Source organism: Centrocercus urophasianus, unplaced genomic scaffold (assembly GCF_019232065.1).
Source record: "Centrocercus urophasianus isolate 14NV4802_14NV808 unplaced genomic scaffold, USGS_Curo_1.0 seq_16, whole genome shotgun sequence".
NCBI lineage: Eukaryota > Metazoa > Chordata > Aves > Galliformes > Phasianidae > Centrocercus > Centrocercus urophasianus.
In genome coordinates, this window is record NW_024884711.1 from 35,996,224 (window position 1) to 36,068,312 (window position 72,089).

Genomic DNA, 72,089 nt, shown 5'->3' on the forward strand with positions numbered 1-72,089 from the left:
GAGATGTGGGGGCTGTAATTTCTAGGATTATTTTTCAAGTCATCGGAAAATAATATAAATTTAAGCATCAATAGCAAAGTTTTCTAAATCTCAGAAAAAAATCTCTTTGGAAAATTTAGCACTTATACTACCATGTCAAGAATCTCACAAAGCTTTTCAGTTATGAACTCCTGTTGAATTCTTGGAGAGTGAAAATGCAGAGTATGATAAGCTACAGCAGGATATGGATTTCACATTATATCCATCCTATACAAAGTGGGTAAGAATGATTTAGTTGTTTCAGATTAGTCGACAGAACTTCACCAAATCATTAATCTTAAGATCACTGCTTCTACAGAAATATTGTCCTATGATTTTGGAAAAAATGTATTCAGAATCTACGATTAAAATGAAAATAATACCATTCTCATCACAGCATTCTCTAAGTATGTACTCAAGGTCAATTCAGATGAGACAATCCACTGGTGAATCAGATTTTTTCTGCACTGCCCAGACAAGTCATGCTGGCTTTATTTCCAACTTTTCCTACAAAATAATTCTTTGTATGAGACAGGTGGGGATAATAATTTATTGTAGGGCTTTGTTTTATTAAATCTGAGATAGGTACCATGGATTTCTTCTATAGTCAACAGAGATTTAGGAAATATGGTCAATAAAAATTAACGGCTAAATCAATCTTACCATAAGGTAGATAACTACACTAGGTAAGATGAATTACTCCCTAAAAAAGAAATGCATATTCCCCTCTATTGATTATACGAATCACCAAAAGAGAAGCAAAGCTATAGAAGTGTGTATACTATAATTCTCTAGTTATCTGGCGTAACTACCATTCAGCTTCAGAAATGTAACATACCTGTATGCTTCTGAAATGTAGAAAACATTTGCTCTCTGGTTTTAGGAATATTCTGTTAGAACTGAGTATTTTTGAGATCAAAAGCTCTCTTGAATTTCACACTCAGAGATTAGACCCTCTCACAGAATTCTGTCAAGGTTGAAACATCCTTGTTATGTCATCAAACATTTCTGCAAAATCACTGAAGTTTTTCTGTAATTTATTAAATTTTGCAAATTTTTCTTCTAAGACTTAGTGTAAGTAAAACATACCAGTTTATATTTATTGTCTTTAGTGTAAACTTCAGATCATAAAATACATGTAAATTATTTTCTGAGCTTACTACTTTTTTAAAAAAATTAATTGGGGAATATAAGCACATGTATATGTAAAAACAGTATGACTATACATAGATAAATAGAAATAGATAATAATAAGACAGACTCTAATTGCATGCTATCCAGAGACAAAACCTATTACTTATTATATATGTATGAATAGTTATATAAATACTGTTGGTCCAGTTATTATTTAAACAACATTGCTATAGGATACAAGAGCAGTAATTGTCGTGAATTGGTAGATCTGCCATAGGAGTATTACATAAAAAGAAATACTAAACTTTAGGTGAGTTCATTGAAAAGAGTTACCAAAAATAAAAGAAGGTAAACTTTGGAATTACAGTCACTTTATCAGTCTATGGGAAAGCAGAACAAAGGGATCAGAAAATGTATGCTTAAAGGATAATGAATCAGAGCTCATAAGGGAATATGTTATTGCAGTATGAGTAAAAGGTCTATGGGAAATATTTTCCTTGGGAGACCAGGAAATGTCTGAAAAAACCAAGCCGTAGGGTGCATTACAGAGAAATGTTTCCCTGGGATGCTACTCCTTTTAAAGAAGGGAAGAGGAATATATTAAGTTAGGAATGGACAGAAAGATCAGGGGAAATTCATGAGCTGGAAGAGAGTATTTTGCAGTTGTAGTAATGCCCAGACCTGTGGGCTGCTCTGAAATAGGATGCTGTTTTCCTGAAAACCAGTGATAACTTGATGCAGCTGCTCATTAGATAGTGCGGATACTAAAGGAAAAATTGAAATCCTGGATGTGTAAGATTAGTTTTTTTTCTCCGTTTCTTCAATTTATTTTCCGGATGGTATACTGTTTCCCTATTATGTTTTATTTATACAAAGCTAAGCCCATTACCCTTCCAATTCCATTAACCTCAGAGGAACCACATCAGAAATGACTATGGGCTATTGACTACAGCATCTTATTTATTATTGACTTTTTTCTTTAGGATGATCTGACTGACACAAATTATTGCAGCAGATGTGTATTATAATCTGCAATTGAATATTTTATTCATTTGAATCCAGATAGCTGTTCTTCCTCAGTATCCATTTGTAATGCCACGTATTGCGATCTTTGAATTTCTCCAGTATTAAACAGCAGGTATTTGGTGAGGCAGCCAAGAACTGAAGAGGATTAACACTCAATCCTTTCTCACTTAAATATCTTAGTGTTTTCATCTTTTCCTAGGTCAGCAGCAGGGATGACTTCGGTCACCTTATTCTGGTACATATTTACAAAAATTACAGAAATGCCATAGAATTTTACGCAGTTATCAATCTCACTTCAAAAAAGGACTGGAATTACAATAATAGAAATCTTGTGGTGCTGCATTGAGATTCTCTGTAAGGTTATGTTAGATAATTAACAATGGGCTCTGCTACATTTATTTTTTTCTTTTTTTTCTTTTTTTTTCCCTTCAAGTTCTGAATTTCTGCATCATAAATATTAAGCAAATATTAAAAGTGTAAAGAACTTGTCAGAATGTTGTGGAAAGGATACATATAATTACGTGTAATCATTACTTTAGTATGCTACAAAGATTTTAATAGCTTTACTTGAAGAGTATAAAAATAGCCACTCTGTTCAGATATATTATAAACTGAAGAATAAGAACTTATTTTCAGGTGCTGTGTTGGGCAATATGTGCATTTACATGCTCATGATGTGGGATTATACTGACCAGAAACCAGACTGTCTTGGCAAGGTATGCTTTTGTGCAGTCACAGATGTCTTCTCTATGCAGTCATATAAGCAATATTTCTGGAATAGGAAGAAGCATCCTGACATATGTTGAGAGGCAGTAGAGGGAGGCAGCTGCTGTGCCTTTTGCTGACTTCCTGGTAGAAGGTTCTACTGGTCTGACCTAGCCCTTATCAACAGATGGGAAACAGGAGAAGTCTGAAGAAATGCAGAATCACGGGGGTTGGAAGGACCTCTGTACATCACCAAGTGCCAAGTCCTGCTAAAGCAGATTCTTTAGGTTGCAAAGGAAGTGCCCAGGAGGGTTTTGAATATCTCCACAGAAGGAGAATCCGCAATGTCTCTGGGCACCCTGTTCCTCAAAGTAAAGAAGTTCTTCCTCATGTTTGTATGGAACTTCCTAAGTTCCAGTCTGTGCCCATTGCACATTGTTTTGCTTCTGGGCAGTACAGAAAAGAGCCTGGCATCTTCCACTGGACTCTTGTCCATTAGATATGCATTGATAATATACCCTCTCAGTCTTCACAGTGAACAGACACAGGTCTGTAAGCTGCTTATCATAAGGGAGGTTCTCCAATTGCCCCTCAACATCTTAGTGTTGCTTCGCTGAATTCTCTAGAAGTTCTCTGCTTTTCTTGAGCTGGGGAGGCCTGAACTGGACAAAGTACTCCAGAATTGGCCTCAGCACGGCTGAGCAGAGGGAGAAGATCATCTCTCTCCACCTTCTGGTGGACACATCCTGGACACATCCCAGGTTATCATTGGCCTTCTTGTCCATAGGGAAACACTGCCGGTTCATGGCCAATTGGTTGTCTACCAGGGTATCCAGATTCTCCACAAAGCTCCTTTCCAGCAGGTCAGCCCCGAGCTTGTACTGATGCATATGGATAATTCTACCAAGATCACATGCTGCTCAAGAACTCACTGTCTAATACCCAGAGTTGAATTAATTTGTCCACCCTCCTGCCAATCTTGTTGTGGAGATGTTTCCAATGCATTGATGGTCACGACCATTGGGATAAATCAGGGATCTTTGTGCATTAGAAAGGCATGGAATAATTACCACTCACTGTAAGTAATTAAGAGTTTATGACAGATGGCCAAGGTGAAATTCTGAACAATATATATTTTTGGCTTGGTATGAGAAGTTTAATTCTTCTGACTCCTCTCTCCCTCAAGCATTAAGAATCTAGGAGGGAAAAACAAACAAGCAAAATAACAAACAAACAAAAATCTTTAATTAGTTTCTATTTCATAAAAACTTAAATGTATTTCATTTCATTGAATATGCTTTTTTATTTCTCACTCCCTCTTTCTTTTAATTAACATTAAGCAAACTATCTTCTAAAGCATATAGAATTTATATCAAATATTTTTTTAAAATTTTCTCCAATGTTTTTTCCTCTTCTTTTCCCGTTCATCTTCTATCTGCTAATCAAGCTGATCTTGAAATCACAGATATTTTTTATTACACAAAAACTGCACCTTGACTGGCCCAGCAGCTTGAAGCATTATGTTGTATTCTACACAAGAGGATCAAATATATCTCTCCCTTAGAAGCCTTCAGCAGGCTTGAAACACAAGTCTTTCCGAAGGGATAATACTTATAATATCTTTTGATAGCTTTGCTCAGATACCACTAGATTTCCTCCCTTTCCCATATAACTTACCAGTCTCACAGGACACATAAATATGCATCAGAAATTTATTACTACTTCACAGTGTATTAAAGCAAATATTCTCTTTTACTGAAAATCTTTCTTACACAAAAGATCCAACAGAATTTTCACACATAATCTTTCCGAATAGGGTTTAAATCATTAGATGTTTTATGCTAGTTCTTTCCTGGAAATGATCCATCTTGTAGTTAATTAATGTTATGTTGCACAGTACACTTATCGTATGCATAGATATAGAACATGCATATATCATGAAAAGCTGTATTTGGACCTATGTTGTAGATATTGCCAAACTGATGGGGTGGGGGGTGGAAAGGAGCAACACACATCACTCATAAAGAAATTAGTAAGAAAGAGTTTTGTCAACAGTTTATGGGCTAGTTCAGCCCAGTTCTGTGACTAGTGGGGTGGAACGATTTTGTGAATCCATGAATTCAGAAAAGGGAAAACAGGGGATCTTAAAATAATTGAAACACCAGCAGCAACAATCTGAAGATAAACAAACTAATTTACAAAATATGGTATCACAATGCAAGATAAAACGTTATAATACAATGTAATTAGAATTGAAGCTAATAAATTAAATATAATGAGAGAGCATCCGAAAGTGGATAGGCCTCACCATAACACTGAGATGAGATGTGTAGTCCAGTTGAGCAGCAGGAACTAGAGCTTGATGAAGAGGAGAACATCAGGTGATCTTGCCAGGGGTTTTATTTCCTCTCCAACCGCAAAGCCGCCTGGGGTAGCAAAGCCCCCTGGGGTATGTCATTCTTCTTTTCCAGACAGGAACCTGGAACTGGAGCATTAACAGTTTAACTCCCAGTGTTGTAACGTGATGTTATGATGTGGAATACCAATAACCATACCAATAACACCATGACAAGTTTATTTGATCTTAGATACCTCATACACATAAGGCAGTCTGCCTCACAGTACTGTCTTAATGTGATAAGGAATAGGTGACACTGGGTGATAAGGAACACAAACACTGGTTTTGGAAGATGGAAGAGTGGCATTTTCCAGATACCAACCTGTGTGAGCCTTGGGCAAAACATTGTTCAAAGTTGCTTTCAGTGTGCCTGCTTTCTTTTTAAGGAAGAAGCAGCAGCAACAAAAAAATAACAGAGATTAATATTAAACTTCTTACCATTTTAAAGTTGAAGCTAATCTCCTCTCTTTTAATGTAATGCCATTCCTCCTTGTCCTATTGCTATCAGGTAGTGTAAAATGTTGATCCCCCTCCTGTTTTCATGCTCCCTTCAAGTACCAGAAGGTCACAATGAGGTCTCCCCAGAGCCTTCTCTTCTCCAAGCTAAATAAGCCCAGCTCTCCCAACGTATCTTCATAGGAGAAGTGTTTCAGGCTTTCGAATACTTTTGTGGCCCTCCTCTGGACCTGCTCCAACAACTCCACATCCTTCTTGTACTGGGGGACACAGGCTTAGACACTGTATTCCAGATGGGGCCACACAAGAGCAGAGTAGACAGGGACAATAACTTCTTCTACCCCATGCCACTCTTCTTTTTTGCAGTCCAAGACACACTTTGCCTTCTAAACTGCAAGAGCACACTCCTGGCTCATGTCCAGATTTTTGCCCATTGGACTCCCACAGTCCACAGGTCTGCTCTCAATGAGTTCTTCTTCCAGTCTGTACTCATATCTGGGATTGCCTCAAGTTTAGTGCAACACCTTGCATTTGTTCTTCTTAAAGCTCATTAGATTTTCATGTGCCCGTTTTTTTAACATGCCCTAGTCCTTCTGCATAGCATCCTTCCATTCTATTCATTAAATGCACCACTCAGCTTGGCATCATTTGCAAACTTGCTGAAGGTGTACTCAATCCCACTGTCTGGGATGCCGAAGAGCACTAATTCCAAGACTATGCCTTTCACATGGTTTGGTATTCTTTCAGACACAAATTTTTCACACTATTGGAAAATTGCATAAATTTGGAATCATTCCAAGAAGTGACATATTCTACTACTTTCTATGTTTAAAAAGTATTAACAGTCTTTCTAAAATAATGACTAATAAAATCATAGGATCATGGAATTACAGAATAGAATAACAGAATATCCTGTGTTGATAGTAATCTATGAGGATCATCAAGTCTGACTCCTGGCACCACACAGGACCACCCAAAATTCAAATCCAGTGTTTGAGAGCATTGCACAAGCTCTCCTTCAACTCTGACAGGCTTGGGGATGTGTCCACTGCCCTGGGGATCATGTTCCTGTGCTCATCCTCCATCTGGTGATGAATCTTTTCCTACTATCCACCTTCACCTTCCCCAGGTGCAGGTCCATGCACAATGTTCCCTCAGGTTCTCTTGCTGTCATCGCAAGTTCTCTTGCTGTCATCCCATTAGCTAGTGGGAGAGCATGACCAGAGTAGTCATAGAAAGTGAAAAGGGGCCTTTGCTCAGATGCATCTTGCTCTGCCCTCACTCTTTACATCAGGCTGCCTCTAGCTGCTTTCTCCACCTTCTTGCAGAATCCTACTGCCTGAAGCTGAAGCCAGGAAAGCATTCTCAAGGGAAATGCTACCATCCATATATAAATAGCATACTCACCTCACAGGTGAAGTGATTACAAAATCTCCTCTCACTATGAAAATCTATTAAATTAGTAATCTATACAGCTGTGAGAAAATTGTTCTTTGGGGAAAATCTCTATGATGTTAACTTGCTCCCCTTGTTCCTGTAGGGTAGGGGCAAGACTTTCATTCCTTGCTGTCTTTCACAGGATTTGAAGCTTTTCTTATGCAGGGTAGAAAGCTAAATCTGAAATCCTAGATTAATCCTGTTATCTGCTACATGGCCTAACACACACTTTGCAGAATTCACCTTCAAGCCTTCCCTTTACAGGAACAATTTCTAAGGCTTTATATTGGAAGGATAATATCAACTCTTGTATCTCTCCTCCTCTTCTGAATTCGTTTGTTTTAAGGCCCACAATCTGCACCTAGAAACTCTGCTAAAATAAACTTTTCAAATAAGATATTTGTTACATTACGATATTGAGACAAAAGCAGAAGAAAAATAAGAAATAATTTTATCCTTAAATCCTTGAATAATTTTACACCAATATTCTATAAATATAAATATAAATATAAATATTATACACCAATATTTCCAACCAGATAGGTACTTCACTGATTTCTAGTGATAATTCTTATATGAACTCATGTTTCTTTTGCTGTGTGTGCCTCCCACTGAAGTCTAAGTGTGTAAAAAACATGTGAGAGTGGAGCAGAAGTTTGGTAACTGAAGGGTTAACTAGCTAAAGTGTCCACTAGAGCTCTGTTATTGCTGGAAGGAAGTCAGTTGTATACTTTAGTGGAGAGCAGATTTCTAACTATTTTTAAGCTCCCAAGTGCTCCAAATCGGAGCTTACTTCCTTCATATAGTCAATGGAGAAATACCAACTCCTAAATTAGATTTTCTGGGTTGTTTGAAGAACCCTACCTCTCAAGAGCAAGGCAATGTTGATATTTCCCTGTCCCTTTTCTTCCTCTAGAGAATGACATAAGATTAGCTTGGAGTGAACACAAAAAGCATAGCCTTTATGACATTGAAAATATGTACAGAAGCTAAATTTGTTCTCTGTCTTCAAACTGAGTGGTACATCACTGACAGCATGGCCAACGTAGAACCATTCTTTGTAGAGCATTGAAAATTATCCCACTTTTTCTCTTCATGAGAAGGGTGGGCAAGTAATGATTACTGCAAAGTGCCTAAAATCTTCAAAAATAGAGTAAACCATGGAGAGAAAGCTAAAATAAATTTCTTGCCATTGTTCCTTCCACTAAAAGAATCAAAACTCTTAACTGAGCACTGCTATGAGAAGCCAGAAAGGCCATTGGACCAGCATGGTGGAGGAAAACTGGAAGAAGAAATGCACGTTGTAATAGCAATGGGCAGGTATATACGAGATTTTTGAACTGGGAAAAGTCTCTGAAACTTGGCAGTTGATGATGCTTGTTCTTGAGTAGAAGTCCAGCAGAGTGAGAGCAAATGAAACTGCTGCTGTTTGTTACACAGTGTGCATACTCTCAAATTCACAAGAAACAAAAATACACTGGTGAGACATTAATAACTCCTGCTCAGACACTTGCCAAACAAGAGATATGATGATTTCATGTTTAGTGCAACCTAAGTGGTCTTAAAAAAATAGAAGTGAAAGTCAGATTCACACATAGTACAAAAAGAATTAAAGATCAGAAAATCTACTGAAAAATAAGAATTTACTGTCTGTGCCATTCTTAGTGCAAGTGTGAACTCATATTATTTGTCCAGATAAATAAGACTCAAGTCATGTGAACAGAGCCCTAAAACTGAAATAAAATCAAAGAGAATAGCTTAGAGAAGTACAATCAGGAAAAATCATACATTAAAAACATACAGAAGGTTACTTTTGTGCATGTGTGTTCAACCTGTTAGAGACTGAGTATCACCAGCCTGGACTACATTCTCCTTTTTTCAAGCAGTTTGTTGAAATTATTAATATTTTATATGCTAAAAATCTGGTTCAATAAATTATAGAAATTAATTTATTTCATCTAATACTTTTAGACATTTACAGTTTAGAAGTCTATACCATGGTCAGCTCATTTCAGATTCTCTACAGAGTCACTGGAACCAGTGCTGGGATACAGACCATCTAATCAAAGCTAGATGTTTGCTTCATGGTGAGTTTTTTCTGTGAGGTCAGGTGAGTTCTACTCAAGGTGTCTGTCTTTTAAAAACAGATTTCTCTTTTAATAAGTGTTTTGAAATTAATACATTTATACTTAACATTAGATTTTCTGTTTAAAAATCTGAACATAAATTTTCCTGAGGCATTTAAGAGAGATTGCAGAATGAATCCTAACCTTTCAATACTCAGAACTCAGCTTTGTCTATAATTACTGATTTTACAAAAGCCACATCAAATTGCATAGGGTTATTTTAATTCTGATACTATCAGGGATTTTGTCATGAATAATTTGATCTACAAAGCACTTTATTTTTTTCTTTAATTTTTAATCTCTGCACCAATGATAATTAAAAATTAATATGTAAAATATATCGCAATGTATATTATTCATCGAAACCTAAATAAAACCCACTTTACTTGTTCTGTTTCTCATGGGTGTACCTCTCTCATATGAATCTAATAAACACTAATATTTAAAGAGTAGTGTGGGAATGAGTAGAAGTGAAATATCATAGAGGGCAGTAAAAACCACACCGAAAATGAATTGTTCTGATAGGGAAAAATAAAGTACAATAAAATGCCCAAAAATGCACTGAGGCCTTTGCCATTACTTAACTCCAGGACAGGATCCAATGGCTCACTTCTTATTAATCCCTCTTTCCTCTGACGTGAAAGATCTGCTTTAGACTGGTAGTTCTCTATTCTCAGTTTGCATGGCTTCACATGTACCAGACATGTGGCCTGTACAGTAGTTATCAAGCAAATTTTGAGTATGTTGGATTGGATTGAATTACTCAGTGTGTGAGTCAGCTATGACAGGAATTTGCAGAATCATGCTCAGACAGACAGTTTGAGCTCCAGGGAAACAAATGAACAAACAGAAACAGAACAACAACAAACAAACAACATCAACAGCTCCCTTTATTTTGTAAATACATGCTTTCTTTCTTGTTTGTAGGTCATTCTTGATGTGTTAGTAAAAGATTTGTCCTCTCTTACCACTTGTGAACAATGTGTCCCCGGGGTTTATTAGAGTGGTGCCAGCCTCACAAATGTAAAGTACAGTTGTTGACTTACAGCTGCTTTCAGGATCATCAGTACATGAACATCTATGCAAACATACACACACACACATATCCCATACACATGTTTACCTAAAACAATTGTAACTTTCATCAAGAAAAACAAAGTAACAGCAGAAATTGTGACCAGAAAACTATGCGAGGAAGGGAAAATTAAAGTTTGGCATACAATGATGTTCATATTTGAAAGAGGGAACAGCAGTGATATTATCTTTGAAGTCTGTAGTGAGGCCGCTCACACCTGGATAGAGAGATGAAGCTTGAAGCACAAACTTGGAGCAAATTGCATCGTGACAGCTGCACACAAAGAAGCAGCTTGCATGTCTGGAAACATGGAAAAGAAACATGCTGCATCTTGAAAGGTAAGTATTTGAAAGCCCAGCCGGTGTAGTCTTGATTCATTTTGGATAAGTTTGTGGGCAAAAGGGCCAAACTGTTTCTAGGAACTGTTTCATGTATTTGCAGTTTGACATCTACAGGTTAACACTGTGGTACACATCACTTTCCACACTCTCATCCAGATTCCTGGATCCTCTTTTGTGCTCACTGCAGTTTTGCCTTTTATGGAATAAAGTAAAAATAGAATATTTTAGCTTTACTGGTAATAAATGAGCTATTGTTTGCTCTAGAAATCATGCAGAGTCCCAGCAATTGAAATGGTCTATTTTCTCCCTAACATGGTGTCCTTCGTCTGCATTATGTACTTTGGAAAGATATAACGTCACTTTCATGGTGAATACGATAGTAAATATCACCCTAAACAGCATTAAGTCATCACCAAGTAGATGTTTCCCACTATGAATATAACCAAATGAGTTTTACTATATCTGGGCAGAGCATAAAAACTATGTCTGTTGTCTAACGTTGATAAGATGAAAAATGGTTTAAACACAGGTCTGCTTTCTACTGTTTTCTCCTGGCTTGACTAATTTCTACCTGCAGTGTTTATTCTCAGTGATTTCTGTGTTGTTCCATACAAAGCTGTGTGTGTGTAGAACATCTTGAGTGAAAGGGACTGGAGAGCTAATGCAGACTTAGTGCAGGTAGTCAATGCCTTTCAAAAACATATTGCTTTTTCTGGAATAGGATTTGTCTGTGATGGGATAAATTATTCAAAGTCTAATTGTTTGGTTACAGTTATGAATAAAGCCAGCAATTTCCCTACATTGGTTAAGACCTGTGGCCCTCTATTGCAGTTCTTCATTTCTAAAATGAGTGAATAGAAGGCTATTTAGAATTGTAGAGAGCTGAGTAACTATTAGCTAGCCCCTTACAGATAAATATCTTTCTAGTGTAAGTGGTGTAAGTGTATGAGGGTTGAACTGAAATAGATTATTTTACCTAAGTGACTGAATGGCTGAAGGGAAAGAGTCCTGGGTACTCCTAATAAACTCAACAGTGGATGAAGAGCTAGGAAGTAATTCAAGCTAAATTCCTATGGTGCAAAATACTCAACTGTACGGTTTATATTTAACCACGTATTTCTTATCTGATTCTTCACAACTAATGCTAACTTTTTTCTTCCGAAACATCTGCTGCTTTTAAATTACAGGTGGTACTCAGCTGCCAAAAAGAAAACAGATATTTTTGTCACCATAACTCTCTTAGGATGTTTAGCCAGTGAGATTATCTTCAAGCTAATTTCGGATCTTCTATAACTAATAAATGTTAGTCACTGGAAGGTATATTCTCTTTCCCAATGACTCTCCCCATTGCATTTTGCAATTGTAATGCTTTGCTCAAGGAGAGGCAAAGTAACTGTTGTTGTTGACTACATCAAACTACATCACAAATAAAGGAAGAATGGATTCCAAACTTCAGTGGAACACTTTAAATGCAAAACTGATTCAAACTAATTATCAGTTTCTCCAAACAGCCACCATATACTTTAAATGATAACTGCAACAGCATAATTAATAGCTCAAAGATAAAAATAGAAATGATGAGTACAAAAACCTATTGAAAAATATTTGAATGAATTGCAGACATTTTCCTCCACTGTAATAATGAAATCTAATGTAGTCTGCAAGTATCATATATTTGTTCATACATGCTTCTAAGGGTCCTTAACACAGATATGGAGCTCTCACACTGATCCATCCTCCCATCAAACAGATGGATCATTTCACTTCCAAGAGTTTAAGAAAATGAGGCTGTCTCTTAGAACCAGATGGAAGTGAAGACAGAAACAACAGCAGAGGAGAAAAGTTTATATTCTTTGTACTTTTTTTCTTTTTAAGTCAGCGTAAAATAACAATGCAAGGAAAAGACAAAGAAGAGTCTCATTAGGACGGAAGATGAGAAAACCCTTTCCTTCAGTTACAAGTCTGCTCTCAGATACACCTACCTTTGCTTCCTTGGACAAGCTTTCCCTTACCTGCAATTTGTTCAGCTGCTGAAATTTCTTATTTCCCTCAAGAGAAGATTTACATGGAGATTTTCTGCATAAAAAAAACTGAGTAAATTCACAGAAAAAAAAAAAAAGTATAATTAGCAGACTTTCTGCCATACTAAGTGTTCATGATCTTATTTCTCCATGTGGTAACTTGATATCTACTCAGCTATTTTTGCTCCCACTGCAAAATTTTGTTTAATAATATATACGTGTTGGACTATGAAAAGATATCCTTCAGTGCTTGACTAAAGCCCTGGGATAAAAGAGCTCTGTTAGGCATTTTATAGTGCTATTAAGAAGAACAATGAATTACAGCATAACTCTTTGTTTAGAAATATTTCTTTACAGAGAAAATTAGAGTTAGAAAATTATTAAGAATAATGATATAAAGAGTGCAAGCTGATTTCCTACTTCCTAGAGATAGACATCAGACCCTCTCATAACTTGGTAATATGACCTTATTTAAACATTGTTTCTCAGTGAAAATTTTTTTAACATATTAATCACAGAAATATTTTTTGTCTGTTGACTTTTCAACATATTTTTTTTTACATAATCTGGTTTCTAGAAACTTTGTAATGAGTGGGGCCAAGTTCAATAACTCTCTTGGAAAATAAAATTTGATGGAATATTTAATTAGAGTCTTTCTCTATAATGGATGCCCAATATGCTCCAGAGTGCAACATTTGGCAAATATAAAAAATAAGAGGGATTACAACCCACTAATTTTATGAAATTCCATTGGTGTTAAGCCTTATGGAAGTACTATCATCAGATTTCATGGATAATGAATAAAATGAAGAAATCGTTCATTTTTAAGTAGAAACAAATTTTGTGATAAAGACGTCTTTTAAGTTCCAAGATTATTATGGAGAAGGAAAAATGTTTTCATGTTCAGAGCTGAAAAATGCTGCTTAAAAAGCAATATTATTTTAGGAAGTTCAGTTTTTGGCCAGTGCAAGCCCTCTGGACAGACATTTGCCAGCTTATTATGAAGAACTAGATCTAAAATTTGTCGCAGACTGATTAACAAATATTTTAGCTAAAAAGACATTGGTAAGAGAGTATGCTTTCAAAGAACAGCTTTTGAGGAAAAGAATGCCCATCAGATAGATTTCCATCTCCCCTGTTCAAGTCATTTTGAACCAGATTCCTGCTTTTTGTAGCTTATAATAAGAAAAATGTTCAGAATATAGTTTTCTGGTTCTGTGATTCCATCTACCCCTAAAGATACTCCACTTTGAAAATAAACTTTAAATGGCTTTGTTATGTTGTATTAAATATGTTATAGAGAGTTTGTGTAATTAAATCCAATTCATATTATCATGAAGTAAATCTAAGATATCATAGAAATACTGTATAGGACTTGACCAGCTATTATTTACAACTTTTTTTTTTTTTTTTTTTTTTTTTTTTTGGTCTTTTACACCTTGTATTTGCACTATTTTGTGAGACTTATTGAGACCTCTGAAAATGTACCCATTACTACCAATATCCTATTACAACTTCTTTTAAAATTTGAGTGCTTTCAGAAATATTAATATTACCCTACTAATCATTAAACATGTCAATCAACACCACTTCTGCAAACTAAAGCATAAATCTCAGAGAACTGCAAGCGTGGCAGACAGAAGAACTAACAATAATCAATAAACAGCCTGTCACCCAGGATTCTCTAAACATTCCTAATTAATTCTGTTCAGAAAATACTGAACAACAGAAATGTAGAAAAAAAAAGGACAACATACATCTCAACCACAAAGCCCCTCATTAGACCTTTTTAATTGTCAATAATGCTGATTATAAATTGCTTTTAGGCATTATTAAAAGTTAAGAACTTGTCTAGGACTTGTCTGCTTTTATTGCTTTATTTTATTTTGGTTTTAAAAGATAAATAGTTTCAAACTTCTTTATGAAACAAATAATTGTAATTAATGACCAAAACTGTTAACAAGATAAGATCAGAAGATTCCTCCTTAAGGGAATTCTCAGTGATGAAAAAGATATAGCCAGACATAATATCTGCCACAAACCCCAAAATATTCCATCTAAATCTATACAACTAATCAATTCATGATCTTGTTTTCCACCTGTCACTTTCATTTTGTATAGTTTTGTCCTGATTTTAGGTCAGATAACTGAGATACCTTACTGAAACAATAAATTTACCCTATTTCTAATGCTTGAAAGAGAAAGTTTCTCTTCGTAAAATTTTGCTTTAATTTTTTGAAGGAAGAACAAAGTAGAAGAGCAATAGTGTTAGATGAACACTTTTTCACTACATGTCTGAAAAACACCTCAAATTAACCTGTTGAAAATTTTCTCTCTTGTCAATAGGGACAAAGGGAAATCTCATAAATGTTGCTTTGAGCCCCAAATGGTATAATATAGTGTACAAAATAGATCATTTTTGTTTTATTTTTTCTTCGAACTCTCGAATCAATGCATCTAATTTCTTATCTACTCACATTTAATTTTAGTCTAATGTCTTGTCAGACAGCTGTCACTTCTTACAGCTACTTTCAGAAGCTGTGTGTGTACTGGGCACAAGCATGCTGTGATTTATAGCAGCAACAGTCTGTTGGTGGAATTCATTTAAATCATTTAACTGACATTGCACCACTTAAAAGGAAGAGCTCGCGTTCAACCTTGTTCCCCAGAAGTCCATATTGTCATCATAGAAAAACAGAAGTCTTTAGAAAGTGGTTTCTCTAGTACCAAAGTGAGTATTATTTACCTGGGAGAGGGAGGGAATCTCTCTTTTTCTTTCAGCTGTCATGAGAATGAGGATAGTTGTCCAAAACAGTCATGTTAATTTTTTGTATCTGAAGACTGATGGAATGTATGTAGAGGTTTTTCTTGCCCGGATGGCTGGGACTATATAGTAACTGCTGTGAGTGAGAAGTGAATTTTACTGGGAATTTTTGGGTGAATATCTCAATTCAGAACCTAACTGAAATGTGCTAAAAGTAAGATTTAACCACGGCCATTTGGAAGAGAGTAAAGTCACCTTTGGCTTTAGAAAGATGGTGAGAGCAAGAAGAAAGTAGAGCAGATCTTCTAATAAAGCATGGGGGAATTTTCTTTTCCTCTTTGTAAATTGAAGTAGCAATATATCCCAGGAGGCACTTCCATCTCCTTGACTGATGAGGTGAAAAAATGCTTCAGCTGTATTGATCTCATTTATCTGCCATATTTGAAGAAATGGTGCAGAGGAACATTGATAAGAGAGCAACAAAGAGTGAAGAAAGAACAGTAATGAAGGCAGAAATGCATATATGCTGATTTTATGCTCTTCCTTGTTTCAAAGTATGGATCAAAGAGAGAGAGAAAATTTGCTATCCAGGAGTTGGGTGTAAGGCATTTATCAACCCATCCTCTGCTTAATCTGCAGGTTCAGTACTGACTGTGTGCAATGCACGTGAAGCACCTGCACCAAGTCATGTTGCTGATTACAAATGTGCTTTGGGCCAGTTTCAGAGTTGAAGTCATTCCTTTATGTATCTGTAGTGTTCAGAAGAGCAAGGAGGGAGCTGTGAGTTCTGCAGAAATGAATTCCTGGTACACAGCAGGTAGGTGGGTCCCAGTTAATTATTTCTGTCTTCTCTTGACACACTAAAACATTCTGCTACAAGTTCTGTTTTCCCCTTTCCCCATCCTTTCAAGAAATTTACAACTGCTCTTTATTTAGAAGGCTCAGAGATGGTATTTCAGTGGTGATTACTACCCAGTGGTTGTCCGTGACAACATGTAGCCTACTATTATTTGCAATTTATGTCTATCAGCAATACTTTATGACTGCATCTGCACTTACTGTCAGCTGAACAGTATTTAATTGCTTGACATATAAGATCTGTCGCATCAACAAACATGCAACCTCAGGCTCTATAATGCTTCCAGTGATCTTCCTTCTTTATTATTTGTTCTGCTGCTGGAAATCAGTTTGCTATAATATGTTCAGTGCTCATGAACAATAAAATCATAAGGTGGTGTTAACCAGAACAAATTCTTGGCTGGAGCATAAGTTACTCAAGAGAAAGCAATGAAATTCATTTCTCCTTAAAGAGGCATCATGTTCCTTTGTATAGAAAAACTGTATTTTCTTGGCCTATGCAGGTCCTCCCCCATCATTTTAGAATTCTAGTGGAGATGGAAGATCTAAATTTAAAAATGTATTAGTATCAATTTTAAAAGTTCTGTAATGTCCAAAGTTTAAAGAATTGCACTTATGTTAATATTTCCAGAACTGTGAGAGTATTGGCAGTTGTATTCATTGGCTTGTGTTCACACTTAAAACTAGAATACGTATTTATGAAGTTGAGCTTTACGCACAGCTTAAGCAGTATGTGGAAAATATAGCTTTAACAAGCTATTTATTGTAAATAAGAGGAAAGAACTCTTCAAGACATTTTCTAGTCCAATGACAAAGTGTTGTATTACAGGAAATAAGAAATGATTCACAAAACAATTTAACAATATAGAAACCCTACTCATACACTGAAGAAATCAAATGATAATAATAACAGTTGTAGCTGAAATGCTAAGTCACATCTCGAAGCATTGACCTGGTGGGAAGGCAACCCGAGGAAACTCAGCTGCATGCAATGCACCTGAGTGTCTGGAAAGGATGCATCCAGGACCTATCCCTTCCTAGATCTCATTTAAGGGTTGGCAGTGGAAGGAAGGCTGTCTCGCTGAAGATCCTTGTGTATCTGAGGTCTTCTAAGCAGTTTCTTTCCTTTGTTTCTGTGCCCGGGGCTCTTGTATTTGAACAAATCCTTGCTTCCTGTAGACTGGAACTTTGCTACTTTTCTATCATTGCTGCGCTTTCCATCATGTAATGGTGTTACAAATATAAAATAATAAATGAAGATGAATTTTTGCTCTTTTTAGTTGTAAACGAATGTGAATATGGAACAAATATACAAGATGTTCTTTACATTCTTTGCTTTGGAATACGTTACATGACTCTTAATTGCCTTTCAGAATATTTGTGTCATAATTTGACTGAACAATGGCACCAATATATTTCCTCTTACCATCCTGTAAATATCTTTGTAACTCCCAAGAGACAAGCTTTTCTGCATCTCCAGTGAATTTCAAGAATTCTCACGGCATTCTGTGCCAGTAATTCACTGTTTCCTAACATACAGTTATAATATATAACTCTCACAGCAATTTGAGCCCATTATTTTTTATTCTGTATCTCTCAGACACTGAGAACAGGCTATATCATTTTCTCTTTACAACAGTTATACTGAGCACAAAATGTAGGTTATTCATGTGGCTAAAAATGCCAGCTTGTTAGAAAGTAATTACAAATCCTGTTCTTGCATCTCATAAGCCTTGTACTAGCATTTGTTTTGGTGGAGATGATAGAAGATGGAAGGCTTGGATTCTGATTAACAGGAAAACGTACATTCAAAAAGTCACAGTTCAGGTTCCACTGGAAAGAAGGGAAAACTGAAAACTACTAATTTAAAACTTTCTTAGAAACACCACTGAATTGCCTTGGGCTATATTCTTATGCATGTGTAGATATTAAAATATTTTTATTTCAGGTAACTCCCTCCTATCTCTAATTGTGTCCTGTAGATTTTTATGTCAGGTAGTTACTTCTCTAGAGTCCTAAAAAAATTGTCAGGTTTTGTCTAAAAATATGCTTATTTTTTAGAAACCTTACTTGTTACTGCAAAATTAATCAGCAATATTAAGGAAGTAATTTTAATGATGATTGCTATTTTAATGGGGACATATTTTTAGCTAAATCTGAAATGCAAGAATGCTTTATGGTTTGGAGAAACTTTGAGTACAAAACTGTAATATATCTACCAAGCATAGATATCTATTATCTTAGTTCAAATTACTAAGGTATTTATAGAACAGACCAGCAAGTGGCAGTACTTGTTGCATATAAATCATGAATGATAAGACTAAAATCTCTCAAATGAAACTAAATAGGCAGTCAAACAACCTTTCATGTTCAGTCTTACTAATTTTAGCTGCCTTGCTAAGAATTGTAAAAGCTTCATTCCGTATGACCTTATTTTCCTGGAAGGAGTAATCATCCCACATTTTAGGAATGGTAGGGAAAAAAAACTCTCCTGTAACTGGTGGGATGCATTTGTGCCTCTGTTAATCTACATTAGCTGAGATTGGAAGATGAAATTTTCCAGAGACTCTACTGTTATAAATTGCCATGACTCATAAGATATTCCAATAAATAATCCCTGTCTAAGGGTAGCATATTGTAATGGATGCAGAATGCTTACTCCAACAGTCTTTGATCCCAGTACCTCTTATGTGAACTCCACTTCATGAAGTTTATTTTCACAGTTGAAATGTTAGGTGAAATCATAATATTTACTATTACAGATTTGTTCAAAGCTTGTGTAATATATCGCTAGGCAACATTTAGTGAGGGGAAAAAAAGAAAAAAAAAAGTGTTGTCTTCAGTCAGTCAGTCAGCTAAGAGAACAAATAGTAAATATGTGTTTTTAGATATTACCCTCCTGAAAGCCCTAGTTGTATGGATGCAGCATTATTAATAGAAGTATGCATTTCTTCTCCAGAAATATTTAGATGAGTGTAGCTTGTGACTGTAATGACTGACAGTCTTTGACATAAAAATAATCTTCGTACCCTAAAGGCGGAGGTAGGAAGAAATAATGCAGGGAACCCTTGGTATCTTGAAAGAGCAGATCATCTCTGCCTCATGGATGACATTGCCGTGGGTGAAGGAGGTACATTTCTCCTGGGGCTCTTTTAACCCATTCCTTTCCAGTTTAGGATATCAGAGTTGTAAATACTGCTGATTTTGAATCTGAATTTTGGCATGTGGATATATCACGTGGCTAAGGAGACTAGTAGTCTTCACAAGACAGCTGTCACATTGAGGACAGCATAGAAATTACCTGTTTCTTGTATTCTTCCTGGAATTGAAGATTATAGGGACGCAGCTTGATTCCTGCATAAAATAAGGCAGTCCAAGCATCACATGAGGCACTTTTTTTGTGAAATGTAATTGAGTTGACTGAGAAAATATGGACTACATTGTCTCAATTTCAGAAGATGTTTCTGCACTTTTAGATTACCAGAAGCAGTATACTATATAATTCTCTTATACAGTAATCGAGAACCAAAGGAATACACTCAGGTGCAGTAGGGCTAGGATTCAATGTTCTGAATGTTATGTTTTATTCCCTTTTTTTTCTGTGTTTTATCCTGTTTCAGGAGTTTTCTCTGTCTCTCCTAAGAGTGTTCTGCTTTGTTTGGAATTATTTTTGAGAAAGTAGAAAGACAGACCATGACTTTTCATCACATAAATGAAAATCATTAGGCTGAAAGGGTCATTCTTTATTCTCTGAATAAACATGTATCCTATTTGAAGTGAAATATACCCAAAGGGAGGAACAAGGAGACACATCTGAATATGTATAAGACTACTGACTATGCATGTTTTCTCGGTGCACTTAGTGAAGTACACTTTTTCTGTGCTCTTAGATGTAAAAGTCTGTTTCAAGCTCTTGGAAGAATGTTCCAAAAGCTAAAAAATGGGAGTGGGATTTGGGACAAATTTTACTTGCTGACTTCAAATGGGAAAAGCTGCTTTTCTCATCCCATAGTTAGGAAATTCTTCTCCATATTGACCATGATGCAAACTTTTTCCACAAAGTTCTTTCTTAGCCAATCGATTCCCAGCCTCTGCTATTCTATAGGGTTCTATTGCTCCAGATATGGAACCTGTGTTTCTTTCTTATCACCTCTTCTCCAGTTTATTTTGAATCACCAAGTGTATCAAGATTCTCTGGACTGAGCATCTGTTGTCATTTGATGAGATTTATTGGTCATGGGGCTGTATCTGATCAACACCACAAAAGCTGGGGGGAAGAGAGAGAAGGCTTTCTTGAACCTTATTTTATAATATCTCCCTCAGAAGAAAGAGATAAAATTACTTTCATTTGACTCATTTTTCCATTTTGTCACATAAGATTTTTAATGAATATGCTGTTACACAAAAGATTGACAGCATCATGAAATCAAGTACATTTAGAGTATACCTAACAGTATAAGTGCCTCAAAGATTTTATTTAAGATCCCACAGAAGTAAAACACAGATACCTAGATGATCAGACCAAGAATGCATTGAAACATTACTTGTTTGCAGGGGTATTTATATCCATATTTCATCTGCATTTCCTTTCAGATGCTAAAGAGGATCTGAAAGGTTAAGGCTCTATCTGGTTATGCCTTCTGAATGTGGTTCACTGAACCTGATCTCAGTTGCACTTTTGTTGCTTAAATCCTATTTTGGATAGGAGCCTCCTCTAATTCAAATTTAGTGATATATTACTTTTCCCTGAGATAGCACAGACATACATACCTACTGAGGACTTTGGCTAAAAGATAACATCTAGTCTGCCATGACTATATTTAATGGGTTAGAAAATGTCAATGTAAATAAGACTCAGACAAAACTAATACAACACTTCTTAGGGGCTTATCATAGCTCTACCTATAGAACACTGAATAATTAGTTACCATGGCTGAAACGTCATAGTGAGGATTCCAGCCTTTCAGAAGGAAAGATTTACAGCATCACATAAATTCTTCTGCTATTGCTTTTTCTTCCTATAACAAAGGTAAGGGAATCCCCTGAGTGTGTGGTAGCTGGTAATGTTTATTCGGAGATACTTCACAGTATATCCAGGTGTTCTTTCTGATTCAAAGCTGAGGCCAATAAATGTGATGGAAAATATTAGCAAAATCTTGGCCAGATTCTTTCAATGCCTTTAGGTATCTGAATAAGACTTTCCTACTGGTACAATATCTTCTTTGTTCTCCTTTCCCCAGCTTTTACACACCCTCTAATTACATGGCAAAGGGAGATTAAAAGGAGAACATATCCTCCAGTTATTTTCCTGAAACAATGATGAAACATTGAGAAAATAATAATAATGTGGCAAGAGTGAAAGAGTAGAACGACTACATGATAAAACATTACTTTATCTGCTAATATTCCTTCCACAAGAAAAAAGGGTCATAGCCTAAAATGTATCAGGCCAACATGTCAAATTAGGAAAAAAAATACAAAAGTTCAGGCTGAACAATAAATAATATGCATAACATATACGGAAATTCAAATTTGTTAGTAATGACAAAGGTATATGATTACATTTAGTTCCCTTTTTTCTTTTTTTTTCCCCTTTTTATTTAAAAGAAAATGTGTCTTTATTTTCAAGGTTGAGTTCTCCCAGCTCTGTAAGTTTAACAAGCAACAAAAATGTTAAGCTGGGGGAGTTTTCATGGATGAATCAGCAACAATTCATTACTATATCTGGAAATAAAATAAACCAAGTATACAACCACAAATACCATCAGACCCAAAAGAACAGCTCCTGGATCCTATGCTGGGTGCTGCTCTCATTCTTACCGTAGTTAGTAATTGTTATGCAAGATATCAATAATTCATAATCAGAAACTTCTTTTCATCACATGTATTCAGGAAAAAAAAAAAATAAAAAAAATCCAATGTAAAATCCCAGTAAGCTGTTCTGCATGTTTCATGAATCAAATGAAAACCAGACAAAAATGTCATTTAGGTCAATACTTATCAGCTATAGTACAATTTGTGGACTGTGTTGTTTTCTACTAAAAGAAAAAGATGAGTGGGAAAAATAAATTGCTGAAGGGCAGGAAAAATGTTATGTTGAGTTCTAAATATAGAAATCTTTTTCTTTTTTTCCACCTTTTTTAATAAAAAAAATATTACCATCTGTAAGAACTATCCAGATCAGCATATTTTTGTCATAGAGTCTTGTTGACCTTTTCCATTATACTGAACATCCCATTCCAAAGCAGAAGAAATCTGTCCTTAGTTATATCTCATACAAACAGGAGGGAAAAAAAGCACAAATAAATAATCATTACACCCAGATAATTTAAAATAATTCATTATTAACATATCTAAATCTCTGACTAGCAACATATTAATTTAATGACTACTGCTAGATTATTTCTTGCTCTTTTCCTCTCCATAATAAAGAATAAAGATGCATTGAAGTGACATATTATCGTTTGCTGTTCACTTATACATATGTTTTTGGTTTGCATTAATGTTGTTGTGGAAGTATGCTCTCAGCTGAAAATGAATGTGACAGAAAGGACGAGCAGGACGGAGTAAAAAAATAAATTCACGAGGAGGCCCTCATGAGAGCTTCAGAAAAAAAAACCTTTTTTGACAAGCTAATCATTTGAAAGGTTGTTTTCCCTATATTTTCTTTTATTATTATCATTGCTATTGGTTGGTTTGTTCATATATTGATTCATATTCAGATTTATGAATAACGCCACTGGAGCAAATGGAACAGAATTGATGCTGAAAACTATTCGAAAGAAATAATTTCAGAAATAAGTGTTACAGCTTTGTAATTGAAATTTGATTTTTTGCATTCTTCAATTTTAATAAGCATCAAATCCTTCTTCTGATTGTTTAGAGTCATCAAAACACTTAATTCTCAGTTCTGCACAAATAGGGTGCACATATATGACATAGTTTTTAAATTAATTTAATGATTAATGATTTATGATTAATTTTGGAAAATTTATTTCCTGGTAGGATCTTAATGAAGAAAGATAGGACTTAAATCAATATTATTTGTCTTTTTCAGGATTCCTACACATTTATTTATTTGTTTGTTTGTTTATGTAGTTTGTAACAATGAGGCTGCTCTATAAACACCATTTAAGAAATCCAATGACCTTTCTCTACGAATACTAGATAACACTGAAGAAAAAATACCCCTTGGATTACCATACCATAAAAAGTATTTTGTTTGCTTTTGAAAGATGGATATTCTTATTTCAAAGGTGTTTTGTAAGCCTTATTGTTATCCACTAAAGGCATGCACGTGCAAAAGTGAAAACCGCCCACCTATTTGTCAACAGAGGGCATACTTTATTACTGTATATTTCTACAGCATTTTCAAGAAGAAACTGCACAGTAACCAACTACTCCAGCCTGCACTTGAAGAGGGTATTGATTCCAGATTTATGAGTTTTAGAGTCCTATTGCTGACAAACTCCACATCTGTGACCACAGCTGTTGTCTTTACTCCCAGGGGACAAAAGAAGAGGAATTGCAGCAGCATAAGTAACATCTGGAAAGGCATGAGATTTCCTGCTTATAGACCTAAATAGCTATGCCAGCTCCTCTCAGTCTTCAGCAAGCCCCCAGAATACTGTGTTTGGTGTTTCTAAGTTATTGTTTGCCAAAGTGATATATAAGGTGTATTTGTTTGTGTTTATGTGCATGTATATATATTTAAGTATTTTGAAAACTACGATTTTTCAAATCTAGAATGTATATAATATATATATAATAATGCATGTATATATATTTATGTAAATAATAATGCATGCATATATTAAGTATTTTGAGAAGTGTGAGTTTTCAAATCTAGAAGGCAAAACCAGTACTATAGGTATGTAGTAGGAAATTACAGGTTTTAATGTTACCATTCTTTTCTCTCAAGTTTGTAAAATAATAGAAAATGGTATTCACATAACCTAATGGAAAAAAAGTGGAGTATACAAGTGTAAGTTAAATATCTTTCACGATAAAAAGACAATTTACTTTAAAAATGAACAAAAAATTAAGGCGGCAGCACATATGAGCTATAAAATATTGCATTTGGTGGAGTATAACTATGAAGAACAGAGAAAAGATGAGTTGATAGGGTATATAGTTAACATAACATATACATAACATAACGTAGTTCAGGTATATGAAGAATAAGAAGTCAAAGAGAAGCTAGTGCTTCTAAGAGACAGAAACAAAGTAATTTGTTGAAGAGAATGTTCCACTGAGACAAAGATCAGTAATTTTCCTCAGTGTCTATATGAAAGATAGAGGGATGGTACCAGAAGCCAGAAAATTATTTTCAAAACAAGGAAGAAGACATTCTATTGTTAAGAAACATTCATATTTCTGGAAATAATTGTTGTACAGGTGAGTGGCATCTTTTTCAGAAAACTATAGAAAAATGCATAAATGCAGCTTTTATCAGAGGAACAAAAAGATTCATGACTGAAACAGGGCCCCAAATGAATTTGAAAAACATTGTGCCATGTTTAAAAAGTCACATTACGAAGTACATCAAAATGCAATGCTTCATTAATTATAAACAGATTTTTGCCTTTATGTATTCCAAATGAATTGGAAATTATATTTACTTGCATATATTTGGTGTATACAAATCTTTCTACTCTATTAAGCATTAATTTTTGTGAACATTGTAAACGTGTTTTGTCAGTAGGCAATAGAAATCAAACAGAAAAAAATCCTGGCAAAGTCAAAGGTATTTTCTTAAATAAATCCAATTTCAGGTGCCAGCATATTGTAGAGAAGAAAACTAGAGGAACTGAAGCGATATAAACATTTTTGGCTGGTTGTTTGTTTTTTTTGTTTTTTTTTTTTTTTTGTTCCATTTTGTTTCTATATTTGGCTCTGGAAGTGCTACAATAACCCAGTGGTGTAACTGATACTGATATATGAAGACTTCTGCACACAGTGTCTGCTAGTTGGATTTCTTGTGTGCAGTACGAGCATCTAGAATTTCTGCAGATATTCTAGTGACATCTTTCATTTACCTAGAATGTTACTTAAGACAACATACAAGCTTTTAGGAAACCTGCACTAAGTTTATGTAGGAATATAAGAACTAGAAACTAAAGACATGCATGATCAAGTACTTGAAAGCTTGTCTCAGATCTTATTCCCACAGGTACAAACATGGTACGAACTGAACATGCATGTCAAACATGTACTTGCTGAAAAGCTAATATAAGTAGTTTGATTCTGATACTCGGAAAATATAGTAAAAAGATCATAATGATACACTGGCAATTTGTTATGGAAATGCAAACAAACCAACTGTGAATTGGGTGTGAATGGGGCTATTGTCTCTACTTGGAAAAATAGGATACAAAAAATTATGTGATTCTATGTAATACTGTAGAAATAAATACTGAAATAATTACAAAAAAAAAAAAAAAAAATCAAGTTAATTGTAACTGTTTGGAATAGAGCAATAATTGAAGTCCATTTTAAACTAGTACAACACAGTATCAATTCAGTCCCCATTTCTGCATCACTTTGTCTGTTGCAAACTTCTGTTAATGTCAGTGCAAGCTTAAACACTTCATTCAATATGTTACTAGTGATCTATTTCTGAGGACAGCAAACCAGCTTAGTTGAGGTGACCACTTGAAAAGCCCTCATATCACCTCTCATTTTTTCACTCTATAAACCAGCATCATGTGAACACCATGTCATCCATAAACTAAAAAAAAAATATATGAAAAGAGGAACAGGGAAATCAATAAAAGTGTAAGAAAGCAATAAAAATCAAAATTGCTTAGAAAAGAAAAGGCTGAAGAGATATATTAAATACCTTAAGCACGTCAATAAAGTGAAAGATACACTTCAAAGCAGAATGAGAATTTAATAAAAATCAAATGAGAAACATATTTCAAAATACTGATTTGAAAACTAAAGGCATTTCTAAAATTTCTGCCAGGTCTCTGAAAATGGGACCAACTAAAATTTCTGCAGCTTTAATCCACTCAAAATATATTTTGTTTCTTCTTTGAGGAATGTTTTTTGTTTTAGTCTTGAGGCTTTTGTTTGCCTATTTGTTTGTATTGTTTTGCTTTTTAACGTTTGGATTTCTTTGCAAGAATTGTATCTGTAAAAATTTGCACTAAAAAATAAAAGCTGTGTTTTGTTTGTAATCTCATACTGACAAAAATCTGGGGCTTTAGAAGCATGAGAACAGTGCACATAAATTGTTAGGCACTGTGGAAGTTAACAGAAAAGTTTTGATTTCTCAGTGCTGCAATAGAAGTACAATGGGTGGTAATACCAGACTGTCTGGATAATCTTTAAGGTTGGTTTTGGTTTTTTTTTTTTTTTTTTTTTTTTTTGGTTAGCAAAGTTCCCAGTTTAAAGCTAAAGATCCTACAAATAAGCTTGCATGTACTCACTTCTGAAGTACTTATTGAGGCGGAGGATGGTGGTGCATTTTAGCATTTCTAAGTGAGATAAATGTTATTGAACTTGGAAGAAAAGTCATTTAGGAAGACCCATGATTTTGTGGAGGAGATAATTAGATTTGGTCAGGACCACCTGGATGAGATTTGGAAGAACTCAGAGCATTTCTAGAGTAGGCTATAGGAGAGTCAAGAAAAAGAGCAAACAAGGCCAACTTCTCTACAGGCAATATGAACTGCAAAATAATCCCACCAGTCCACAGTGAAGACTTAAAGTATTTCTGTGACCAAACTAGTTTGTGTAAAACAATAAGTAGAGGCATCTAGCACAAGCGTAGGTATAGAGATCAGTGTGACAGCAGGGTGGGTAGAAGGAAAACATGCTCACATTGGCCAAAAGTCTAGATTATCCATCTAGATCATCCAAATGTTGTCACTTCTTTTAAAGTGCTGAGCCTGAGTCTGGGCTCAACTAGGTAAAATTTATCAGCATGCCATTAGTAAATAAGTTGTGGCACATTTTTTTCTCCATGAAAGTTACTGCATTCCGAATAATTATCGGGATGTTTTGAAACATGAGTGAGATTTATGCATTTCACAAAGGCCAGAATTGGCAAAATAGTCTGTTTCATTTTCCTGTATCAGCTAAAACATTATATGAAATCAGTGCAGAGAGAACTGATTTTGAAGGGATTTGGATCAAAATCAATTTAAATATATATATATATATATATAAAATTTTGAACAGCAAAACAACAATTTTTTGAATTATTAGAAGATACACAACAGTTGATGGAGAGAAGCAAATTATAAATTCTGTAAGTACAATCTCTGCATTAAGATTAAGATGGGTTAAGTGACAAAATATGCTGCCATCAATTTGGCATTATGAAATTTCATAGCTGTGTGTTTGTTTGGTTGTTCTGCATCTGTTATTTTTTTGTTTATTTATTTCTACAAGGACAGAAATGGAAGCCTCAGATGTAAACCAAGAAGAAATCCTTTAAATTATTATGTAAAACCTCAGAAATCACAAACAAAACAGTTGTGTACTCCTACTACATTCTGCATTTTCAAATAAGACATTGTCTCCCTTTTTGCTTACTGGAAAGCAGTTCAAAAACTTCCTCGTGCTGGTGCAGTAGTGAATAATCTATGTACATAAAGAGAACATAGCTATGAAGCCATATGAAATCTTGTGTGACCCAGGGCGACAGGAAGAAAAATGGCAGTGTTTCCACAGAGTACTTCATGTTCATTATTATCCAGTAAGACAAGCGAATTCTGCTCTGAATAGATGTGGAATCTGTAGCACAAGATACCAGAATAGAAATGGTTTATAATTTATTTGTACCAGAAGGTTCAAGTGAAGAAAGGAATTTTTTAAACCAGAACCTGGTTAAATATTAAACCGTACTAAGTACCAGTAATACTGGACAAGGTATTAAATCTTGTTCTAGAAGCAAGCAAAAGAAACCCTACAATCTACAATCTCCTAATCAAAGAAGGATGTGAGTGCAAAGCTACAATTTGGCAATGAAGTGAGGATTGTCATATTTGAAGATTCGTGTCTATCAGATGAATTCCTCAGCGACTATAAAAAGGGAAATATCACTCCCATTTTTAAGGTGGTAATAAAGGAAGATCTTGAGGACAGAGTCTAGTGAGCCTTATGTCTCTGACTAGGAAGATCATGGAGCAGATTTTCTGGAAGTTATCTTAAACTCTTCTGAGACAAGGAACCAGTATGTCTTCACCAAGGGCAGATCACAACTGACTCATCTGATGGCCATCTAAAATGAAGTGATGTGGACAAAGGAAGTGAACTTACGTTGTCTACCTGGACTAGTGCAAGGCCTTTGGCATAGTCTCACACCATATCCTTAGCTCTAAATAGGAAAGATATGGGTTAAAAGCCTGGACAATTTGTTGAATAAAGAGTTGTTTGGAAGGTCACAGACAGAGGGTTGTGGTCAGTGGTGACCTTGCAGTATGTAGAGTGGAGCTTATAAGCAGAAGACAGACTAAATTTTTCGTGGTCAGATAGAGATAAGACTAGGGGAATTGGCTTTAAATTAAGAGAGGGCATATTTAATTTAGATGCTAGGAATTATTTTTTCATTCACAGGTTGATGAGGCACTTGAACAAGCTGCCCAGAGAAGTTGTGGATGCCCATGTCTGGAGGCATTATGATACACATTTCTTTAAAATTAAATTATTTCCCTGCTTCAGAGGAGGACTCTTAACAATGTATGATCATGATAATCATGGTAACCCAGTAACTCTTAATTTCAGAGTACTGTTTGTAAAATTAATATTACTGTTAAGTTGCTTCTTTTATTTTTACTTTTATGAGAGTTTCATTTTGGCAAACATTTCTTACCTGAGCAATAGTTTTTAAAATTTGATTATCCTCCTATTATTAAGACCATAGGGCGCTTCCAGCTATAATTAGTGTTGAAAATGTTTTGTCTAATTTCATGACTCCAAAATGTTGATGTGGATAATATATACATAATGTACATAATTATATATAATAATAATATGTACATAATTATTCTATTGCAATTAATTTGACCTAAAATAATATGATTAGCAGATTTTCTTACAAAATCAATATTAAACATACCTGCTACCTGAATTTTCTCTAATAATCTGTGATTTTAACTGGTCCCATTTATTGTAGACATATCATTTCCCAATAAATGTGGGCCATAATTTTGGTTCTGGACCAAGTTGCCCAGATTCCCTCTTGCAAATCTTTCTAAATGAGCATAGCTGTACCGAGCAGTTCAGAATGATCAATCCTTTCAAGATCAGAGCAAATACTTCTTAATGGGGTGACTGGGAGAAAAAAGTACTAGAGACTAGGATCTGTAAAAGCATATTAAGTGATGCTTAGCAGATAGATATGTGAATTGATACATACAGACATTTAAAGATGGAATTGTGGAGCTTGAATTATTCAGTATAGAGGAATAGCTGACACTACTCACATTATAAAAGAAAGAAGGCGAAGATATGAGGGAATAACTTATCTTTACTGGAAAACTGGGCAGATCGAAGTGAAAAAGAGGGAGAAAGTAAGAGGAAAAGCAGATGAAGGTGAGGAAGAAAGGAAAATGCAATAGTCAGGTTTAAACCTAGAGAACATCAGATATTTCTTGAAGATATTAGCAGTTAGATGAGAATAAAACAGGGAAATTTCACTGAATAAGCACACCGAAAAACCTTCTGGTGATTATATGATAGCATTAATTTAATGTGAATAATTCTTTTTAGTTATCACAGAATCACAGAATCACCAAGGTTGGAAAAGACCTACAAGACCATCCAGTCCAACCATCACCAATAGCTCTCACTAAACCATGTCCCTCAACACAACATCCAAACATTCCTTGAACACCTCCAGAGTTGAACACCACCAACTCCCTGAGCAGCCCATTCCAGTACCTGACAACTGTTTCAGAGAAGCAGTATTTCCTAATGTCCAGCCTAAATCTTCCCTGGTGCAGCTTGAAGCCATTCCCTCTAGTCCTATCACTTGCTACATGAGAGAAGAGGCTGACCCCCAGCTCACTACAGCCTCCCTTCAGGTAGTTACAGGGAGCAATGAGGTCTCCCCTGAGCCTCCTCTTCTCCAGACTAAACAATCCCAGCTCCTTCAGCAGCTCCTCATAAGGCCTGTGCTCCAGACCCCTCACCAGCTTTGTTGCCCTTCTTTGAACCCGCTCCAGGACCTCAGTGTCTTTCTTGCAGTGAGGGGCCCGAAACTGGACACAGCACTTGAGGTGCAGTCTCACCAGTGCTCAGTCCAGGGGGACAATCACTTCCCTGTTCCTGCTGGCAACAGTGTTTCTGATGCAAGCCAGAATGCCATTGGCCTTCTTGGCCACACTGCTGGTTCATGTTCAGCCGAGCATCAGTCAATACCCCCAGGTCCATTCCCTCTACACAGTCCTACAGCCACTCTGCCCCAACGGTTATGGTTAATAGTGAAATTTTGCTTTCCTTGGAAAAAATGAATTACAATTACAATGTAATTGTACCATACCCTGGAGTCTAACCCATCTGCCTTGCTACTCACATAGACTTTTATTCCCAATGTGCTACTGGGAAAGTGCATAATTTAGTTTGGAAGCTTGCAAAAGGAAAACTGTGGACCAGTACAGATGGCCCTGCACAAAGCTCCATGCCTTCAGTAGACAGTAAGGATATTTAAAGAATTAATTTTGTTTGATGCACTCCAGTGCTTTTCAAAGCCAAATTAAATTGATCTTTAGAAGAATCTTTACGAACCAAGATGAATTTATTTAGAGACACCATGATCACAAGAAAATGCATGAAAGTCCTCGTGTCTCCCTCTCATGCTGTTTCAATACTAGAATATACTCATATTGGAAATGGCTCTGCTCTGCACTTCATCTCTTTGTCCTCTCCAAAGAGAAGGAATATGTTAAGAAGACATAGAAGAATCAGTTTCCCTTTGTATTTGTGTCTGCTCCTTACAGAGAATTAATGACTTTGTCTTCTTCTTGTAGATCAGTTTAGAGCCAAGGCCATCAGCTCTCTAAACCACCAAGCGCAGCTGTAGATTTGTGTTTTCCCTTCATGCAGCCATTGGATTTCCTGTGTTATGTTACAATACCAGAGAGTTCCTCTAGCAAGCTACTAAGAAGTATACCATGGAATAAAGTTTAGTTCAAAATAACCCCATCCTTTGATTTTTCATCTCTATTCCAGGTGTTTTTCTTACTGATTTAGTTATAGAATAAAATATTCCTGCAGGAAATGGCCTGTGCTGATCCAAACAATCAAATGAATTTCCTTTTGGCAGAAATTGCAGCTGCAGCTGCAGGATAAAATGCCTGCTGAAGTAACATTTCTCAAATATATAAGATGATTTAAATGCATTCTTCTCTGTCATATTTGCCTTTAACTTGTTGGGAAGAGAGCAAATGGCAGTGTATTTTGTAGTATTTATTGATTAAATCACTGGCTTTGAGTAAGGTTTTTTTCCAAGGACACAAAAATTTCATATTACTTCACAGGTGTGTAACTAAGATGCATAAAACAGCAGCTATGAATGGAACATGGTTTTCCTCCTTGACAATTTTAGAAAACACTAGTAGGAAGAAAATGATTTTTTTTTTTCCTAAGCACTTTCTCTGACTGTCTTTTTTTTTAAGCTTTTTGCTTTTTTTTTTTTTTTTCTCTTTTCCCCTTTTTTTTTTTTATCTTTTCCCTCACCTATTTTTTTATTTGTTCCTATTGTTTTTTTCCTTTTCCTTCTCTCAACCCCCTTCCTCTTCTCTTTCCACTTCTTCCCTTTCTCTCTTCCTTCCTTCAGCAAGTTTCCTTCATGGGAAAAGACAAGCAGAAAAAAGAAACAGCCTACACTGTGATGCCCTTACAATTTGCTAGAAGGCTGACAAGTGAGCTTGAGTCTACGATTATTCAGTTGCTGGAAAGCCTGATGGAAGTATACCCAAGAGGCCACATCTGTGAGTGCGTGCTGTGTGGAGCCACCTTCTCACACTACAGAAAAGTATGTACTCTGCATGAAAAGGGGGAAAATAATCTGTTTGGTGGATCACTATGGAAACAAACAGATTCATTATCTCTGCCAAACTACAGAAGACAGTACAGTTTGTGATGATGACTCATTTTGACTGAAGCAGAGGCCTTTAAATGATGTTGATAAAGCAGAAAAACATATAAAAAAGAAGTGCTTTAGAAATGATCTAAGAAAATATAATATGCCAAATTCACATCACTGAGAAATGTGTAGTTTATTTTGAGTTTGGAGTGAATTGAGGTCACAAAAATTAGGAAAAGTAATGCTGCTTAGAACATGTTACTGTAAATTATATTTTATGCACAATTCTAAACTTCAAGAAATTTACCTATGCCAAGATTCTGTTTGGAGAAATCTTTTTTTGCCTGTGATATCTTGAAATAGAAACAGTGTGAAAAGGGACATTGCATGATGCAGGTATCAATGCAAGTGAACTTCATTTGGAGATCTGCTTTGTCCTTTTCTCTAAATAACCTTTTTCCAAACTGTCAAGATTATAGGGGTACAAATGATATGCCTGCACTCTCCCAGTTGCACAGCATGCAGTCTATAAAACATAGCTTAATCTCTGACAGTTACTGGATTAATGCTTTGCACGTATAATTGTAGAATGATTCTTCTTGAAATACTTAAACTAATGTGGGATTTATAAGTTGCATATAGCTTGCCAGAAACCACAATTTCTTTAACATTATTCCTGACTTACAAAAAAAAAAAAAAATAGGGCAGATTAAATACAGCAGTGTTCCTTATAGAAGAGGTTATTGGATTCATTGTAAACTCTTTTTATTAAGGCAGTTCTGTTGTGTGGCATATGATCTAAGGAAATGGTATTTCATTATGGAAAATAGAGCAATATATCTTTGTTTTACCGGCTATAGTCTTTCTATCTCCGCTTTTTTCCCCCATGGTGTTATCATGTTTTATTTACTGTAACACCTTAGTCACAAGGGGAAAGAGAGTATTGAAATCCATAGGGATCTGGCTGTTTAAAAGTTGGCAATGCAAAGCAGCATGAACATAGATCTTTATAAAGTTCTTTAACACAAAAAGCTGATAACAGATTGGATAAAAACTCCACCAGTAAAAAAAATATTGCCAGTGGTGGGTCTGTTTGTTTGCTCTCTTTAATAGAAGTGCAAACATCATGAAAATATTGTTATGTACCTTGAGACTGTGTACACTGTACATTTTATTATTCAGACCTTTTGACTGGTAACTAGAAACAGATGAGACTCCTAGAAAATAAATATTTAATCCAGCAGGCCAGTAGCTAATATTTGAGCTCATATTTAGTGAAAGTATGATGGCAGTTATGCTATTGATAGTTGTATGAAACTTATGCCTACAACATTTCTACCCAGCCTTCAATTTTCACAAATGAGCCCTTTGCAGTTAAGAATTTTCTTACCTTGATGACCTCAAATATAATCTTTACAGAAGGTTAGAAGAGAACGAAAAATCTTTTCAGCTCATTTTTAGAAATGTCAAGTTGGAAAAAATATGCTCTCTTCGGTATTTCTTCTCCTTCTGTATTTCTCAGAAATTATTCTCTTTAAATTAAAACTTAAATGAATAAGAAGTGCTCTCCATGAAGTGGAACTTTCTCTAGCTAGAAAAAAACAGCAATTTAAAGGTATAATTAAGTAATAAATTTCTAAATCATGCTGAGCACCTCAGTAGGTATAAAGGAAAACACAAGCGTGTTATCAAGGCCAGATAATGTAAAGAACCCATTGCAGAGACACCCATTTACTTACTAAACTAAGCTGAGTACAAAGGCCTAACTTCCACTCATTTTTTAATATCGTATTGCATTTCCTCCTTTGTAACAAAGCCTAGGAGGTTTGTACACAGTTAAGATTTTGCATTTTTGATGGAGAAATTGTGAAATTTCTGTAAATAACATATAGAAATTTTTTGAAGACATTTTTTCATGTGGCACAGGCCTCCAACTTGGAATGGAGCTCTCACATAGGTCACATGAGGACAGGAATGATAGTAAAGGAATGAAGGAGGAAAAAAGAATTGTGCTTTTTCAACAAAAAGTGGTCACTGAGTTCTTTAGTGGTCATATCCTCTTTTCTAACTTACATGTCAAAAGGTGAGTAAAATTGGCTATAGCGTTCACTAAGAAACGCCTTAACTGTTTTCCCAAACATGAGGGTTATCTATGCAGTGAAACGACCAATCTTTCTGTCTTCCAAAAAGTAGCTGTGTCTAAATGCCTTATTGTAAGGCAGTAGAAATCCCTTATGTTTCTTTTTTGGAGTACATCTTGTATCCTTCTAAAATGTTACCACAGTACTAGGTTCATTGTGAGATTAAAACCTCCAGTGTTTCAAACAGTACAATAAAATAAAAAAAAAAAAAAAAAATTGTTTACTCAAAGGAACTTCAAAACTTCTAATCATAGAAGTTTGACAATGAAACTTTATGTGATGCAAATGCTGTAGACATAGAAATCCCATTTAAAAGTCAAACTTTGATTCCTTGCCTGCAATGGGCCAAAGTGTGGGAGGTATCAAGGACTCAGCCATTTCTGTTGATCACATGGGGTTTGCTAGCTGTATTTAATATTATTATACTTTACTGTTTGCAGTGTAATCTTGGGCAGCTTTGGAGGTCAGAACAGGGCTACTCTTATGATATCTATCAGGAAAACATAAAATATAAAGCATCCCCATCTTCTAAAAGTATGATACATTAGCTGAGGAATAGCTTTGTTGGGCATACTTTTCCTTCTTCAGTTTTCCTTAAAATAAACTCATAAACTTAGAAATCATGCCTTATTCATGTTTAGAATTATTTAAACCACGTGTAATCATAGCACTTGCATATACAGTTTACTGTGCAGTCATTTGTTACTCAGCTCATTTGTTTCTCAATTAGTGGAAACCTGAATATTTTACTTTATATAGCATAATGAAATTGACATAAAGAATGATGGAACTTCTGGCACTTCTGTGGCTATGTGGATGAAATGAGCGTGCAAGTATAGCAAAGGATTAGGTGAGAAATCTAGCAGTTTACATCAGCAGTAAATTCAAAACATTGTTGTCTATACCTTATCTTTTAAAGTGATGAAAGATGAAGCATGGCAATTAAATTATTAGTCTTTTTCCAGGGGAAAAATAAAGTGGGGGGGAAAAAAAGAAAAAAAAAAGAAAAAAAAAGAAGAAACCATTGAAATCTAAATCCTCACTACTTAATACTGCTACAGAAGACTAAAAAAATAAAATCTTTCTCCTTATTGAAATCTATAAATCGGCATTTATGTCAGTAATAATGGAATATACTGTCTTTATCTCACTTACAGCATATTATCCCTGGTTCTCCTGGGATATATTTCACTGTCAATTCACATTAGACCATTAAAACAAAAATAACTTTGTAAAGTTTTAATGGAAAGTATTTTTTATTGTTGTTTCTCTGGGTAATATAAAATGAAGAGTCTTGCTTTTCAACTTGGTATGGCATTTCTCATCACTGATTGATATTCTGTGCCATATAACCAGCTAGATACACAAAGGGTTCAATTCTCTTGTGTCTTTTTGTGATAGTGTCACATCCATGAACTGTTTCTGACCTGTCAGCTTTTCTGTTTCATCAGCATCTCAGTTCCTCTTGTCTCAAGAGGTATCTCAATAACACCAATTATTTAAAGTTTATAGGAAAATAGATCTAAAGGCTAGACTCTCATGATTGGAGTTTAGGTTTCTCTTGAAATCAGTGTTACATATTTGTATACATCATTGCTGCTATAGAAAATTGTTGAGTGAGGTAAAATAGCTTAAAGATTTTGTTGTGATCTCAGAATGTTTTGAAAGATTTTAGGTAGCATTCTCATCAGGCATTTTGAATTGTCATCATTCTGTTATTTATTTTAGCAGCCATATAAGTCTCATAAATACAGTCAACAGGACATGATTCATGAATTTAAGGCTCATAAATTAACAAAATTTATCTTTTGACATCTCTGTAGGATATCTGTTTCTTTAAATTACTGCAACATATATAATTTACTGTACATTTTTCCCTGTTTTTACAAAGAACCGTTTTGAAGTGTTTGAGGAATATGTGATTAAATAAATTAACACAAACAACTTGCTTGTGGGAAAATTAGCCTTTTTTTCTTGCTGAGGATAATATATTCTATATCCTTCCTAGACAATCCCATACATAAGAAGTACATCCTAAATCTACTCTCTGTAGTACTGCTCCAAATTTTAAATGGAAATAAGCAATTGATTTTTATGTTTGTAATTTTTTGGTCTCATGAATTGCTTTAGAGAAAATTTATTGTGCAGTATGTGAAATGAAGCTTGCCTTACCAATATAGTAAAAGTAAACCTGGTTAAATTATTCATTTTCAAAACATCTAGTTGCAAATGTAGCCCTTTTTGTATTAATTAATCATAGACACAGAAGTCCTAATTTGTAAAATATATCAAGTTGTCCTAATTCCCTATTTTGTTATACTAGTTGTAGGTGGATGTACTAAAATAGAGAAATCTATGTACTATAGCAGAGTATTAAATAATTGTTAAAATTAAAGTTATCACTATTGCTCATTAGAACTTACTAATTAATGCTTACTAGACTCCTGTTCTTTGAAAACTGCTTAATAGTAATGCCTGCAAGCTGTGGCCTTTGGTTAGAATAGCTGCTCATTTTTTTCTCCTAGTTTTTTTTTTCACCCTATGGGTGTTGTTTGATACGAGACATTTTAAAGTTAGAAGGAAGCTATTAGGTCCATTGCATTTTCTTTACAGAAACATGTGTGAGCCTGTTTTCAGGTTGTATACAGAGAGAGAGTCTGTTCTTTACTCTGCTGTGTGTTTCATATATAAACTCAGCAGTTGTACCTCATATGTTTAGCTGTCAACACTTCAGGGAAATATTCAGTAGATCAAATTATGTCCATACCCTAGTATACATGTTAAACAAAGATTAACTCTGCATCAGTTTTATTTACAGAAACATGAACTTTTTCCTCTCTTGTACCTTCAAATGTAATCTAGTTAAATTCAAGAAACTTAATATCACAGTAGGTATTAGAAATTAAGTGGAATTAATAATTTTAATTTGTTGACTTTTCCATAAATATCACTTAGGAATCAGCAAGTATTTACATGGTATCAGTCAGCTGATGTTGACTTAAGCCTCATTTTTCTTTTGTTGATGATGCAACAAAGTTTTCAATAGTAATTACATGAAATACAACCAATCAATCAGCTCTTGCTTTACCCTTCCGAGATATTGGGAATATGCTCTGCAGAATCTTCTCCTATGTCACTTGCTTGGTGTAGAAAAAGACTATGGACCTGTAGCTCCCACCTTCCTCCTCTGAAGGCATTACCAGCTTTTCAACTGTATTGTCTTCTACACTGAGACTTGACTGCATTGTCAGGTTTCATATTCATTTGAGGGCAGGAATATCAGCAACATCTCTGCCAGTTTTGCTCAAGAGTAAAGAATTTATTTTGGTAGATGGATGGAAAATGGATTCTCAACTGTACTGTTAAAGCAAAAATGCCTGAGGGTAATTTGACACCTAACAGTTGTTCAATACAACAAGAAAAATTTGAACTTCTTTTGTTTTCTTTAGAGTATCAACTATTCAAACAGCTAAGAAAATGTACTACGTTACATCTTCTAAATATAGAGGGCGTAAGTACACATTAGACACATACTTTGAATTACTGATAGGTTGGGCTTTGAAGAGCTGCAGAACAAAGAAATACACTGAGAAATCATTTGAGTCCTGTTCAAAATAAAAAAAATACATTACCTGTACTTTATCCCAAAGATTTATAGTTGCATTCTTCGGTTTATTCAAATATTTGTAATTGCTCCTAATTTATAAGTGATACCCCCACAAAAACCTTGAAAGTTTGCTTTTATGCAGTAAGGTTAGTCAATAATTCATGAAGAGGATTATTTCTTACAAAAGCATATTATTTTTTTCCCAGGACTCAACCTTAAAACCCACAATACATGGGATTAGAGTTTAACTAAGCCAATATAAAAATGTATAGCTTTTTATGCTCTATTTTAATACTATCGTTGTAATTAAAATACTCCATAGTGACATAAATCAATATTTTGAAACTGCAGAGACTAAATGAAGATATTTAAACAGAAGTAGTTCATTTTTCAGAAGTATTGAGCATTTAGAGTTTGACAACATGAGAAGTCAGTGCTTAGTACTGCTGTAATGAATACTGGTAAATTCAAAGAAGAGCCTATTCCTCAGCATCCAGAAGCAAAATTAAATTCAAGGACTCTCCCCAGAGAAAGAAACTTATTGCAAGTCTTGCAGAGGACTTCTCAGCTAGCTATTTGAGTAGCCAACTGCAAATTCCCTGCCTTTTTTCCCTCACAGATTTAGGGAATCTCCTGGCTAATGATGGCACCTTTTTTCATTTAGATCTAACAGTGATAAACATTTTTGTTCCAGTGGAAACCTAAGCCTGTTGATCTTTACCAAAAATGAAAATAAAAACACAAGCAAAATCAAACAAAAAAAGTTGCCTGCCTGTCACATGTTTTTTACTAATTCAGTGTGCTCTAATTGCCTATAAAAGGAAGAAAAAAAATTGAGGGAATATTTTAAATCGTACTGCACTTCAAATACATATTCCATCTGCCTTGGAACAGGAATTTGAACCCAAGTTTCAGATGTTCCAGGCTAACAATTTAATCTGCAGAGTGTGAACTGTTTGAGACTTCTGAAATGTCTCCTGTTGGATTTTTTTCCACAACATTTCAAAGGTTAGATATTCAATGGTATAAAAAATTCCTTCTTGCTAATAACTTACACTAGCATTACAGAATCACATACTTTCTCTGTCTTCTGGCTACCACTCTTCGTATTTCCCCTAATTTTGATATACAATGATTACTTATTAATTCATACCAATGCAAATTCAAGTGGAATTCAAAGAAGTAAGAATTGCATTCTGGAATTATTTTCTAGAGTAAGTAAAAAGACAAGTTTTTTTAGTGGTATATTTCATGTTATTGAAATGTGAATTTAGTTGCTAAGGAGGAATGAAAGCAAAAGATATAACCCATAATATTTTTTGCACATACAGGCACACTAAGGTACTGCAGCAAAAGTTCAGAACAGAAAATTTGAGATTTCTGCTAGAAAAAAAAAATGTTTATTTTGTTCAGATTTTCTAGGACACAGACTTCCCTGAATGACAAGAAAATGTATTATGATCCATTGCTATTTACATAAGAGATCCAAATACTTGGAAAACTGCAAGAATTTCCTAATTAAATATTTCTATTTAATCTATTTAATTAAATCTAGTAATTTCTAGCTTAAGTTATTGTATAGGATCAAAATATTGTTACTTGACAATCTTAGCAATTTTTTGCAAAGATTTTCTCAGCTGAGTCTGGATTTGTGAGCATGTTTATTTAGATTAAGTTAGGAATTTCTTAGTATAAGACAGAAATCTATAGCATTCTACGTAAGGTAGAGTGTTTTTTTTTGTTAGTTTCACATGGAGATTATTTATTCTCAAAACTTCTTAGCCTAGGAATTACTATATAGAGGACAGTTACTTGATAGAAACTTTTAAATTCTCTGGACTATTTTCCCTTCATCGTTACCTAGTAACGTTGCCATCTAGTTAAATAGATCTCCTTTGCTTCAATAAATTGTCGTCTTTCTTATTTGTTCTAGGTTATTCTTAAATTAACAAGAAATGTCATCCTAACTCTACCACACATAAATTTTTTAAATCTTCTGACACTTCCCCACCCCAACACCCCCCCCCTTCCAGCCGTTTGTCTCTTTTTCTGAAACTACACAGAATAATTACTAACCTTATAGAGAAAGATGGTAAAGGTGAAAAGTTTTCCAGATCTGGGCACTTATGTGACTCTGTCAACTGAGCATTCCTGATGGCCAAGGACAGAGGATGAAGCCCCAAAGTGATAGCTGGAAAAATCTGTGTGGAAGGAGGTCATGGAAGAACTGTTCCATGTTGCCACAGTTCTGATGTTATGAATAAGTTACTTTATCACTTAATTCTACTTGTACTATATCATGCCATGTTTCCAGTGATTTTGGTGTCTGATTGACCCCTATTAATCAAAGCTGTGAACATACTTTCCGTTTGAGCACCTCAAACTTAAGATCATTAACACTAACATGAAATAATATTGTAGATGACTCTAAGATAGTACATCAGTTTTGAAAATGCAGCATCTTTGACTCAGCAACGTAGCTCAAATATTCGTAACAGCATTCCTCAAAACAATTTCTAAACACAAAGTTAATACATGGGAGATATTCATCTCACTTCTAAATTTAGTTATCTAAATGCTAGTTTTCTAAGTCTAAATCTCTTAACTTTCACTGTAGTCAGTGGAAAAGAAATAGAGCTCCAGTGTGCTACAGATGACATTATAAGGTAGGTATGTGAATTGTTGTGATAGTTCTGAACGCGAATTATGACTCATTAAAATTAGTGAGAAGAGTGTATGCTTTGAATCTATGCCCTCATGTAATTTCTTCAATGCAAAAACTTAAAGCATGCCTGAATTGAGGCATTTGACTTTTGACCAGTTACGATTCTGACCAGGCTCTTCCCAAGGAAAATTTATAGCCATTGCAGTTCTGACCAATGCAAAGACAATAGTTATTAAAATCCAAGATACTATTTCATTCTGAGTAATCAGATAAAGTAAATCAAATGTAATGGACTAAAAGTAGCTATATCTCTCCATTAATAAGAAAGGGACATTGAAGCAACTACACTACATGACGTTTTGATGTGGAATACTGAAAACCAAAAAAACAAAAAACATAGAACCATGACACTAGGGAACCTAGGTTAGAAGCTTCCCATACAGTGTAAACCAAAACGCATCAATACTGCTCAGCAACTTTTCTTGAAAACCTTGTTCAAATCCTAAATATATGGAATTCTCCCTATCTCTTCTACTTATCTCAAAGGTGGATTGCTCCTGTTGTTATGTTCAGCCTGGATAGGATAATTAACAAAGATGTAGGAGATCTGGTGTCTAATTGTGTTTGGGCTCAAATGCTGGAAAGGCTAATATTTAAAAATATTTTTCACTTTTAATTTGTAAGGATTCCAGGTGAGAACTCTGAGGATAAATCCATAGCACTTGAATATTCCTTCTTGCACTTTAGACCATAGTTCTTACTCAATTTATTTTTCAGTTAAATATCATTAGTACAGTGAGTGATCAACATTTTGTACAGGGTACAGAAGAATAATATCTAACATTTTATACAAAAGCTACTCAAATAACACTAAGCTCTTCAAAGTGATCTACAGCTAGAGAAAATACGATGCTCAAGGACATAGTTTACAATTGCCAAAAGTACATTTAGTATGTTCTAAAAGCAGGCAGAGGTCTGTTTTTTTAAAGACACTGATAATATCTGGGATACACTGGGAGAAGTATTAAATGACAATACCCACAGCTCTTTCTTTCAGGCAGTGACTTCTGATCTCATAGAATTTCTGCTAAGGACATCTTTTTGTGTGAGGTTGGAAAACAAAGATGCATGAGTAGCATATGTGAATTTTCACATGTGCAATGCATTTCTATCTTAGCAGTGATAGTTCTGATAGATACTTTAACTAGCGCACTGACGGGAAACAGGAAACAGATATGCTAAGGATGAGCTACAAGACCACTGAAGTAATTTAAAAGAATAAAGACTGTCAAAAGCAATAACATGAATGCATTGATTTCTATTACAGGTGTCACAAGGCAGGCAAAAGAGATAGTGGGACAAATACCCAGAATAAATAACTTATGGCACCACATCAGGAGAAAACAACCACTATGTCAGCCTTCCAAATATCCAGTAGGTTTGCAGGGCTGACCAGCTACATTAACACAGATGACAATGAGCTGATATATATTGGAGTGTTCTGTTACTTGTGCTGAATCTACATATTTCATTTTGTTTCTGTTGTCTTGGATCTTCATAAAAATCTTTTTTTTTTAATTCTTATAAAAACAAAGAAAAAAAAACTGTGATGATTGAGCATGAGAATTCACAATATTGAAACTCTCCAAAAATTACCAGTATTATTTAAGTTAAATTCTAATGAAATTGTGATATTTTGTAAGTTATTAATTTGTATTAGCTTAATTTTCTCTTTTTTTTTTTTTTTCCTTTCGCATTTGGGAATTCTTCAATGGGAAAAAAAAAGAAGAAATAGAAGAAAAGGAGAAATTAAAATAGAAGTTTGTAGATACTATCATTTTAGAAACAAGGATAAAAATAATTAAGCACAATAATAAAGCATGCAACTGACAAACGTGGAAAAACATAACATGCTACTAAAGTTCCTCACAGTGCAAAAGACTTACATACCCAAGCCCCATTAATTTTTGGTGAAAACTGGATAACTAACTCTTGCTGCCTTAAGAAATGTTCCTGTGATCAATCTTGAAAGAATTTCCAGTCCTCTGAAAGTTTTCCTATAAAAATAAATGTACCTTGTACTAATTTCTTGCATTGTCTTTGCAATTACTGCTTATATTTGAAAAGTTTCTCCTATTCTGCTCTATCTTGCAAGAAATTAATTAAATAAACTCATTCTTAAGGAATCACTCTCTAGTACTTAAATTTTACTTCAGGGTCAAATACGAAGTCCACACATAGGTGGAGTAGAAAAAAAATACTTAGTGCAACTGTATACTTGACTGACAAAAATGGCAATTAAAGAAAGGAACAAGAGATTCCAGAATTCCTGAGTAATCTGTCTACCATTAACCTGTTACTAGGCCTTTTTTATAGTGTTATCCTGAGAAGAAAATTTTTATTGAATGGAAAAAATCTTTTTCTCTTCAGTTGTCTTACTTACTTCCTAATCAGTAATTAAGGAACATACTGCAATAAATAATTTAACAGAAACTGGCCTTGATACAGTATCTGTCTGATCTTTCCCTCACTCATAAATGAAATCAAACATGTTTGACCAAATTAATTGAAATGTCATGTAGGCATACTTATGGTCTACATATTGGAATAATGGCCATAATACGGAATAGTCACATAGTTGAATATTCCTCAAATACTCTCACAGTATTATCAGGATAATCAGCTGATTTGGTTAATTCTAATACTTTCTCTGTGTAATGTAGTTCACAGATCACAGCAACAAATCTTCACAGCTCTGTGTTAACAAACCTCACAGAAAAGATTCTTGTGTTTACTTAGCAGGTGTCTGAAGTATGCATGGGAAACAAAACTCTCTGAAAAGGGGAAAATGGGATTGGTCCATTGGTACACAAAAATATTACTTTATCTGTATTACATTTCTCTGTTGCTTGATTGTTGTTTATCAGCTGACAGGGCCCAGAAATAGCAGAATGCATACATAAAAAAGTGCGTCGAAGAAAAGCAGGGGAACAGATTTTCATAACAGATTATGATATCTTATTTGACTACTTCATAAATCTTCCTAAGAAACTTTCCATTTAATTCTAAGCTATGATCAATAAAAAGAATATGACTTAAAAACTTATTACAAAAGGTGATGAAAATGTAATTTCTGTCAAAGTAGATGAATGAGAAAAATATTTTGTTCTTAATTTTTGAAGAGTCACAATAGCATGCTAATAAATTGATGTGATCCTTGAAGAATACTCAGAAAACTGTCTGCTTCAGTTCATAAATCTTCCAAGTGTTTTGGAATTACTAGTGTCTTTGGGATACATAAACAGAAACTGATTCAATGTCAGTTCTGCAAAAACTGTGAATGCTTAAACAAACAATGAGATAAAAAGTAATGCATAATTAAAGTCTTTCTTCAGAAGAAGTCTGGGTTATATTTATCTTAAGGATGGTGGAGAAATACATTTGCACCTGTATATGCTCCAAAGGTGTCATTTTCACGAGTCTTACTGCACATATAGGTCCTAAGCACATAATGCATTATTAAAAGGGTCATGCATTTCAAAGAGAGTGAAACTACTTGAAAATAAATCTAATATTTGATTTTAATTTTATATCAGAGTTGCTAATATAGTGGTCCAGAACAAGACATTTAAACGGATGTTCAGGAAACAGATCATTTTTTTTATTTTTGGCGTTATGCAAAGACCACTTTTAAGCAGGGTAATAGGCTTTATCCAATGTAAAATCTTTTCTCTCTTTCATATGTACTCTGGCAAAGATACTGATCTGAAATCAGTTGATGTTAGTACTACAGCAGCAATATTTGTTTTCATCAGGCAATCTGAACATATTTTAAGTAGCTCAGGAACATAAATTGTATGGAACAGATGTCAGAATAGGCTTCTGTGCTCAGCATACAATTCTTCAATTTAATGAATCAAGCAATAGAAACTGGCTTCCAGACTCAAAGACCTTTCTGATATTGGCAAATAAACACTAAATTATTCTGTGAATTTCTGCAAAATGAGGCAAGTGAACCACATGTCTGTAAGCAGTTCAGCATATTTCACAGCAAAGCTTAAATTAGGAAACTTGCCCCTTTAGTTTCTTTATTTCTAACCGGAAATTTCGCACTCTTCTTGTTAAAGCCCTGGAAACCCAAGTGATATACCCATATCAGCCAGCAGTGAACAGCAGCAAGAGAAGATCTGAAGGAAAAAAAAAGCAGTTCTTGCTAAAACCCAAACTTCTATTGATCGAATAAGCACTAAGCAGTAAGACTAGACAACTGCGGAATTTCTTTCAGCAGTAATAAATGCCCAACATGAATTAACATTCCTGTATGAGCAACCCTGTAAGCAACCTCAGCAAATGTCTCAGTCTACCCAGCACTGTGGTGATTTGACCACCACATAGTAGACAAGTATAGGTCTCATTCTCTTTCTATTCTGCAGTTCACTGTATCACCAAAAGGTATTAATTTCTACTGTAATTAGAATGCTGTGAAAAGACTGAACTCATTTCTTTAATGTTAACAAACCAGTTTTAATTAAATGTTGTTTCAAGAAACTTCATTTGACTGGCTAAATCTATAAGTGTTCTGTTGTTTAATTACATGGAAATCTAAATTCCTTCTTCTCAGTAAGCCATCTGACTGGGTAAGCTAGTCATTATCTCCTTAGATACAAGAAGTTAAAAATTAACAACCAATGTTACTGTCTGTCATGCAGCTTTCAAAGCATTCCCATAATGTCTCAGAAGCGATTTTGCTCTCTAAACATTCTTTTTGGCAGGTGTATGATTGCTAGCCTCCATCATACTTGTTATATTTTCTTAAAAATTAACAGACCCAACAAATGTGCACGAACAATTATTCTAACATTACTGCAAAATTTGTGTGGTGTTTTATTTGAAATCAGTTGTGTCTCAAGCAATTGAACTCTGTTTTGTTATTCTTCTGTCTGTTTTTAAACAAAAAATGTTTAAGCCTAGGCCTTATATTTTGACATGTTGCTCAACTCAACAGTCAAAGAGAAGACGATCACAGAATCATAGAATCATAGAATAGTTTGGGCTAGAAGGGACCTTTAAGGTTATCTATTTCCAACCCCCATACTATAGGCAGGGACACCTCACACTAGTACAGAGTGGTAAAAGTCTCATCCAGCCTGGTCTTGAGTGCTTCCAGGAAGAAGGCAACCACAACCTCTTCGGGCAACCTGTTCCAGTGTCTCACTACCCTCACAGTAAAGAATGATTCCCTTAACAGCCATGAATTGTTGCAGATTTGGGAGGGATACAAACGTTGCTGTAATCAGGAGTTGCTATCCAAATGGGATCCAATGGCATGAAACATGTATTTTAATGTCTTGAACAGTACCAGAAATGAATGCATTCAATATATATAGACGTTAAAGGCAATTTTATTCTCCTGAATAACTTTTTAGATTTGTATCATACTGTTTTGTTGGATATGTGTCCTTGATACATGAACATGAAAGTATATAGTACTTATGACTTTACCATACATTTTTGTGTGCCATAAGTAGCCAAGAAATTCTTTCCTTCCTTCTCACTCATAAAGTAAACAAGAAAAAACTGTGTAGTTAGCCTGAGGCCCATAAAGTAATTATTTTTGTTCTTAAATGCAGCACAAAATATTCAAACTCTGAGGTCCCGTGAAAAAATTTCTCTGGCTTTATAAATAAATGATAATGCCTGTTTACTGATGAGTTCATAAAAAGGTGGAAGCATGCATTTTTCCTTGCACAGGAATGCATACAAAACAGATCTTAAGAAACAACCTTAGCTTGTTTATTTGTTTTCATATAAATAAAGTCTGAAGTGGGCTAGATTATTTTTATATTAATAAATCAGCCAATACACAATGAATACAAATTTAATGAGAATATTTTTTTATTATTATTAATCTAAATTGCAAGTAATATGTGACAGTTCAGGATGATGACACTAAGGTGTTATTATAAGACATTTAATCTCATACCATTGGGTTAAGGAAAGACAAACTGAGATTGAGACTAGCTAGATAGGACTGTTCTGAAGTCATATATCACAGAAAATTAGATGGATGACTCCTGTTTGCTAGACTATGTAACTTTGTGTTGGAATACATTTCAAATAAATTAAGTCATTTGGAAATTATTAATTTAGTCCAAGATATCTATGCAGTATTCTTGTTGAGTAGCCAGCCTGTTTTTGCTAATTCCTCTTATTTTTACATTTAAATTAAAATAAACCATTTTCCAGTTTCACCACCAGCGGTATGCAAATCTCATCTTTCCACCATTTACAGTTTCTCACACCAGGACTTGTTAAACCATTCTATATTGATTCTGTGAATTTCTGCATGGATTTCTGTCCTTTCGTTACAATTCCACCTCATGGAAAAGATCTGACCGTACTTTTTACTGCTATAGTTTCTAATTTTCCAACTTCTTTAAAATTTTTTTTAGGTTGAGAGACACTACTATGATTTTATTTTCTAATTCACACAACTCAAAGAATTGGAAAAGCCTATGTCTAGCACTGTAAAGCTGAAGATCCTAGACAGACAGGTAGATTTGTATCATGAAAATTTGCCTAACACAGTCTTCAGAAATGAATGTGTGAAAGGATACTTACCCCTTTCACTTCTGTATTAAGATCAAGTATCAAGGTCCAGATTACAATTTCAGACCATGCAAACAGAGCTCTTGTTTTTCTTGCAAATCAAAATAGCTTAAAAGAAAAATCTCAATATTTTTTTACCCTTAGTGAAATAAAGCAGATCTCAAGTTATTCTCATAATACGTGTGTTAGTACTTTTGATAATGTAATATAAGAAGGAGAAAGGATCAGCTAATACCTTGGACTTCACAGTAGTTTATGTCTGGTCATGCACAGGGAAAGTGTGTAAGGATAATGATGATACCGTTAAGAACCTGAGCTTCTTTAAAGGACATAAACATTAAAACTTTGGAGGATTACTAATATATTATGAAAAAAATCTTTTTTAGTAAATTATATTAAATATCATTAATGAATATTCTTTACCAGATTGCATATTATATTGCCAATATTCTATTTATAATGAAATTCAACATAATGGACAAACACTTCAGCATCGTAACTATGCATCTAAAACTGATTTCAAATGCATTGGTTTTATAATAATTAATCTTTAGATTTAGGGTTACTCTAGTAATACCAAATGTAACTGCAGTCAAAATAAGATCAATGTACATTTCTATTTATGTCTCACTCATCTCTCTATATCAAGCAGATTGCTTGTGCATGAGAAGTAGCTGGATATAAATAGATGGGCTTTCAAAAACAACTGTTTCATTAGTAAAGGATGGATTGAACAGAGAGAAGAGTAGGAATGAAATATTTATGAAGTGTATGTAGGAGACACTCATGATAAGAAACCTGAATTTGCCTGGAAGCAGCCTTGCTGAAATGGATTCTTGAGGCTCTGAAGCTTTACTATATCCTTTTTTACTGTAATTTGTCCACCCTTTTATAAAGGAATACATCACTGCTATCAAAATCTCTTGTTCAACTTTTCATTTCATTTCATACTTTGGTGGTATTTCAGCATTATTATGATTCAGGTAATTGCTGAAGAAAATGTTAATAATGCACAAGCTACATCCTAATGTGGAGGAGGGTTAGAAAATACTTTCAGTTGTTTAAATTATCAGTCATCACAAATATTGAAGGAAGTATACAGAAAAGTAGGTCAAATAACTTCAGATAAATACAGAATAAATCCTCTAGGGACAAAAATGAGAAATCCAAAGCACAAAATACTATACAGCTAGAAAGGGCTATAAAACACAATGAGAAATAGTGAGCACATGGTCATGAAAAGAAAGAAACCTAGTTTGTTACTCAGTAAAGAAAGCTAACAGTTTAGAATAATGTGAAGAATGAATTGTATAATATTACTTTTGCATCAAACTTCAGAAAAAAATTTCAAATGATCTAATTTGAATTTGACATAATAAAACCTGAGTGTTAAAAAAATCAACCTTGAATGAGACATGAATGTCTTCAGATTTGTCATGGTTTTATGATTTTTGGTTAACAGTATTCCACATCACAACATCATATAGTGTGCTGGGAGTTAAAGAGTTAATGCTCCAGGTCCAGGCACCTGTCTGGAAAAGAAGAAGAATGACATTCCCCAGAACACTTTGCATTCAGAGAGGAGATATAACCCCTAGCAAGGTCACCTGATGCCCCTTTTTCAGCTCTCCTCCCTGCTGCTTGTCCTGACGCATTGCCTCAGCACCAGTGTAAGGACTACAACTTTCAGATACTCTCTTTCATTATATTTGATTTATTAGCTTCAATTCTAATTACACTGTGTTATAACATGTTATCGTGCATTCCAATACAATATTTAGTAAATTAGTTTGCTTCTCCTCAAATCATTGCTGCTGTTTTTAATTATTGAGGGTCCTCTATTTCCCCTTTTCCAGAGGCGGAGATTCGCGAATCCTTCTGCCCCGCTAGTCATGGAACTGGACAGAACCAGTAAAAGTGTTGATGAGATTAAATGAGCCAGGGTGAAATTCACTCTGGGTCAATTCACAAGAAAACTCTAAAACATTAATGGCTATATTTTGAGAATGCATTGAGAATGAATCATATGTTAAAGCCTTTTGAAATGTAATTCATGAGTAAATGTCTTTCAGTGACTAACTTTAAGCATTTAACTCTAAATGAGCTAATTTTCTACAATTGTTTATTATTCAATCCAAGTACATAAAAGTCGTCTATTCTGGAAGGGGTGTCTAATTTGTCTAGATTCTTAATTAAGGTGTCACAGATAAATTCATGAAGTTTTTTTGACTGAGATTGTAATGTATATTCATTTAAAAAAAAGAAGGGAAAGAGCTGTGCAGCGATATACCACTTAGAATCTCCTTAGTGTGTCTTCAGTTACAGAAAAATGCTAGGTAAAATTACACAAATCTTTGTGGAAAATAACAGGAAATGTGAAATAACCAAAAAAGATGCACAAGAATAAATAATATACAATCTGGTCATATGCTGTATGATAAATAGTGTCAGCCTGAGGAAGGCTTTTGAAATGTTCTGCATGTTCTGTATGTCCTAAAAATTTGTGTATGCAGATGTACTGTCACATACAGTGAGAAGATAATACTTAAGGAATGCCTAATGGCAAACTGTGCATGCCTGTAGACTTCTGGGGTCATAACTGGATCAGGTACTTCTCTGTTTTCACTAATGACTAGTACAAGAGAACACTGTTCATTTAAATTACAAGTTGAATTCTTTTAAAATCTTTGGTGTTGTGCTAATATACTGCATTGGAATCACTATAACAGACTGGAGAAACGTCCTGAAATGTAGGAATAGGCTATACTTATTTGAGAAATAATGCAAACATCTAAATTTTTGTGAAAAATTATCAGCACAGATTTAGAACGAATAAATTTCATTTTTGCATGAAATAGCGTAGGCATATAACAGACGACAAGATAAATAAATGCATGTTATGCCAGTGCAGCAAATGAATATCAATAAGCAGGTGTTAACAGAAGCAGGACCCATAAGTAATTCTTTCTTTTCACAAAGCATTGGAAAATCTTCATCTGAAGTTTTATGTCCAATACTGCGAAGTGCATTCAAAAAAAGAATCAGAATTCAGGAAACAACTTCAAAATCTGATCTGAAGGAAGAAGGAAAAGAGCTGCAGTTTTCATTTCAAAGAAATCCTGAGATGTGACAAGATGATAGGTAAGCAGAAATTGAAATACGAGAAATATCTTAATGCTACAACCTAAAAAATCTTTAACATAATTGCACTTAGGCTGAAAACGATGATTTTTAAGTCAACAGATTAAGTTTGATGATTGTGGATATAATGATTCATTAAAATTTTTCAGTTATAATTTACACATGCAGCAAGTCATAGTACTAAGAAATAAGACATGCTCAAGAAAACTGAATTAATGAGATGAAATGAATGAACTAAAATTCAGCAAAGAATGGGGAAAAAAATAGAACAAGTAAAAAGTAATAGAAATTACTGAAAATTTTAAAGAGAGGAAAAGAAGTAGCTGAACTGTTTCAGAGGATTAGTTTGCCTGGTGCTAATCACAGCAATTTAATGTACTGAAAAATGTTGCTTGTTCTGGTTGAAATCTGTTTCTTGGGACAATAGGAAGCAATTAAAATGAGATAAAGACATGTAAGTAGGTAAGCAGTCTTTTTGTTCGAGACTATATGCTTCCTCATCAACATATGACTGCACAATGAACATCAAGATAAAGAAAACTAATAGCACTTTTATCTTCTTTCTGACTTCAGACCCAGATGCTCACTGCAGGATGCAGACTTCTTGCCATCTTTTCTCCAACAACATACCTGCCAAAATTAAGAAGATTCATTTTTCCTTCCCTCTAACAAACACATTATTTGAGCAGTAAAGTCAGCATGTGTACATAACAGCATAATGTGTCATCAATAAAAATTATGAAAATTTAGAGAGGATTCTGCCTATTCCTGTAAGGAGTAATCTGAATTATCTGTCTTTCTACTACATCTTTTTTCCCTCTTTAATGATTCCAAATAAGTAATATTTGTCACTGCATCCAATATCTGTTTACAGTTATTTTAAGTATTAATATGGGCTATACAGGCATACTATGCAAAAATTCAGATTCATCAAATCACAACTGGAAGGGAACCACAAGGATCAAACCATATATCTAAGAATATTGTTCAAGCAGTTCTGGAACTTGGCTTGATGCCATGACCACTTCCCTAGGGAGCCTGTTCTGGTGCCTGGCCACCCTCTCAGTGAAGAACCTTTACCTTATCTCCAACATGGCCCTACCCTGATTCAGCTTCACATTCATTCATTCGAGTCTTATTGCTGTCAGCAGAGAGCAGAGCTCAGCTGGATGGCCATGAGACCTTCTCTCAGCTCCTCTGCTCCAGACTAAGCAAACCTAGGGACCTCAGCTACTCCTCTTACATTTTATTCTCTTCACCATTTTTGTACTCCTCCTTTGTCGCTAAGAGTTTTATATCCTTCTTATATTACAGTACCGAAAAGTGTTTAATGTAGTTACTAACTCAGACAAACCACATGTTGATGAAATCAGGATTTGATGAAGGCATCGCTTAATTAGTTATGCATCAGATATCTCTGTATTATATAAAAATGAGAATTAGTTTAAAATAAAATTTATAAATAAAATGATAACAATACATCCGTCAGAAAATAGAGCTACTCAAAGAGAAACTTGATCATGTTAAGAACATTACAGATGGCAGCCTTTCAGACAAACTGATCATTCTTTATGCTTTTTCTTCAGATTAATTTCACAGTTTAGTGTACTGAAGTAAATGTCTTTCAGTTTAACAGCTGCATTTTTGTGTATGGGTGGAAGTATTTTACTCAGCCACAGTGACATACAGAGAAACAGGCAGGATAAAGAAGGAAGGAAGAAGAAATAAAATTAAAAAAAAATTGAAAATTAATATTTTGACATGACAACTAGTGCTTTATTTCTCTTTTATAGAAGTGGTTGCCATTAATACTTGGGGAGTCATTTGTAACCAAAATTCAGCCTGGAATACTGTACCTACACTTTAGTGATGAGAAGAACTGAAATAGAGACCCAGAGGGGTTAGCTTTATTATTATTATTATTATTATCATCATCATCATCATCATCTTCATCATCATTATCATTATCATTATTTGGTATTGTATTTTCATTTCTTTATTATTTAAACAGCTGTGGAAGCTGAAAGTGAGACTTCTGTACAGTAGATGTCAGGAGCATAGACTACAACTATACTTGAAAATAATTTGCCCTGAATTACGTGAGCGGCATAAACATTTCATTTTAACTGTCAGCTAGTTAAACACTACAAAATTACATTCTGTTATCTCTTCCAGTGCTGCATTTGTGTTTATACTGAAGTTCTGGTCTTGGTAATGACCTAAGCTGAGTCCTCGTCCCTCTGGAATAGATAGGAATTTTGTTTTTTACTCTGTGGAAGCACAGATTTATTTAACAGAACTGAAGTTGCTTTTTTTATACTCAAAAATCAGAGGAAGTTACTAACTGAAGACCTACTCCAAATCCCACTGAACACAGCAGAATAACCCATTGGTTTCTTTCAAAACTGTGGAAAAGCCTGAAATCAAAAGCAAAATAACATTAGTCATTACATGAGGACTTTTTTTCCATTTATTTTCAATATGCATCAATTATTCACTACAATTTGTCACCTTTCTTTGCTTCCAAACCAATTAAAAAAAAAAAAAAAAAAAAAAAAAAAAAGAAGAAATATCTAGATTCCATACAGTTCATTCAGACAAATGTCTTTTGAAATCATACTTCTTACAGTCCTTGGGAATTGATTTAAGGATTTTGTTACACTTCTGAAAGAATACGTATATGTTAAGGCATCTCTGAAAAGAGTAAAAGGAAGTTTCTACTATAAGGCAAATCTGTGTCCAAAGAACAACAGGGCCAGAAATAAAAAGGGCAGTGCTTCAGCAAATGTGAAAAGCATCAGCATCAACAGAGTACTTGCAACGAATCTGTCATTTGGAGATCAGCAAATAAGACAGTCAAACAGATAATATTGTACATGGGTTAAAATAAATCAATATCTGACCAAAGGCTGAAAGAAGTTTTAAAACTGATGAGAAATTAATAGTTTCCAAGATGATAAGTAGGATATATCTCTTCATTGTAGAAACTCTCAGCTGACCACCAAATTGCCTATGTACTCCTGCTGATCATTCATGCTAATTATTTATTATGGGTTTGTAATAGCTATGGCCATGAAATTTAGTCTTAATTTGACAGTAACATAGACTGGTAATGCAGAGACTTCTATTTGAGAATGTTTTCCTGATAGATAAAGTTAATCCTAGAAGGCCACATTCATTCTTGAGTTCAATTGAACAAAAAACAGCTCTCTATGACATCGAATGGAATTCTATATGTTTAAAAAGAATATAAATTATGATCTTGTTCACCACACATTATGTTTATTACAAGAACTGCGGTTGAACTGTGACTCCAAAGACAAGATATCTGTGTTTCTCTTTGTTTGTTTGCTTTCTAAATAAATGACACTATCAGTTTACTTCTGTTACTATTTTATACTCATAGTAAATATTCTTATTCTTTACAGATACTAGATGAAGTTCAGGGCAGTCACCTTGGATCCCAGACGTAAAACAACCCTGGTGTTCTCCAGCACATGGATGGAAAGTTGATAGAAATTTCTAATGGTACAATCATGGGACAAGGGTTCCCATGAAAAACTTGTTGATATTTTACTACTGAAGCTAAGCTATTACATTTAGTTCAGATGTAGCTGTTAAACTACATCCTGTAAAAAAAAAAAAAAAAAAAAAAAAAGTCTTAAGTTGTACAACACATTCTAATAGTATGCATGTAGGGACTAATTATTTTTTATAGTTCTTCTCCTCTGATAATTTCTGACAAATTCTACTCTCCTTGGAATAATTAGGAATTTTTCTCAGTGAAGTTATTGGATAGACTATGTGCTATTCTTGTTCCTGCTTTAATGCTTAAGGTTTTTATTTATTCTCTTCCATTAGGAAAAAGAGCACTACATTAACAGTCGCGTTGATTTGCATCGTCATTAAAAGTCAGTAGACATCAGCTCTCAGAGAAAGTCCCCTGATGTTTCAGCTCTTCAATAAATCACAGAATCACTAAATTGTACGGGTTGGAAGGGGCCTCTGGAGATCACGTAGTCCAACTCCCTACTAATGCAGATCCCTTAGAGTAAGTTAAATGTATGTTTCCTTTGGGAATTCACGTACTCTGAAGTGCCTTACCTAGAGAATGGAACTATAGAAATTAGTCTGAGGACAGGAAAATGCTTGATCAAAGATTTCTTACCTCCAAACCAGCATCAAGTTCAAGAACTGAAAATACATGAGTCTCTACAGAGCTCTGAAAGACCTTCTGAGCAGTAAAACAAAGCCTCAATTTGTTCGTCACATTCACTGTTACCTACCCAAAACTCACAGAGAAGGATGTATGGGAAACACAGTAAACCTAGACTGAAAATCTGACAGGATCGGGGATGTATCCTAGAGAGCTGGTTGTACTGCATCTTCAGATGTAGAAGTGGGCACATAATTACTGTCTAGGAGTGACACTTGCTATATCCTACTACCAAGAACACATACTGATGGCCCACTTATCCTAGTCTGGCTTTTCTGGACTTCAAACACAAAAACAGATGACAAAGTGAACAATTAAGCAGTCTTCCACTCAGTGCAATTAGGACTGATCCTTTTTCTTCCTTTTCAACACTTACTCCTCTGAAAATCCCTAATGGGAACTGGGCTGTGGAAAGCCCTTATAATAGACAGAAACATCATGTAACGAGTTACCTTTTTCTTTCTTTTGATGTTGTTCTCTGTTAACAACTATATCACTCAGTATTATCAGTTACAATGTGGAGATCCTTTTGCAGTCATTGCTAATAAAAGTAAAAATGTTACTTGCAGAACCTTTATTTCCTGAAAAGGTGCTGTAAAACAAACAAACAAACAAACAAAATCCACCACCAAACAAACAAATTAAATACCCCCACTAAAATATATTACTTATACCAGTAAATAACAAATGGAAAAAGGCTGCATAACAAATAACAATCATTCTTCTTTCTTTTTTGACCTATACTAAAGCATAAGTTCCAGTTTTCATGAGTCATCCTAATTAAAGCAGTAATTGAAATTAGATTTGTTTGTTGTTTTTTTTTTTTTCATCACAAAAAGGTCATCCATTAAAATAAATCATCTTATTGTCTTGCAGAACTGTACAGGAGCCATGCAGCACACTGGGTTCTTGAAGCAGTGTGTTCTGGACAATCAATAAGACAAATTTATGAACATGATTTGTTCAGTGAAATAATTTAATTCTATGTAATCTGATCAAAATGGGTTTAGAAAAAAGAAGCTGGGAACTGGGAAATGAATAAAGCAGATGCATAGTAACGCAAAAGCAAACCAGTAACATGAAGCTACCAAAATGTTGATTCAAGCTTTCATAAAACGGCCTGTCTTCCTGGCTCAGGAAGATTTTTGCACTAAAATCTGGCAGAATTTACATAATGCACCCCAGTGGACATTGACAAAGCAACTTGCACTGTTGTAGGAATACTGGCAGTGGTATACCATTAAATAAAACAAACAAACAAACAAACAAGTGAAATAACTTTGCATATATTTTCCATTCCAAGATGCTGATTGCTACCTCTGGAAATATCTTTATTGGTGATTAAACAACAATAATAAAACTTGAATCCAGAGTTCAGAGTTCAGTAGACAAGCTTGCAGGACACAGTTAACTACAAGAATGAAATGAGGCATACAGCTCAGGCCTCCAATTTCCAAGAAGGTTCCCTAAAAATACTTAAAGGAACAGCATTCTAGTTTATGTTTAAAGGTTTTGTAGTGAAGCAATCCACAAATGAAAATGAGCTCTTTGCAAAGACTAATTTTAAAAGCCCAAGTAAATGGATTTTACATAGATATAAGAGGAATAATCCCATTTAACTATGAGTAAAGTGAGACATTCACAGAATCACACAGAATCACAGAGTGGCCAGGGTTGGAAGAGACCTCAAGGATCACGAATCTCCAACGCCCCTGCCACATGCAGGGCCACCAACATCCCCATTTAATACTAGACCAGGCTGCTCAGGGCCCCATCCTATCTAGCCTTGAACACCTCTAGGGAAGGGGCATGCATTCACGTTCTGTGAAAATGGGTCTTAGTGTGTCTTGAGCAGGAAGACAGCCTTCCTGGAGTAAACATCACACATTGGTTACATAAATCTCACTCTAGAATGTACCTTACATATCCTGCAGAGAGAACAGTGTATTACTCTGATCATGTTATGGTGTTTGTTCCATGCTGCAAAGCTGAAAGTTCCCATTGAGGCATGGCATGTGACAAAAATAGAACGAGTGACAGAAGCTAAAGCATCTCTTTTGAGTATGTCCAGAAAAATGGATCATGATCATCCCCTCAATATGCAGGTCAGATTTGAGTCTACCTACTAGCATCCTGTCTGAGACTACAAAAAAATTGTATCAAATTCCTTTAATCTGTTTTGGTCTTTTCCCACTATAAAAAGATTGAAAGACTAAAAAAACTGTGCTGTCAGCTCTTGCCTTAAGACATAAGCCATTCCTTGTGTATTTGTTAAACAAATGATAACTGAATCAGAGCAAGTTTATATGGTATACATACTTACGTATGCAAAAGAATGGGCATGACAATGCAGTGAAATAATAAATTTGTTAGCCAGTTACGAACACAGGCCAGAAAAGATCCTTTTGGATGATCAAATCCAGTTCCCTGCTAAAAAGATAACCAGGTCTTTAAGACCGTCCACAGTCACTTTAATTATCATTTATCTAGGCTGTTCTGGGCCATCTCTGCGCTAACTGCTGTTAACTCAGTCATCGTTATTATTATCATAAATTATTTAACATTAACTGCTAGGTTTATGTGTAAAATTGTATGAAACTGAATCCTTAGTAAAAAAGTGTAAAAGAGAAAAGCAAGGCTACCCACAGTTTGATGTTTGTACTTTTCAGAAGGCTTCTGCAATAAATCCTTCCGTTAATTATCAATAAGAGTATTGATACCAGTGCCATAACAGCTTTGAAAGACATCTTGCTTTTATTTTGTCATGTGGATTTAAATATGTAACACCAGAAAATAATGCATTAGTGCTGTAAAACCAAATTTGGCATTCATTCAGAATGGTAAAGAAATCAGAGTCAAACTCATAGAATGTGGTTAAAAATTTGTATTGCTCTGTTAAAAAAAAAAGTGCCGAGTACTTGGTCATACATTTATTGAGTATATTAAATATTAATTTCCACACCTCATTACATATTCATAACTTCAACATGTGACATCTGTATTTTCTTGTCAGTCTTGAAAAAGAAAGTCTCCTTGTTTCTGACATCTGTAGTCAACTCTTACCTACATCTGTTTTTGAATCATTTCCAAAGTTGCTAATTATTATAGCATAAACATTCTTTCTTGCCAAAGCAGTGAGAGGTATTCATCAGTTTCATAAAATATTAAAAACAACTCTTCATTTTTCAGTGATGGATTTATTGAGAGGCTACAGGCTCTTCAAAGAAAAAAAAATATTTCTGAGGATGAGGGGAGTAAAAGGAAATGGAAAATAAGCTCTTATCCAATGTAGAAGAGGTGGGAAGACTGAGTGTTCCAGACTGGATCTGCTCTTGTAAAAATTCCGTATCGTATAATAATCAGAGCAACCCTTCAGCTTTACTTCAGTTCAGTCTCCAAGGGAATAACAGAGATCAGTGGTTCCAGGCTAAATTTTCAAGATCACTGTTACAGCTTTGTCTTCTGTCCTTAATAGGATTTTCTTTTTGTTTTTTGAGCAGCAGATATATAAATCCCAATATTTTATTTTAAATAAAGTAGTTCACAAATAAGAATGCATTTAAACTGAAATCGTAACAGTGTCTATATGGCAACATTGCTTGTAATTGAATAATAAATTATTTTTACATAATTTGTTAAAATCCAAGAAATAGTGACTGTAAACATTACTGTACACATATGTATAACATACTACAGTAATAAATGCTTTATTTCTTACCATTTCCTAGTATTTACTGCAAAAAAGAAAGCATTAAAAAGCTACAGGAGTGTGTTTAGGTGTGAATCGCAGAATCAAAGAATTGTAGCATTTAGAAAGGACCTCTGGAGATCATCAAGTTCAACCACCTACTAAAGCAGGTTTCATGCAGTAGGTTGCAAAGGAAAGCATCCAGGAGAGTTCTGAATACCTCCAGAGAAGAGGACTCAGCAGTCTCTCTGGGCAGCTAGTTCCAGTGCTCTGTCACTCACAATGTAAAAATGATCCAGGGGCTGGAACACCTTTCTGAAGGAGCTGGGGCTGTTCAGTCTGGGGAAGAGAAGGCTCTAAATAGCAGCCTTTCAGTACCTAAAGGGAGGCTATAATAAAGAAGGAGATGGACTCGTTAGCAGGGTCTGTAGTGACAGTTTAAGGAGAAATGGCTTCAAACTAAAAGGATAGTGAAGCTTAGGAACAGATTTCCCTTTGAGGCTGTCCTGTCCCTGGAGACACTCAAGGTCAGGCTGGACAGGGCTTTGGACATCCTGCTCTAGCTGTAGACGTCCTTATTCATTGCAGGAGAGTTTGGCTAGGTAAACTTTAAATGTCCCTTCCAAGTCAAACAATTCCATAATTCTATGATTCTATAACTAGACTCTGCACCTCTGATTAGCAACCCTTGAAGCTCTGCTAGTCAACCAGTTCTCATCCACCTCACTGTCTACTCACATGCTCCACTCTTCCTATGAGTACCTATGAGGATAATGTGAGAGACAGTATCAAATGCCTTGCTGAAGTCAAGGTACAAAAAAACACACTGCTCTTCACTCATCTATCCAGAAGGCCATTACATCATAGAGGGCTACCAGACTGGTTACTCACGATTTTCCTTTGAAAATGTTTTGCCATGTTGGCTATTTCTGACAACTTTATTCTCTTCCATTTGCTTAGAGATGATATCCAGAATATTTTGTTCATCAAGACATTTTATCAGAGATGCTGATATTTTCTCCAAGCACTTAAAATTTGTTTAGAAATTTATTTGTTCTTCAATTTTCTCTCCAATTTTGCTGAGTTCAATTACTTTTTGTGCAGCATCTGTCTCTGTCCTTCTAATAAGTGGAAAGTTGTGCTGTTATCCTTGGAACAAAGATTTCTGTTTGTCTACTGCTAAAAATGACACAGTCTTCTATAGTTTTGACTTATATCCATAACTACCACATTAAACAGGCTAATTTGATCTATCTATAGTTACTTGCAATGATGGATGTGGATTTAAAGTTAAATATTTGAATGACTGCAGGTTTTTTTTCTAAGTTGCCAGTATTTTTTAATATATTAAAACTGATTCTTATTGTTTGAAGGACTTAATTGATTCAACCACAAACGAAAAACAATATTGTTTTATGAAAAGTAGTCAGTTGCTTCAAAGGAGCTTCCAAAATCATTTTCATTATTTATGGGTAATTTTACTAATGCACCTAAACCAGATGCTCCTGTTTTGAACCAGTTTAGTGATCCTTTTATAGATAATAGGGGAAATTCCAGGGAGTAATTTAAAGACCTCAAGATTGTGACTCATTCTCATACTATGCCACATCCAAGAGAAAAACTTCCCACCCATGTTGTATGAATCATCTTGGAACTACTTATGTGTCTCTATGGACAATATTGTAAAACTAGATATCTATCTCATATAAGGTATCATATTTTTAGGTGTCTGAAGTTATATTACATGAGAACTGATGTCAGATTGGTGTTAGAACACAACCCTAAACCACATAATTATCTGTTTCTTAAAAGTGGTTATTTAAATGCAAGACATTATCATCATTCAGTCTAATTTAATAGAGAATCAGAAGTGTCAGCTGAGATAGGATACTTATATCAGGTTAAGTTTCTAATTTGATGATACTGTGAGGACTTTTACTAAATACGATTTTCTGCATTTTTTTTTTTATTTCACATTATTTCTTTTAATAAAATATATCACTTTATCAATTGAAGAGTATGCCAGTTTCTTTAGTTCTTCTGGAAGTCAGAACTTTAGTGCAGTTTGTAACAAAGATGGCTAATTTAAATCTTTCAAACTAAATGTATTTTACAAAATGTTTATATGAAACTTTCCTGTCACAGCCTGAGAAGTCCTACAGAGTAATCTAAATTGTCAGTTTTGAGACAGCTAGTATTATGGTGTGACTTCTTCTGTGCCACTCTTGAGTTTCCTGGGAAACCACTGAAGTTTGCTGTCCATGGAGTTTCCCCTTAAATTTGCTCTATGAAATCAGTGTCTATATCTTGAGGCAAATCTGAAAACTCTGGAATTGGTCTTATAAGCTGGACTAATATTAATACACAATGCCAAATAATAGTTATTTCACTGGTCTTCTACAGCAAATCCTAGCTGTAAGATTTGCTACAAAAAAAAACAAACAAACAAACTAATTTTTGTTTGCCATGAAAGTGCTTTTCTGTGAGGTATCCTTAATAGGTGCAATCTGTTATATTAGCTGTAGTAAAAATACATTCCACAGAATGTATTTCAGTCCTTGAGAGCAGCCCTGAAGAGAAGGATCTGGATGTGGACCAGTCTGGATCAGCAGACTGGAGCACCTCCCCTTTGAAGACAGGCTGAGGGAGCTGGGCTTGTTCAGCCTGGAGAAAAGAAGGCTGTGGGGTGACCTCAGTGCAGCCTTTCAGTACCTAAAGAGAGCCCACAAAAAGGAGGGGAATGAACTCTTTGAAAGGGTTGATAACTGCAGGACAAGGGGAAATGGCTTTAAGTTGAGGGAGGAAAGACTTAGGTTGGATATCAGGGGGAAGCTCTCCACTGTGAGTGATGAGGTACTGGAACAGGCTGCCCAGAGAGGTTGTGGATGCCCTGTCCCTAGAGGTGTTCAAGGCTAGATTGGACAGAGCCTTGAGCAGCCTGATCTAGTATTAAATGTGGAGGTTGGTGGCCCTGCATGTGGCAGGAGGGTTGGAGATTCATGATCCTTGAGGTCCCTTCCAACACTGGCCATTCTGTGATTCTGTGATTGTGTGATTGTGTGATTCTGTGAAGTGGAATGTTGACCCTCCAAAAATGTGTTCTGGACTTTCTGGTAAGTTATGAAAAAACAGTATGTGTGTTCTGGTGAATTTTCCCATTTACAAAATAGGATATGAGACTACTACTTTAAAAATAGATAATTTTTCTTTAAGGAAAGATTTGGATAATTTTTATTCCATAGCTATTATTTTCCTGCTCAGTTGCAGTCTAATATTTTACTGAAGATATCCAAATGCTGTCTGTCATTCTTTGAGTACACAACGTAAAGAAACATATTTAGGGAAAGGAACAGAATAATTCAATTTTTGGCACATTTGTACATATGGACATTATTTATCACATTCTAAATGGCCATCTTAGCAGTATTTCACCACTTAAAGAAAAACCAATGACACAAAAAAACATATTAAGAAAGGAGCAAACGAATAAATTGCTACGATAGCAGATCAGTTAAATGGATTCTATTGCATCAATACAACCCTTGTTCACCTAATATTTTGTTTACTGTTCCCTGGGCTTTTATTTTGACAATGGATAATTATGAGCCTTAAACAGATATGTCTGCATTTTGTGGGACAGTGATTCTGTAGAAATCTTATTGCAGAGATTTTTGGAAAATAAGCACCATTAAAAAGTACAGTGATTATTAGCGTTGCTCCATCACAAAGCTTTTGGCTTTACCATGCAGTCATTAAGCAACATGAGGTCACACCTGCCCCAATTTCCAGTGTTGGAAGGTAGCTCTGATAAACAGCATCAGTGTGAACAAGCACAGTGGGAGTAGAACTGTACTATCCATGCATAAGAGGAAAGGAGTATTTCTGCAGCAACTCTAAAGAAAGATAGAGGAGACATATGAGCTCTGCTAACAACATTTTGAGATTTCGGATAGTGTTATATGTAGTTTGTACAGACCAGCAGCACTGACTCTACTAACATATTACTCAACTTTCAAAGTAGTCAGTTTAAAAGTCCAGAATTTAAATCGACTAGAAAAATTATCAAAACTGGCAGGTAGCCAAGAATAAGGCAAGTCATAATCTCAGCCCTTCACAGAATCATGAGCTTCATATAATGGAGGTAGAGTATCCACTTTCAACAATATCAAAATGCTGTGCTTATATACAGGATATCTGAAACAGCTTCTCACTGCTGCAGAGAAATTGCCTTGGGCATGAAGAAGGCCTAAACTATAACATGATATATGTGGGCAAAAAACTTATTACATCCCATTGCAGCATCTCAGAACTGTAATTTTATAATCTTTTTCTTTGTATTCTTTTTTTTAAGTTATCTTTTTGAATTTACTGAAGGAATTGGTACTTTAGAAACTTATATTTTGTGTGTGTCTCTCCAGGATTCCAAGGTGGAACGCTCTCAAAGGACCTTCTAAGTTAAGCGTAATTTTGATGTGGAAAAATTACTAGGGTGTGTACTAATTTTTCTTTGACGTTCCTTATCTAACATAATAGTATCATGCTGAAGAATATGAATACACTTAGACACAGAGAAATGTTTTCCTCTGGAGAGATGAAAGATGGCCTTACATGAATAGTGCTGAACAAACAGTGTGATATTTTACCCTTTGCTGTACTTCAAATCTCTTCTGTGTTTTGTTTTGTTTTGTTTTCAATCTTTTTTTGCATTTTTCCTCCAATGCTATCCAAAAGACTGAATCAATTTTATCACATCTGTATCCCTTCCTCTTCTTCACCTTTTTGAATGGGTGGTGTGACCCATTTTCCCAATCTTCAGATCTGTCTCTGCCTCTTGAAGTGAATAAAAATTGAGTGAACTTGTAAAAATGCTGCTAATGCTGTGCCGGTTTCACCCCATTTTCTTTCCAGCATTCCTGGCTACATGGAATCTGGCCGAGGAGACTTGTCAATTTTAAAAATTTATAACCTTTTAACAACCCTTTACTGCTGTATTTTGCATGCTTCCTGATTTCTTATATGCCTTCCCTGGATACCTGATTTAGTTACAGTTTTATCACTTTCTTATATAAAAGCAGATATAGACTAATATGTCAACTGTATCTTTCTCTTCTAAGTTACTGTTGTCTTTCATCTGCTCTAAGCATTTCTCAAAACAGCGTATATAGTTGATAAAAGAAATTTAACTCTATCTACACACAAAAACAATCACATGGCTTGAACTACTCACTAATTTGTTATTAATATCAACTACATGCTTATATGTATGTAAGAATAAAAATGGAGGTGAAACTGATAAAATTCTGAATTTTTTCAATCCATTTAGAGATTAGGGTTAAATCTCCAATTTATATGGAGACTTATGCTTTTTTAAGAATGATTACATTCTAGAGACATATTTTCCACTTTTTTCCTTTGGTTCACAAGCAGTTTATGTTATCAATTAATGAAAAAACAATTTAGTAAAAAAAAAAAGAGAGAGAGAGAAAAGGATAAGGAGCACATTTTAAAATGTGGAGAGACCTTAACCTACTATCATCTGATGTGCCTTTGTGATATTTTTAAGTAAATTTTCTTTTAAGATCACTGAATTAATGGATATACTTATTCAGATCAGAAAACTAACAAAAGAATAAAAGGCAAAAAGACAAGTGTTTAGACCCAGTGATCTTTTTTTAATTAAAATATTTTTATCAACATGAAACTGAAATAGTTCACGGGGTAGTAAGTAGGCAGGTTCTTAAAAGACAGATCTGGTTCCAGCTTTCCTAAGAGAACAAAAAGTAATCTAACCATCAGGTAATTCCAGATTTTTCAACTTCCGCTGTGACCAGAAATTTCTTTCGAAACATGAAAGCCTTTGAAATAAAACACACACACACACACACACACACGCACACACAAACAAACAAAAAACACTAATGTATTCCTGCAAAACTGTTTTAATCTAATATATGAACATTTTCCAACTGGGCGGTTTGTCTAAAATATTCCTGGTAGTATCAAAAGAAATCTTCCACTCTGCCTGAGAAAATAGGTTATCTTCTGTACTTTACTTTTTGGGTCACCTAGTTTATACTGAGAAATCCCATCTACTGTTATTAAAGAGAGTTGTCAGGATAGAACTGACTCCCTGACTCACCTGTAGCATGATTTCAAATGATTTGGAAAGACTATTACCAACTCAATGGGCATTAAAAAGAAAAAGGATTAGTCTATATAAGCTGATCAGTATGAGTAGAATAGACGAACATAGAGGGTCACATAGACAAATAAGAAACAAAGCCTACAGTGTCTTGGAATGGATTTAAAACCATCTACTTGTAAATGTGCTAGACTAGCTTTACTTTGTAAGAAGAGTACATGTGGTGTCATTTTGCATTCTCCTGTGAAGATATTCAGAAGTGGTCCAAGAACAACCATTTAGGTCATGGATTTGTCTCATCAAAAGTCTTTTTAGCTTGGAAACCTAATATACCTACTATAAGTACCCCTTAAGAACACCTCACAAAAAGAACATTTATTAAGCTAGTATTTCACTGTTTAATCTGACAGAATATAAAGGACATGACTGTCCTGTTATTTACACTACTTCTATCACAGAAATATAGCATGAAAATTCAAGCAGGGTTTAGTAGCAAATCTTGACATTACTTATATGCATACCTTGTGCTAGTGAGCACTTTGGCTGGCCTTTTTTCTTGCTGGAGAAAAGAAATAAGGAGCAATACAGTAATTTGAGTACTGTAGATGACAACCCAACTGACAGTCTTCTATCTCACAAGACTGTGAAACTTCTTGGGAAAAATACATCCCTCTCTCCCAGCATGTTTTTCAAAAATATATTAATATTAATTATTTCCTATCAATCTGTGATTTTCCCTGATTTTTTGCCAGTTTCTCTTTTTAGAGAACTTTTGAACATGCTCGCAGGTCTGAGTAGGGTAGCAATGATTCTCTGCAGCACCCTTATTTTAGACATTTGTTCCACATTTCTGTGTTATAGTTTTATTTTTCTTGTGATCGATGTACTATATTGATTCTTAGCACTGAGACATTTTCTTTTTCAGAGGAAACTTTTACAGATATACCAAGACAACAGGAACTGATACCATTCCATACTACCCTGAATACATGTAAAAGAGTATATGCATTAGCACAATATTTGCCTGGGCTGATTAGACTTCATAGGGAAAACTGTAGAATCACAGAATCATAAAATCCCAGAATGGCTTGGACTGGCAGGGACCTTGAAGATCAATTAGTTCCAACCCCCTGCCTTGGGCAGGATTGCCACCCACCATATCAGGCTGCCCAGGGCCACATCCATCCTGTCCTTGAATGCCTCCAGATGGGGTGTCCATCGCTTTTTTTGGCAACCTGTGCCAGTGCCTCACCACCCTTTGTGTATAGAATTTCAATCTAACATCTAACCAAAATGTCCTGTCTTTCTTTGTTTAAAGCCGTATCCCCAGTCCTGTCACTATGGGATCGTGTAAAAAGTTGACTCCCTGACCTGTTTACAAGCTTCCCTCTGGTACTGGAAGATCATAATGAGGTATCCCCAGAGCCTTCTCAACGTTCTTCATAGGAGAAGTGCTCCAGCCCTCAGATCATCATTGTGGTCTCCTCTGGATCTGCTCCAACATCTTCATGCCTTTCTTGTGCTGGGAGCACCAAGCCCGGATGCAGTATTCAGATGGGACCTCATGATACATAGAGGAGGGCTACAATCACCTCCCTCTCCCTGCTGGCCACCCTTCTTGTGATGCAACCCAGGATACAACTGGCCTTCCAGACACACAATGTAGAAATATTATTTAGAATACAGAACTTCTAAGCAGAGCAATTGAAGTAAATAGGAAATTTTATTAGTGTGACTTCTTGTCAGCTTCTTCTTTGCACAAATCCTTAATGTTCATCCATTTGGGTATTCAAATACTATTAGAGAAGTTGTTATTGGTCACACTCCTCACACCCAGTTCTTATGATTTTTCAAAGCAATTTTTGGGCTCTGTGGACTATTCTAAGTTAAGATGTTTGACTCTTTCAGCCTGCTGGATTCATGTCCACTCAGAGAGTAGTTATCTTGCAGCAGCTGTCTAGATCTGCACTGTGATTTATGCAGGACAGGAGATATGATTAATGAGCAGCTGGTGAATAACAGACACTAGGGAAAAAATTAAAAAAATTAAAAAAAAAAAAAAAGAGAGAGAAAATGAAACCAGCTCATAATCAACAGGAAGGGCTAAGGACACCTGTCCTTTCAGCAGCGGTCAAATAATAATTCTGACTAGACTATGTATTACAGTTTCCTTGAATTTGTAACTGGTGAGTGATATAGCACTGAAGTCAATGGCTCTCATATAGAATTTGAAAGACAGATTTTCTTCTGAACTGTGTCAATAAAACACCTTTAAAAATAAATACTATCAATCAGAACTGAAAAGGACCTTGTAAAAACCTGTTGCTAATTATGTGGTGGTCAATATATTACAATTTATTATTTTTAAGAAAATTCATATTAACCAGACATTGTAAGATAACAGTAAATCACTAATGACCAGTAACATTATCTTTGCAAAGACAAGCCAAACTGTGTTTCATAGCCCTTTGTCTAGAACACTGGTTCATTAGTGTTGCACTGTTTCCAATAAAAAGTACATTGAAAGACATTAGCTCTGAAATTAAAACACAAAGCTAGCAAAATGCTGCAAAGGAAACAATATACAGTAGGTCAAACTGCTGATCTGTGAGCATCCCTGACAGGAATTGCATTGAGAAAAAATCACTTCTGTTGCAGAGATGTACATTTACCTCCTGCAGCAAGAATCCTTTCTTATTTGTAAGAAATATGGATGCATCAATCTCTCTGGTGAAAATAAAACAGTCTGTTGTTGAAATCATTATTTTGCTAAACGTACATTAAGAAATGTGCTTTACGGCATGGATATGATGACTATATGGGCTCTGAAATTTACTGTTCTTGAGCACACATTCGTATAAGTCAGTAGGATAAGTCAGTAGCTAATAGGCTTATAAAAAAAACACATTAAATAAATAGTATTACTTGGAAGACATGATTGCGTATCAACAAGATTCAGCACATTTTGTGTACAGATAATTTAGTTTAAATTCTTGATATATTATAGTAAGCATTGCCCAGGCTACTTTAATTTTGTCCTGTTGTGTTTGTCCTGTCTTCTGAATAAAGCATGTATTCTGTAGAAATAAGACCGACAATGACTTTTGATGAAGCACATTTCTTACAAGAACAAGTAGACTTGTCCTGATTATACTCTTTCCTACCTAACCTACATAAAAGACAGTAAAAATGATGACCACTGTTCCATGGCACAGGCAGACACTTCTGGAAGTCAGCTCAACCTTACCATCCAGGAAGGTACTGCAGAAGGCAGGCATTATTTAGACGGGCAGAATTTTCATTTAAGCAGATTGGTTGAGGTTATTAGGGATTTTGATTAATGTGACTACTTCCCAGCTTTTTCTTTGCACAGAACAAATGATTTCTAAAGTAAGCTTTTGTCCACTAGGAAAGTTATTGGAAGAAGGAGAAAACAGGCTCAGATTGATCAACATCCTGGGAAACTGCATTCCTGTTGAGAACATCACAGATCATTTGGCACAAAGCATTATAAACTCTTGCCATATGAGAGGTTCAAGGCTGGATTACCTGTCTGTCCATCCTTTCTTAGGAATGCAGTTTTAATAATAATCTGGGAAAGCAGAGAGAAATGCAAAGAGAAGCTGGCAGGGTTACTACATAACATCACATATCTTCTGTTCTGCTTGTGCATTAGCACCAGCTCTCAGAAAAGGAGTTTGTTTGATCTGCCAGCTGGAAGTAAAATGAAATGGATGCCAGAAAGGGTTCATCAAGAAGTTAAAAACTGGGAGAGGTAAGAAGAGACTTAAACAAAAACAAAAGCAGAAAAAATTTAAATGAGAGAACTTGATAGCTTCATATCTGAGTTTTGGAGTGTACATGTCTGCAGTATCTTCTGCAAGCAACAAGATCTAAAAAGCTTCATAAAACAGTGTACTGAAGCACAGTCATTGCCCACATAATTTCTAATGCTGGAAACAGGACACCAGTCATGAAGTTATTGGATAATTTTTTCTGAAGGCAGAATTTAGTTATTCACACTGGATTTCAGCCAAACCAGCTAGAATTGTATCCCTGCTCCTCTGTAATAAACACCTGCAATATTACACCCACTCAGAATGTTGTGTTAGTTTTCACATGAAAGACAACTCTCACAATGATTTTCACCCAAATATCTGAGACAGGAACCCCTATACAATTCCATCTCTGAGGGACAAGGACCACTAACTTGGTGTGATGTAAACACTGTTTTCTGTATATTCTGCATTTTCCTGGATGGAATTCCACACATTGCTCATGATCGACATTTCTGAAACAGCTGGAACTAATGAAACAAAGTGTAAGGTAGTTAAGGCAGTTAATTTAACAAGAAGTAACTAAGGATATAATTTGTACACAATTATTCGGATGATGAACGCCTTCGAAAGTATGTCACTATCTTGTGAAAAATATGAGGAACTAATCTACGTGATAATTTGAGGGTATTATCACTTGCATTTGAAAGATATTTAAAAAAAAATTTCCTGAGAAGTCCAATTTGTGTGATTTGGCTTGAAATCAATGAATTTAGTGAAAATGTGCTATATTATGAACTGAGGATGTGGGCTGAAACTGTTCTGAAACTGCAGTCACTGGGCCATGGTTTACTTATTTTAATGAGGCAATGATTTCATCACTGGCTATCACAATAAATCTACTACTAGGTGTTACAATTTTCCCATGTGAAAATGCAATTGCTATATTGCATATCACCCCATGTTTATAGCTAAATTCTTACAATATTATCCAAAGAATCTTGCTGATATTGCTGTTATATTGTTTAAATAGAATACCTGAGGTATTAAAGTGAAAGAAGAGATACAATAAATTATTTATTTTAAGTGTTATACCTCCTTTTGGTATATCCTATTATTGGAGCATATTTCATTATCACTATTATTGCTATTATCATAATTACACATGACGATTATTTTATTGAATGCTTTTACTAAGGTTTCTTGATTTCAGTGATACTCAACTGCCTCTGAATAGTCATTTAATCTTGTTCTTGAAATGATTAGTAAAGATTAAAAGGATTAATAAAAGTTCTTTTCAAGAAAAATAAAGGCATACTATGTTCTGGGAAAAGATATTGTCTTTCACGTAGACTTAAAGTTGAATTAACATATGCAGTCAAGTTTACTGTTAAGCAATGCTGGAATATACCTTAAATAATAACGCATACAGGCTTACAAAACTATTTGGTAAAAATACTAAAGACAATTCCTAACCTAAATTTACATGCTCAGTGTCACTTTTCCTCAGCATTCTTTAATATATCAGCTGAAATCCAGGACAAAATTTTGTTAAGTTTACCATGAGTTATCCCATGGTATTCAGATGAGTTGCACTACCAAAAAATGCAAAGTTGCATGGTAATTCTTGGTATTAGAACGCACATTTCTGTAGCTTGTTTTGATTTCTGAAATTTAAAACACATCAGTTAAAGTTAGTGTAGTAGTTCATAAAACAGTTATTTTACCAAAAATAAGGAGAAATATTAAATCTAAAGCATAGTGACTGTTAATTCATGAAAATAAAACATCTAATGAAAATACTCTGTACTTTATTTTAGATTATTCATGTTATGGAAATTACGTGCTTTTGAAAACACCATAGGCTAAAGTTTTTATTAAGATTTAACTGGTCTTTTATCCTTAATTATTTAATATCTACATAACTATCTATATGAAATAATATTTTTTAAAAATCTCTATAGATCAAAAAAATGCTATCAGATACACTTCACTGCGATACCTCTTTCAGTGAAAAAATATATTAAAATATTAAAATTTAAAAGAAAATTACTTATATTTTAATTTTATAATTAATTGCACTTATAAAAGTATTCCTTAGAGGTTGAGAATTATTTTTCTAGTAAAATTCGAGATTAAATATTGATTTAGAAAAAAATTAAAATTGTCTGTATTAGCAGAAAAAAACTGGGGATTTGTCACTAATACAGAAGATGTAGCAATTGAAAACATGTGGCAAAGTACCAGCTAATAGGTCCTACATAGCTGGTATAACAGTAATTAGAAAATTATTGTGAGACAAAAAGTCAAAACCACAAAAATCGTACAACTGTAGCACTCAAAACCCAACCAAAAATACATATAGAAATGGAATAATTGGAATGTAGTTTTAATAATTAAATAGCTTCTCACAATGAAATTAAGAAACCAAAATTATGGTAAAAATTTAAATTCATAACATCTGTAAAAATATGCAGAATAAAATACTGTTTCCTGTAACTTGTACTGATTTTCTTAATTAAAACTGCTATTGATGTGCTTTGTTTACTTATCTAACTATTTTCTGACTCTTGAAAATGTCCCACTTCAAACCAACATTCCCTTAGTGCCATGATATCCTAATATCTAATAAAATATATACGTGTATCTTGGTTAAGCAAATAAAATATCACAAATAGTGATGGATTCACATATGCATCATTACTATGGAATCTGGCATCAAATTTTAAGTGACAAGGTAATGCTGAATGGACCGATGGTATGCTCAAACATACTTCTTTTTACAGAAGGTATATTTATATATATTTTTCTCTACATATTGTGTTTCACTGAATTTGTGAAGACCATAAGACTTCTTCCAACTAAGTAAATTTCACTTACAAAAGGTTTGAGGTAAATCAAAAATAGATGAGATCTCTAAAAAAAAAAAAATTTAAATAAAAAATCAGTTATAGATTGTATTATCAAAATTAAAAAAAAAAAAAAGATCAAAAGCATTGTGGAAAATAATAGAAAAGAATCAGAATTACTGATATGTATGTTGTACTAATGAGAACAATTTGTACAATAATTCAATATGTCGTAATAAATTCAGTTTTTATTAAAATCAGAGGAAATTTTCAATAAAAATATATTTAACGAAAACATATTTTGTTTGTTCTTATTTTTAAAATTCTGTTCAATTCATTGGTAAATCAGTAACAATCAGCACTAACTGGAACAATTACCCAGACAAATGTTCATTATCCTGATATATCTTTCTCAAGTAAGCAAATATTCTTGCATTTGAAGACTCAGATTCAATTACATCTCTGTCTAAAATAATGCAGACTCATGTCTCCTTCACAGCAACAGAACTCTTCCTTATCCTTCCTGTGGGAGCTGTTAAACTCTGTAAAAAATATCTAAATTTTAATTAAACCAGAGATTAAATAACTCAGTAGAATGCTTGCAGTGTTCTCTTGAGAAGGGGAACATGACTATAAGCATCACTTTACTTCTGTAGCTGGGAGATTTGAACTTCATGATCTTTCTTTTCAAATGAATATTTGAATTACCAGATCACTATTTACTTTTTGATGAGGGTAGTTCTCTTCTTTCTCACGGAGTTTTCATACTTGAAATAATATATCCACAGTTTGTTGTCATATGCAAAGACTTTTACTTTAGAAAGAGAAGCCTGGAAGGATGCGTATGTCAAGTGAAC